General features: G+C 56.6%; 2 protein-coding genes across 7 annotated transcripts in view; one reads left to right on the forward strand and one right to left on the reverse strand.

The window, feature by feature from the left end:
* The first annotated feature begins 14,126 nt into the window (after window positions 1–14,126).
* Window positions 14,127–59,144, forward strand: ATP2B3 (ATPase plasma membrane Ca2+ transporting 3). 4 transcript variants are annotated; one of them, XM_034649277.1, is made up of 21 exons: window positions 14,127–14,696; window positions 19,506–19,703; window positions 19,810–20,067; window positions 20,359–20,484; window positions 21,307–21,432; window positions 24,500–24,541; window positions 26,070–26,234; window positions 26,541–26,755; window positions 27,439–27,681; window positions 28,078–28,319; window positions 30,558–30,792; window positions 33,090–33,269; window positions 33,387–33,474; window positions 34,066–34,172; window positions 35,229–35,420; window positions 36,886–37,099; window positions 37,858–38,069; window positions 38,816–38,923; window positions 40,294–40,476; window positions 45,539–45,652; window positions 56,667–59,144. In XM_034649277.1, the coding sequence occupies exons 1-21, from the start codon at window positions 14,489–14,491 to the stop codon at window positions 56,985–56,987; spliced, it is 3,777 nt and encodes a 1,258-aa protein (XP_034505168.1). In that variant the 5' UTR covers window positions 14,127–14,488; the 3' UTR covers window positions 56,988–59,144. The 4 variants fall into 4 exon arrangements, with proteins under 4 accessions (XP_034505168.1, XP_019665334.2, XP_034505167.1 ...); XM_019809775.2 differs by having other exon boundaries at window positions 14,128–14,696; window positions 45,539–45,625; XM_034649276.1 differs by having other exon boundaries at window positions 14,489–14,696; window positions 45,539–45,692; window positions 56,667–56,843.
* A 4,493-nt stretch (window positions 59,145–63,637) lies between these two features.
* Window positions 63,638–69,109, reverse strand: part of CCNQ (cyclin Q) — an 11,442-nt gene continuing 5,970 nt past the window's right edge. For 2 of the 3 annotated variants that reach the window (XM_002929076.4, XM_034649278.1), the window contains exons 4-5: window positions 68,225–68,452; window positions 63,638–64,184 (exon numbers count right to left, since the gene is read on the reverse strand). In XM_002929076.4, the coding sequence (XP_002929122.1) occupies window positions 64,095–64,184; window positions 68,225–68,452 (318 nt within the window). In that variant the 3' untranslated portion in view covers window positions 63,638–64,094. The remainder of the gene's footprint in view (window positions 64,185–68,224; window positions 68,453–69,109) is intronic. The other variant, XM_002929077.4, reaches the window with a different exon arrangement.

Below are 69,109 nucleotides of genomic sequence, written 5' to 3' on the forward strand. Positions count from 1 at the left end.
CAGGTGGGAGGAAAGGGCTGGAGGTTTCTCTTGATTCCCACCTCTGGGGACTGGAGCACAAGAGGTTTCCAGAGACTTGGGTTGAAATCAGAGTTGGGTGGGTGGGGTGCTAGGTCAGTGTTATCGGGGAGCACCTTATCGAAAGCAGTCCTGAGTCTGCTTTGGGTTCTGTAGGTGGGTCCCTCAGGAAAAGGGAGCCCTTTTATTCACATGAGAAGTTCTTTCCTGCAGCAACAACCTTGAGGCCCCGTCTAGAGCCTTGCAGTCCGATGCAGTAACCACTAGCCACAAGTGGTAATTTAATTAAAATTAAGCAAAATTTAAAATTCTGTTTCTCAGTCTCGCTAGCCACATTTCAAGTGCTCAGTAGACACACATGGCTGGTGGCTATTGTATCAGACAGGGCAGATAGACAACATTTCCATCATTCCAGAAGGTTCTGTCACGTAGCACCACTTCAGAGCCAGTGCAGACTCCGGGCCTCCTTCTGACCCTGAGCTCACTGCCCTGCCTATACCCCCAAGGCTCCTTGAAAAGGAGTGGGTCAAGTGGGTGTGGATGCCTCTGGGCAGCCAGTCTGTCCCCTGGAGAGTCGGGGGCCTTTGCCACCATTGTGAAGGGCTGGCGCAGGTGTCCCCACAAACGTGGCGAGAGAGCACCTCATTCTGGGAGCAGACCTCTGATGAGGCTCCTGCCATGTGCCTCAGGCTCGCTCACCTGGAACATACCAGCGGGGCCAAGCAGCTCGGCTCAGAAGGGCGAGGTTTTTGGGTTTTAAAAAAAATAAACAAATAATGTTTATTTCTTTCCATTTAAAAATAATGCTCTTAACATGCATGCTCTTTATAGAAGATTCATAAAACACAGAGAAGCAGAACACGTAGGAACCCCCCTCCATCCTATCACCAGAATGCAAGCCAGTGTTTCCATCTTATTGCACTGGTTTCCACTCCTCTTTCTTTGCATAGGCCTTTTATTTTCACATTACTGTAATTATACCATGGGCACAATTGTGTAATCTATTTTTTACTTCACATAAGCATTTTCTTTATTAATATAATCCCTTCCTAAATGAATTTTTTCAAAATGGATATAGTTTAAAGTTTTAAGATTTTGAAAGCAGTAAGTGCTTATTGCAAAAAGAAAGAAAGAACTTGAACCGTGAGAAGAAGGAACTACAAATTTATCGAGCACCCAGGATGTATCAAGGCAGTCCTCAGGGCTATAATTACAATTTTTAATGGCTGAATAATATTCTCTCGAGAGATTATAATTCGCTTGATTATTTGGCTATTCGTGGCGGTCCAGGCAGTCCGACCCGTCTTGCTGTCATGCGTGAGGCTCTGCGCAGCATCTTGGTGGGTAATGCTCATCGTGTCCCGAGGAGGGAGTGCCCAGACAGAAGCTCATTCTGCCAAATTGTTCTCCAGAAGGGCTCTTCAGTACAACCGAAAGATTGGCTCACTGAAGCCTTGCCAGCATTAGATATTATAATCCAACAACCTGGCATAAATATCTAGGTCCAAAATATCTACTTCAGTATCTAGTTCTTTAATTGCTCATGAAAGTGAGCATTTTCCCACATGTTTATTTAATTGTATTTCTCTCTTCTTTAGTGATCTGTCTTTTCCTTACCTTTATTTATTGAGACCCTAGTGTGTTTCTTGTGGGTTTGGATAAACTTTACAAATGAACGATATTGACAATTTAGCATACTTGTTGCAAGTGATTTTGAAAATTCTTTGTTCTTTGCCTTTGAATTTTTTCATGTACAAGATAAACACTTTCTATGTCACATGTTTTTGTGATTTCTTCCATTGCTTCTGGGATTACAAAATCCCTTACAAAAATCTGAGAGTTATCCATTCCTGGGTTTGCCCTGCATGTGCGTCCATGTGTGCGTCCGTGTGTGTGTGTGTGTGTGTGTGTGTGTGTGTGTGGTTGCACTTTAAAGATATTTAACTCTTTAATTCAGGGGCGGGCAAACTTTTTCTACAAAGGGTTGGATAGTAAATATTTTCCCCTTTGCAGGCCACACAGTCTCTGTCCCAAACGCAGACAGGACAGAAATAAATGGGCGTGGCTGTGTGCCAATAAAACTTTATTCACAAAAACGTGTGGCTGCTAGATTTGAACCTTGGGCCATGATTTACTAAACCCTGTTTCATCCAAAGGAAATCTGTCTTGGGGAATAATACGAGGTGAGGATCTAAGGTCCATTGTTTTCCCGAGGGCCAACCCATCATCCCCATTTCTTTTATCAAATGATTTGTCCCCCAGCTACTGTGTCCTTAGTCGAGATGGATTCTGATGTGGATTCTGTCCCATTCTGCGGGCCTGCCTGTGGGCTCACACCTTGCATCTTTTAATACCTGACCTACAGGTCACACCTTAGTAATCTTAAAGCAAGACAGACCTCCTTTGCTCTCCACAGACACTGTGGGTCTTCCTCACAGAGACACACAGTGGGAGGCGGGTGTGGGCAGGAGAGTGTGATCGGAAGCAAAGGCTCACAGCTGAGGATGGCCAGACAGCCCGGGAGCACAGGAGCCTCCTGGTTAGAAACAGAAAAACAAAGCTGGCAAGCCAGGAAGGGACAGGGAGATGTGGGAATCACCATCAGCGGCCCTCACCCGGGCTGCTGGGACTCAGGACCCAGACGACAGGGCTCTGGTCTTTTTGCTTTTCTTTGGGAGTCATGTCTCTGGCTTGCCCCAAATGCAGGAGTATTCAAAAGAGCCAACGCAGTCCATTTTCCCCCTAAGAGGCCTGGGAACACCATCAGTCCCTGAACCATCCCAACCCTGGGAATCCGCGCACGCTGCCATTTTGGTGCAAACCCTGAATCGGAGTCGAGGCGCGTGGAGCAGCCGACTCTCTGCTGAACCACCATCTGCATGATCGCAGGCATGGGCCTTGATGGTGGCATGGGATGTGACCGGGCAGGGAGGACCCTTCTCCGTAGTCGGACAGCCCAGCAGAAAGTGCTCAGTGCCATGGGAGCACAGCGTGGGGAACTGCCGGGGCAAGTGCTTCCTGGGCCACGTTGGTGCCCCCACCTGCTACGCCAGGTCCAGGGGACCTTCCCTGACACCCCTCCCCTCAACAGGCTTCAGCTGTGGTCCTCCTGGGAGACCTCAGGGGCTGAATTTCCCATCTTGGTTTGGAGCCACAGGCCTAGGAGGGAGGCACTCGGTCCAGGGACAGGCAGCCTGGGCTCCTCGGGCTACTGGGGTCCCTGAGTGCTGCCCTGTGAGTGGGGTGGCCCCTGCTGTCAGAGAAAGGCTTGTAACCTGATTGGCCCAACACCTGCAGCAGGACAGGAGCGTGGGGCATGGGCATAGGCACAGGCCAGTGCAGGGTGCCTCCCATCCCCACCTGGTTCCTCCTTCCCATGGCCCCTGGTTCCTTGGCCGATGGGCTGTGGTGTGGGGTATGCTAAGGGGGGAGACACAGACCCCACCACATTGTTGTCACAGCTGAGATGTCCCAACACGAGAGGGGCCCTCCTGCCTCGGCACCACCCCTCCATCCCTCTTGGCACCTCCTGGGCCTGCCAGATCTTTGTGGTGTCTTCTCAGGGCTTTGCAGGAAATGCCTTCTGGCCTTGTGTGCTGGGGTCCTCCGCCAGAAATAGGCTTTCAGGACCTGGCCGGGCTTGAACTTTCAGGAGATGGCAGCCAGGCCCTTGGTGACCTTCAGGTCCTGCCCTAGTTGCCAGTCGGGGTTAGTAAGGGGGCTAGAGCCGAGCCTGGAAGCCTTGCTGATAGCCCTTCCTGTCCGTCACACTCTCCTCTATCAGCGCATTCACATTCGGCAGCACGTATTCCCCCAAAGTTAGCCGGGAAAAGTGGCGTGAGGACTTTGCTGTCTGGGTCACAGAAGGCCAGCCAGGCTCAACTCCCATCTTCAGTCTGAACATGTCTTCTCTGCTTCACCCAGCACCCTTGCCACTCCCTTCCCAAAGGAATGGCCAAGGCCAAGGTCTTTCCTAAGTGCTCGGAGTGACCTGCGCCTAAGTTCCACATATGGTGATGGTCCTGGTCAGCTCTTTCTCCACGCCGTGTTGGCTCTACGAACCTGGCTCTAACCTCCAACCAAGTTGGGTCCTACTAGGGTGGAGCCTAAGTTTGCCCACACATCTCCCATCCCCCACTGGTGCCTGGTCTTCCAGACTCTTACTGGCCACAGGGAAGTGGATCTTCTTCCCTGACGGTCCTCCTGGCCCCGACCTTGACCCAGTGAGTCTCCCCAAGCCCTTCTTCCCGAGGGCTTCAGCCTGTTCCCAGAAACCAGAGCCTCTCCCCACCAGGACCCACAATGGGGCCCCTGTACAGCCTATCACCAGGGGGACGCATGTGTTTCCTAGTAGCCTCCTTGTCTAGTCACCCCTGGGCCTGCAATGTCCCGTGGCTATCAGCTGCCTATAATTTCCTTAATTACCTGTCTAGGCCTTGGGTGCTTCCAGTGGCTTGCTGCTGGCTTTGGGGATCGGAAGCTTGTGGGGGGGCAGAGAGTGTGGTACCTCAGACAGAGCTGGGGAGACCTGGGGGAGGATTGGGATTGGGCACCCCTCATTCTTCCCCTGTGTCCTCTATGAAAGCCGGGAGGACTGGGATCTGCTACCTCCCAGACCCCTCCTGTATTTTCTCTGCCCCTTTGGGGGCTGGAGGCATGCCCCAGAAGCCAGCCACGGTGTTTCTGGGTCCCCTCCCACCTGCCACTCCTGAGACCACAGGCCAGGCCCTGCTCACCACACTACCTGCCCACTGCTCGTGGGATAAAGCGGGAGGGGTGTGGGCCACAGTGTGCCAGACCCCGAGTATGGGGGGAAGGGGCGGCTGGCTCAGGCTCCCTGCTGCAATGCAGTTCTCTCCTGAGCAGCCGCTGTAATTGGGTAATTAGTGTCATTATGCTTCCTGCCCATCAGCTCTCCTCTCCTGCTCTCTCGTACTCTCCTTTTCCAGCTCTCGCCTTCTCTGGCAGGAAACAAATGACTACCTTCCCCAGGGTAGAGTTGTGACCCCCATAATGACACTTCAAGGCCCCAGCCAGAAAGGGGCTTCCGACTTCCCTCTGGGACCCAGGGGCACCTGGTGATCTGAGAGTCACCCATGTGGGAGTGTGGACTTCCCTCCAGAAGCATCCTGGGGAGCCAGCTGTTCCCACAGTGTCTAGCACTCACCAGGAGGGATTCGTGGCCCTGGCCAGATTGAGGATGGCCCCAGAAATGGGGAAGCCTCCGAGGATTGCATGGGGTCAGCCCCTGACCAAGCAGAATGTTCTGGCCTCACTAGTGGACTCTGGTTCTGACCTATGAATTCTGGGGTCCAGTTGGACTCAGAGAGAGCTCAGGGCTTCAGGGCAGGTGGAGGTTAGGTGGGCGTGGCAGATGGAAGACTCAACAAGGGGCATTCCCTTCCTCATCTTCCCTCTGGGGAAGCAGGCTCCCTGGGGACCTTGCTAGGTATGCGGGCATGGTTGCATCTGTCCTCAGAGCTCACACCAACCCAGATGCAAGAGTGGAGACCCAGAGAGGTTGACTGCCTTGAGCCGACGGGGACAGCCAGCCCTGACTCCAGTGGCTGCACTCCCGAGCCCTGAGGTTTATGGGGACAGATTTCCTGTCTAGCCACTTTGTTGAACTCTTTTAATTGGCTTTAATCATGTGTTCATTGCTTTTCTGGGGTTTCCTGGGCAGTCACTTGGCAGAGGAGCAATGTAGAATTCTCTGGAGCCAGACCACTTGAGCTCGTGTTGGCCTCTGCTCCTTGCTGGCTGTGTGACCTTGAGTGAGCTCTCCAACCTCTCTGTGCCTCCGCAGCCTCAGCTTTGAAGTGGGGCCCGTATCACAGAGCAAATCAGTTACAGCGTTAACTCTGTCCCCGGCATGGAGAACAGTGTTTCATGCAGCCCAGGTGCTTGGTATTGCCTGTGACCAGACTGTTACTCCGTCTCTCTTCAATCTTCTCATGGTTCTGTCTGCTGCTTTTGCTGCAACTTCCAGGACAGTGTCCAATACACAGGTGAGACGGAGCGCAGCTCCAGGTCATCACGTGTCCCAGGGAGCCCACGGAGGTGTGGGCCTTTGGTAGGTCGTGGAGACTACGGGGAGGCATGGCCGGCGAGTCAAGCAGCTGGTGACATTCCTTCCCTTTAAGGATACAACCCTGAGGTTGGCCCTATCCCCCTTCTGTCCTATGTGCTGTCCCAAGTGCAGTCCCTTTGCTTGAATCCCATTGGCCAAGACATAGTGTCACATGTAGCTGCGCCAGAGTTGGGAGAATGTAGTCATTTTGCTGGATGACAAGATGCCTGATTAAAAACTAAAATACAACGTTGGAAAAGAGGCACGGAAATCGGGGAATGTCTAGCAAGTCTTTGCCACAGCCTCCGGGGGGGTTCGTTAGCACTTTCTAAACAGAATGCAGATGTGGAGGCCAGGCCTTCCCCAAGTTTTCTGGTTCCCTTCTGGTCCCTTCTGAGGACAGGGTGGGGTCAGCACCTCTGAGGAAATGCACGTGGGAAGTGGGACCACACTTCTTCCGGATAGAAGGGCAAGAGCCAGGGGCAATGGCCACCAGCGAGCCCAGCTTCCAAGCTTCTCGGCATCTCTGCCACCTAATAGGGCAGCACCCGGCTGAGGCAGGATGTGGGTGGTGTCAGGGGTCCCCAAGCGCAAAGGGCGGGGGTAGGGTAAGTGCAGAATGGTCTGCTTAGGTTTCCATTTCAGAGAGAGGGAGCTCCTGAAAGTTACAATTTCCATGGGCAGGACCACTGGCTCCCCGCCGGTCAAGGCAGGGGGATGCCTGCAGTTACTGGACGCAGACCTGTTTGGTTTCGCGACTGTGGTTCAATACAGAGACCATCAGATTTACCGTCTGAACGATTTGCAAGTGTACAGCTCTGTGGCATTAAGAGCTCTCATTCCTATTTTGTGCAGTCATCCCCACCATCCTTCCCCACCCCCCCCCACACCCACCATCCCACTTCCCGTGTCTCTGCACCTGAGTACTCTGGGCACCTCGTGGAGGTCGGACTCCTACACTATCTGTCCTTTTGTGCCTGGCTTCTCTCACTCAGCGGAACGTCTTCCAGGTTCACCCGTGCTGTAGTGTCTGAATTTCCCTCCTTTTGAAGACTGAAGAACATTCCATCGCGTAGATAGACCACATTTTGCTTATCTATTCATCCCTCGATGGGCCCTTGGGGCTGCGCCTACCTTTTGGCTGCTGGGAATCATGCCGCTACGAACACGGGTGTGCAAATCTCTCTTCAACCCCTGCTTTCACTTCTTTCGGGGATACACCCGGAAGTGGCACTGCTGGCTCCTATGCTAATTGTGTGTTTCATTCTTTGAGGAGTTGCTATACTGTTTTCCGTAACAGCCGCACCATTTCACATTGTCCGTTGGGGCTTGTTTTAACTGGAGAATTCTGAGCCCTCCCGGGAGCTACTGAAGGCAGGCAAACGTGTGGCATCGAAGCTGGCTGGGCCCTGGGGTCCCCAGGCAGAGGGCTTTGCAGACTCCCACTGCCACCCTCTTCTGACTATGAAGCTCCGACTGGGATGTGCGTTTTTAAAGTCCCCTGGTGGAAAAGGGCCCCTCCACATCTGGCATCCACTGTTCTAGATTCAAGTACTGGGCCATGAGGTAGCCAGGGGTACTGTAGAAGTTCACCCACCTGTAGGCAGGGGCTGAATGAAGGACACCCCAGGTCCCTGCCACCTCCAGGAATCTAGACTTGTGTTTCTCCAGGTTCCAGAATCCTCCTTGGTTGGGCTCTAATTAGCAAGGACTTCCAGTGCCTGGAGTCTGTGTACTTTCTGCTGGCCTCAGACGGTCCTTTGAGTCTGGACCAGGCACTGGATGGAAAGCATCCTTTGCACTTGCTGGCAGCCCCCAGTGAGTCCCCAGGGTGACCCTAGTGGCCTGGTTGTGGCATGACAGGCCCTCCCTAGGGGCAGTCCAGCAAGGGCAGAGTGCCAGCGGACCCGTGGACCAGCGGACAGGGGGTGTGTGTGTGTGTGTGAGTTTGGGGTGAGGGTGCCGTGGGGCTGGCGGGGGGGGCTGGCCCTTTTCTGCTGTTACTGTTTTTGCCCAAAGCTGTTCCCCGTGAGAGCTGCTTGGCTTGTGCACAGATTGTACCAGGAACAAGGGGGAGGAAGGAACGGAGGGGGGACTGGCCCTTTAAATCTGTTTTCTCTGTTTTATTTCCTTCTTTCTTCCCATCCTCCTCCCTCGGCTAGCACAAGTGGTGGAACTGTGAGGGCCCAGGAGCTGCAGTGACGGTGCCTCTGAAATATTAATGAGGCTGTTCTCTGCCTCAGCTCCCCCCCTCCCTCCTCGGCTGAATTCAGGCCTCATCCTGAGAGCCCTCTTTTCTCCTACCAGGTGGCGAGCCAAGGTGTGTCAAGCAGAGGGGAGGATCAGGGGCTGGACAGAGGGAGAGGGCCTGGCAAGGGAGGGGGTGGCGTGAGAAGTCAGGGGTTAAAGGGGCTCCCAGCCACATCTTCACCTGCCTGAGATTAAAACCAGGTCCAGGAGACGGCAGGGCTCTGCCGATGGCAGTGGCATTTCCAGAGGGCCCCTGCACCCACTGCCCACCTGCTCCCAGCTGGCCACACCCCACATCTGCAGGTGTGAGGGAGGTCTGGGCCAGCTGGCGGTGGGGGGGGTGGCGGGAGGCAGCTCTTGCTCTTCCGCTCTCGGTTCTGTAGGGCCTGGCCTGGGTTCCAGGTGCCGGGAGGTGGACAGAGGAGGGGACAATTTTTTTTAAAGAATCCCCACAGTGAGTCACGTTGCTTTGCCATGGGTCCTTCTGGAAGGCATTCCTTCTCAGTGGGTCTGTCGGAAGTTGCCGGCGTGCAGTGGGCCTCAAGGAGGACAGTGGTGCAGGGCATGTGCCAGGGTGGGCCCTGAGGCCCACATCTCTTGCCCTCTGACCCTGCCTCAGATGTGACTTGACTATGCTAGATTCTCCTCCTTTCTTGCCTTGGGCAAGCACAGGGGGAATGTTCTTGTCACCAGTTTACTGACCCCAGGGCTGAGGGCACCGTGACTTGGGAGTGACGCAGAAAGCTGGGACTTCCTGGCTTCTAGTCGGTGCTGCCAGCCAGGCTCCATCCGTCCTGGGGATGCATGCCCACTCAGACACCAGCAACTGCACACTGGTGGTAGTGGACAGTGGCTGCAGGGGGACTATGTTGCCACCATTGAGAACGGCCTGAATTCTAATGCATTGCCACCTCTGACTTGCAGTATTTAATTCTGCATTCCTTGTCCTCTCTGTAAAGGTGAGGGTGGGCAGCCCACATGGAGTAGGCAGCTGGGTAGAGCATGGAGCCAGGCCCCCTGGGGGAGCACAAGGCTTCTCTCTCCTGGCAGCCAGGCGGCTAAGCTGCTCCGGGTGTCATGACTCTTCTCAGGAACATGGAAAGCAGAGCCAGGAGGTCCCTGAGCCTCAGTTTCTACATCTGTGAGGACAGCTGTGTTCTTGACCCTTGTTTGTGAAGTACAGTGAGGGAAGCATCTGGAGTGGGGTCCCCAGAGAAGGGAGCTTGGGAACAGAGATGCCCCCACCTCATTCAGGAAGCTCCTAGCTTTCTGGTGAGTGGTGGGCTGCCCAGGGCCTTGGGGGAGGAGGTCAAGAAGGCAAAGCGGGAGATCCGGACGCATTAAGTCAGAGGTGCTGGGAGATCCCCCCAAACCTGATTAGAAGTGGCCAGGGAGGGCAGGTACAGAGGGGACGAGGACTCCTGGTTTCTTGTCAGGTCAATGCCAGGATGGAGCAAATATCAGAAGGCACGAGTCCCTCTCTGTGGAGGTTTGCAATTCAATTAAGCCAATTAAGGTCTGAAAGATGAAAGAGTACCAAAATGGTACGTTCCCTGCACTTTTAGTGCCTACAAACCGTTCTAGGCAGCCAGCCCAGGCCATAAAGTCTCTGTCAGGCCTACAGAACTGATCGGCCCGGTCACTTCTGTTCTTGGCCATTCTAGTGATGGCTACTGTCCTTATTCAGAATGAGGGAGGCAATTGCCCAGGCTTAGAGAGAACCCAGAAAAACAATAGTATGTGCCATTTGATCTACAGCAGCCAACAGTCATACAAGACAGACTTTGACTTAACTGATGGCTCCTGTCTGCCCTATTGCCTATAGAGTGAATGAAGAGCAGGAAGGTTAGCGTGAGCACTGTCTTTCACTAAAGGGCTCCCCCGAGACCTGCCCTTCAACCTGATGCTCTCCCTCATGCTCTCCAGGTTGGTGATCCCCCATAAAAAATTTTAAAAAAAAGACCCCCAGCTCTTCGTTGACCAGCCAGGCCTCTGTTCACTCACTCCTCCAGGCCCCCGTCCCCACCCAGGGCTGACCGTGTGGTGGACTTCCGGCCAGTTCAGTAACCACATATCTCAAAAAGCTTACGACCCTGAGAGCGGGGAAGACACGCTCACAGGTCACTGCAGTGCCAAGCAGAGTGGAATAGGGACAGCCGCCGGATTACAGACTCAGCAGCGATCAATTTTGGCAGAGACTTTGTGGAGAATGTTCCATTTAGTTGCCACTCAAATTTGTCAGAGGTCATCAGGTGGAGAGAGGACAGAAGGTTTGCAGGGTGCATCTGGAGGGCTTGGAGCTGGCAAGGCCATGCGCCAGGGTGCGTGTTGCCACGGGCACACCAGTGTGCGGTACCGGCAGAAACAGGGCGTGTGGCTTTCCAGAAGCCAGTGCAGCTTGGAGGCAGAGAGAGTGGCAGCACCTGAACCAGGGAAAGTGGTGACCCAGAGCAGGGTGGTGACAAGCTTCCCAAATGGAGGGAAACCGATGAGGTGGTAGATGGAGATGTGGGGCCTGCTTGGTGGGGGCTGAGGGAGAGGGAGCAGGCCCCAGCTGCAGGCGGGGTGCCAGGGGATGCTAAAGTGCAGAGGAGCGGCAGGGCCAGCTGAGAGGCAGTGGTGAGGGCAGGAGTGCTCTGTGTCCCACAGAAGGTCAGGCCTCGCCTCCCTGCCCAGTTCCCTTACCATGAGTCACCACAGGCCCAGTAGGCCGCAGTGATGACAGCACACCAATTAGGAGCAGCTCAAGGACCCTGTGTGGCTGTCTGGGCCACTGCTGTTGCTTAATCAAGGGCAGGGCCACGCTGGGGGCAGGAGTAGGGAACAGGAGGAGAGGACAGAGCTCACCTTCAGGGAGCCCTGTTTTTTGGGGGGTAGGGCAAAGAGAAGACTGTGCCTTGGGCATGAGCAGGTGTGTAAGGGTGTGACCTCCACCAGGACGCACTGCTGTCTCCCCGCATCTGCCCCTGAGCCCACCCAACTCTGAACCATTCACTCTGTCACCCCCTGGAGCCCTCTAATGCCATCTGGGTGGGGTTGGGCACCTTCCAACGGAGCCTTCTCCAAGTGGGTGTAGAGGCCAAAAAGATAAAAGGGTTCCAAAGGAACAAAATCATTCATCTGGCTTCCCTTTCAGAAGGAACCCCGGGGAGTCCCTCAGCAGCTCTGTGGGGTCCATGCAGGCACACAGCTGTCCCCTGGGGCCCTGGGGCCAAAGTGGAAGGTCTGGAATGCGGGCCAGTGGCCTGCCTACCAGAGGCATCAGAGCCTGGGGTGAGTGCCGGCCATTCCCCTCAACCTGGGAGGAGGGGCCTACCAGATGGGGCTGACATGGCATGGGGACTTTGCTCAGGGACAATTGACTTACATTTTTGCTAAATGCCCCCCCCTACCTCCCCACCCCCCACCAGGACTCACATCTCACACAGCCCGTTGGTTGGTCTTCTCTCAGCAGCGCTGTCCGCCTGGGGCCTACTCAGGGGATCTGTGCCTACACAGATGAACCAGACCCTGTCCCCTCCAGCCAGCGGCCAGCAGGCTAGAGGGCTGGGAACACAGAGCCCAACCCTGCGAGTTTCCCCCAGGTTGCCACGTACTGGGAAGGGAGGGGCATGGCAGCGGTGCTCAGGGACAGAGAAAGGAGGGGAGAAGAACCTGGTGGGGGCAAAGGCATGGGGTGGGGGCAGCAGGCAAGGTCATCTAGAGAGGTCGAAAGCTGCCATCGCTGCCTCCAGTGGCTCCTGAAATGGCCTGAGGTCAGGATACCCAGGTCTCTCACTGCATCCGGCCAAGCCTCTGTTTCCTGTGCTGGCGAACTGGAGAGTGATTCCCACTGCGCCCACCCAGGCGAGTGGGGTGCCTTCACATAGCACCCCAGAAAGAGCCCACTCTGCCTCACATGCCATGAAAACAAAAGCTTCACTTCCTTTAAGTTCTGGGCACTCTGCTGCTCCACACGCCCCTGAGCTCAGGGCCGGCCTGCGTCGCCTCTGCCCTCAGCCCCACGGCCAGGATGACCGACCAACTGACTGCAGCCCCTCCCTCATGTCCTGGCCTCTGCCCCTCCAGTCTGTCCTCACCAGCAGCCTTCTGCTTGGTGATGGCCTATGTCACTTGTGGCCCCATGGGACGCAGCCCCTTGCTCCCACCAACCTATCCCATTACCTGCCTTCTCCCTCCAGAAGATGGCTCACCTTTCTCAAATGTGTCCCTTCCAAGAGGCCTTCCCTGACCCCACCCCCGGTGAAACCATTTTCTCCATCAACTCTCTCACCTGCTGGGTACCCATCTCCCAGCCAGAGAGCACAAGAATCCATTCAGTCCTGTCACCGCGCTGTCCCCAGCATGGACGGCCAGTGCGGGCATATAGTAGGTGCTCCGTAAGGATTTGTCAGACGGCAAACTGCAAGGACGGGCAGTGGGAAGATGCGTGGGAGTGGAGAGGACGGTGCATCCTCTTGTCTGCCATTTTGTTCCCACATCTTCCGGCAATGAAGGCTGCTCCATGTGGAAAGAGTCTAGAGGATTAACACTTAGGTGCCCAAAGTTCTAAAACATGGACCACTTTGGATGGGCATTTTCTGAGGTGCCTCTCTGCGCCCCAGACCTCCCGGGTGGGGACTGCCCTGGGTACATGTGCTTTTTCTTGACAACGCAGCACCAGTGTCCAGAGGAACTAAGGCCCCCACGTGTTCTGAGGCCCCTCGGTGGTGGGTGGTAGGCATAGGGGAATGGCCCTTTTCTCCCGGAGACCCTGGTCTTGTCCCTGGAGGGCTGTAGTACAGCCCCACTGCCGGTGTCTGCTGGGCTCTGAGGAAGAGGTGGGGGATCTCCTCAGAGCAGAGACACAGGGCTCTGGGCTGTTGTGTTCCCATGGGCGGTTCTAATCAGAAACCCGAATCAGTGGCCAAGTTCTGCTTCCAGGAAGATCCTTCGGAGCCCAAAGCCCCCCCCCCAAAGGCAAGGGATTGGGCCCAGTTGAGCCATACTGGCAGGAGGCCTCTTGCTGCTGTGAAGGCCAAGGCCATGTGCACTGAGACAAGTTCAGTCATAGGAGTTTGACCTTTGGGGATGCTTCCACTCACGCTCTCAGTATGCGTGTATGTGCTGGGCAGCTCCTGAATCCATTGTCTGGAGGGCAGAAGGGTGTGGAGGGGAGCGGATGGCATCACACTGTGGGGCAGGGTGATGGGGAGTCGCCGGTGACCTGTGGCTGCTTTCTGCTTTCTCCTATGTGCCCTCTCCTCCACCTCTCCCCTTCTACTCCCTTTATCCCTACCTTCCCCCCATTCCCTCTCTCCCTTTCCCCTCCTGCCCTCCTTCTCCCTCCTTACTCCCTCCCTCCAGGCCACCTCCCTTCCTTGCCCTAGCCCCCCAGGTGCCCTCAGGGCAGCAGAGACACCCTGCACACTAAGCCTTGACCTGGCTCCCAGGCGGCCCTGTCCATAGCTTGGCCTGCTGCCTGGACCCCGAGCCTGAAACTGTGAGCCACAGGGGCTTTACAGCATGCCGGCCACACTGCGCCAGTCTTAATCAGGCCAGAGCAGGGAGCATGATGGAGAGCATAAGCTTTCACTCAAGGTGGGGCACGAACAAGAGGAGAATTGCGGCACAGACAACCCGCTCACCTGTGCCACCATTCAACCCCAACACATGGCCACTGCTTCAGTGTGTGTTCCTAGATGGATCGGGAGGCCGTTAGAGCCTCCGTGTCCCAGCTGGGCTGGTGCTGGCAGCAGCAGATCCCTTCCAGGAGACACTAAGGCTTCCTCCTTCCCCTCCTAGGCAAGTCCTCCTGCCTTGGGTGCTCATGCTGGGCAGGACTAGGGGATGGCCTGGCAGGTGGGCCTGGCAGGGCATGAGGGCCACTGGCCAGCCTCGGAGGTGAATTTTGCCATCAGCAACTCATGGCTCAGACTGAATGCAGATCTGCAGAGAACGCTCTGGAAGAGTAGACCTCAGTTTTGTCTCAACTTCGCCCCTGGATTCTTCTCACCTCTCCCCAGGTGTCCGTGCTCAGCCACTTCCCCACAGCAGCTCCCTCCATTACACCTCACCCAGGCCCTGGGACCTCCGGTGGTCACCCACCCATAGCCGAGGCTGCACCTGTGAAGAGGTCGGGCACCCTGTCCTCCCAGCACCACAGGCAGGATGGGCGACATGGCCAACAGCTCCATCGAGTTCCACCCCAAGCCCCAGCAGCAGCGGGAGGCCCCCCACGCAGGCGGCTTTGGGTGCACGCTGGCCGAGCTACGTTCCCTCATGGAGCTCCGAGGAGCCGAGGCGCTGCAGAAGGTCCAGGAAGCCTACGGGGATGTCAGTGGGCTTTGCAGGAGGCTGAAGACCTCACCCACAGAGGGTAAGCCTCCCAGCAGAGCCCCAGCGCGGGACGCACGTGCGCCAGGGATGTAGGCTCATGGGCCATCTGACACCCCCTGCCCGGTCTTCAAGGGGCATCCTGGTCAAGGGCTGGGTGGTGCTACTGCAGCCGTTTCCTAGAGGCACTCTTGACCCTGACTGTGCCCTCCCATGGTGGCCATCTCCCATTGCCCCCCAGCAGGAGATGCTCTGTGTGGGGTGAGGAGGTCATCCTCTGGGTAACTTGGGGTCCTCAAGGAGCTGTGGCCTGATCCCCTCCATAATCAGCAGCTCCCTGCTCTCACACCTCTTTGGGTTAAACAGAAATCAAGCAACAGAGAAGGGGAAGGAAGAGGACAGCATGGTGTCGGCATGCACATGCAGGCTGGGCCCCCATCTGAAACCCCAGAAGCTCTTCTGAGCAACGGGGTGGGGCAGCCTTCCAGCACAGAGGAGGAGGAAGGCAGGGCCCCTGTCTGTGTCCCCCAGGTTCCCTGTGTGTTCAGCCCTATGTCCAGTTAAGGGGCACAGGGAGAGGAAGCAAGGGTGCAGGGCACAGGCCCTCTGAGGGCTTGGGCTGCAGGGGGCCTCTCTCTGGAAAGTGAGGGAAGCAGAGTGCTGAGTGGAGGTGCCCCTGGTCACAGGGTGTCCCAAAGACATGCAAGCCTGAGGCACTACAGATCTTAGGAGAGCTGCTGCAGGGAGCCTTAGGAAGGCTGAGGAACCTCCTCTGGAAGGTTCCAGAGGTAGAGGCCTGGCTGCCATCTTGGGTCCCTGCCTCTGCCCCGAAGCCCTTTCCCCCTGCTCTGGAGGCAAAACTCTGCCCTACCCTGCACCAGCCTTCCCCAGTCCTGCCTGCTGGGTCTGCAGGGAGGCTGGGACCACCAGGACCCAGGCTTGGTCCCAGATTCCAGGAGTTCGAGTGTTTTCTGGCCCTGCTAGCATGTCCCTGGCAGGGCTGCTAGGGCCATCCCAGCCCGGTGCCAGGCCTGTTCTCTGCCAGTGGTGATTGATCTCATCATCTCACATCTCAGCTGTCACAACTTTGTCTACCCAGGGCTCTGGCCATCACCCTTGTCCCCTGCTCCCTGGCCCTATCTATCTGTGGGGGACACATGGGCTGGAGCAGGGGTGGAGATGGCCCACCCGAGAGGGTGCCCACCCCGCCAGGTCAGGAACTCCAAGCCTAAGTGGGCTTCCCAGGGCCGCCTGGGTCTCTCTTGCTTTGTGCTCTAGAGGGACCCAGCCGGGTGTGGGGTGTTATCGGGGTATAAGGGTTGGCTCAGGGCCAGGGGGATCTCTCTCCTTCCTTCCTCCTTACCTCCCCCAGCAGGATTTGGGGCTGGGGGGAGGCTGGGGGTGGAGGGTCATTGAGCTGCAAGGGCTCTGGCCTCTCGCAGATAAAAGGAAGCAGATGGGCTTCAGCTGGCAGCACTTCCCTCTGCCTGTCAGGCCTTGTTAAATATTTAAAATGTCAAGGCCCCTGGGAACCTGCCTGATTCTGCCACAGCGGCTCTGGAGCTTGCCCGGTGCCTGTGGGGGGGCGGGCGCGGAGAAGGGCAAGTGCCCAGGTGGGTGGCCAGGCTGCAACAGAGGGAGCCAGCCAGGCCTGATCTGCGTCCTGAAGAATGAGCACTGTGAGGACTACCCCTCCCCTCTCCGAGCCCAGGAGCCCTGGCCCCCAGCACGCGTGCTGACTCAGCCCTGGAGTGCTCACCCAGATGTCCCCACTCCTGCCCGGACACAGCGGCCTCGGCTTTGGGCCCCTCCCAAAGCCGCACCCCAGGCCCCACGTCAATCCCCTGGCCAGGTGTGCTGGCCGATTGGTGCTTTGGGGAGGGTGGGGAGTCTGGGGAGGAGATTTTGTCTGTTCCTGGCAATAAGCACATCAGTGGGCTCAGCCTTTGTAGCTATCCAAGAGGATTCCAGAAGCCAGGGAACCTGGGTCTTGGGCCAAGCTCAGTGGTAAGCCCACTGGAGGGACCCGGGTCCCAGCCCTTCCCCTTGTCTGGCCTTTAGCAGCAATCATGGAAAGGAGAGGGCGGATTATCCAGGAACCTAATCCAATTCTGATGGCATCTGGCCTCTGCTCTGTGTCCATGCCAACCAGCCGGCCCCTGCCCCACCACCCTGGACCTGGGCCACTGTTGGGGGCCTGCTGGTCAGGCACATGCTTGGAACCAGAGGGGCTGCAGCTATCTCCCGGCCTCCACAGGAGTACCTGAACGGCTGTCGGGACCCCCAAGCCTGACAGGAAGGCCACAACCTCAGGCTGGTATAGGGCGAGAGAGAGAGAGAGAAGCATTGCTCCAGCATCAAGGGCAACTCAAGGCCAAGGAACAGGCTGACAGGGGGAGAGAGAGAGGGAGGGAGGGGGGAGGGAGGAAGGAATGGAGCCAGCTCACTCCTGGGGAAGGGGTCCCAAGGGCCTGGATTCCCTTGGGGCCAAGCTGGCATGTGGGATGAGGCAGGCAGGATGCAGACTTATGGTGCCACGGGGACCTGTGCCCTTTCTCAGGCAGGGATGGTGGAAACCCTAGGTGTCTGGGAGAGCCAGGGTTCAAGTGCCTCCCTCGTACTGACCCCACATGTCATGTGTCTTAGAGCTTAAAGACACAGGCCTCAGTCAGGAGTCGGGCACAGGCCCTCAGCTAGGACCCCAGCCCCTAGGAGCTGAGGTGCTGAGCTTCTCCCAGACACCCAACTGGAAAGTTGTAGCTTCCAGAAACTTGAGCCCCGGCAGGGCCCAGGTACCACGAGGCCCAGGGGAGAAGGGCAGGGACAGCCCTCTGCTAGGTGGGGGGCACAGCATGTGATCATCGCCTAGCTGGGGAAATGTGCCAGGGCTGTGCCAGCTGTGGGCTTTGGCTCTTGTCAGGCCTTCCACGTCAGGTGGGCCCCAGCCTGCCCCTCCCCCAAAGCCATAGTTCCCTGCCTAGCGGACACCCACCGTCCTTGCTCCCAAGTTCTTCTGCACTCCACTTGGCACTTCCTTGCTCTCCAGTCGCCTGGGGACTGGGGGTCCTGTGTGCCATCCCAAGCCGGCGGGGAGCACCCTCTAGGCTGGGGACCCCCCCCCATCTGCCTTGCCGGTTGCTCCCTGCCCCCTCAGGACGCCGAAGGAGTTGCAGCTCCTCAGGACTGGGAACTGCAAGCCACCGTCCGTCCACTAGGTGTCAGTGTGGGGCTGGACACTTGGGGGGCAGGCCTAGAAGGAAGTAATATCCTGAGGGCTGAGGGAGGGCCCCGGGGGCTGTGTCCCGTCTGCCTGCCTCAGGGGAAGGTGGCCAAGTGGGTATCTGGCCTTGGGAGGAGGTGGCCTGGATGTCAGTCCCACATGGAAGCTTCTGGCGGCTTCAGGCATGGGCCTGAGAGGACTTGCGCTCTAGAGGCAGAGGCCCAGCAGGTTCAGGGCAGGCCTGGGTGGGAAGTGGGTTGTCCCAAGAATGAGAAGGGAAGGGCCCAGCTTCCAAATGCCAGAGCTCACCCCTTTGTGGGTGTCGATTCTGAGTCCTTTATCCCAGGTCCGAAACAGTAGCTTATCTGGGATGTGGAGGGGCCTCCCAGGGCTCTGAAACTATTGGTCAGGCCCCTCTCAGACCCTCAGCCTTCCTTCACCGTGCTTCACCTGCTCCGGCCACAAGGGGTCCCCACTGCGACAGGCTTCCTCATCCTTCACCCTCCTTGTCCTCTGCCTGGTGGCCAGGGGACCCCTGGCATCAGCGTGAGTCACTGGCAATCCCATTAGCCTCATAGATGTTCACCAACTGCCACGCATGCAGCCCCACAGGGGTAGGGGAGGGCGTGTGCAGGGCAAGGAGCCCACATCCCGTCCCTGCCCTTCACTGCGACCCCCAGCTCAGAGCTTAAGGTTGGCACTGCAGTGGGTCTAGGGACAGCATTAGGAAGGAGCCAGCTGTCTCTGGAGGGCAGGCCATGAGAACACAGGGCTGGGGATCGTTCCCATGCACCTCCTAAGTGCCGTGGGTGCCAGGCCCACGCTCAGCAGTGTGGGTAAAACGGACAAGGTCTTTGGGCTGCTAGAGTCGACCCTCCCCCAGGTCCTGTCAGATGATAAAGGCTCTGTGTACCATACACACAGTTTGGCCATGCCCCCCTCTTGCTGGCTTAGCATCTGTGAGGCTCCTGTCATCCTGACCTGGGGTCAGGTGCACAGGGCAGCAGAGGAGTCCTGGGCTGCCAACAAGAGATCCGACTCATGGGTATGAGGCCCTTTCCCTCCCTGGCCTCAGTTTCCTCCTCGGGACCCTGGAGGGATGCTATGAGCATGTCAGCCTACTCACGGCCCACAGGGGGTCAACTACCCTGGGCCCAGCTGACAGTGGGCTGCTGCCCCTGTGCCCTCCGGCGCACTCTCGTACCAAGCCCTGCACCCCTGGGAAAGTCTTGGCTGTTCTCTTCTCCTGTCTCCATGTGACACTTGGCCATCCCTGGCCCAGCCGGGTCCCCTCTGCCCATCGCCCATTTGGGGTGTTATGGCATTCCTTCCCATTTGCCCTTTGAAGGGAGCCAACAGAGCCCATAGACATCCCTGGGCCTATGAGGAGAAGGATCCGGCCACATTGTTGTGTGCTGTGTGGTGCCAGAGTTGTCCGTCCACATACATGCCCTCAGGCTTTGCAGAACGGCCCACGGCGCCAGGCCAGCGCACGGCTGCCATGCAGGGGTTTTCAGGCAAGAGGGCAGGACAGGCGCCCTGGACGAATAGGGCAGGAAGGCACAGGGCCTCGCGCGGCTGCTCTTGCCCATCCTCTTCCGTGTCCCTGCTCTCCATCCCTGCACCACACAGGCCTGGCCAACAATGCCAATGACTTGGAGAAGCGCAGGCAGATCTATGGGCAGAACTTCATCCCTCCCAAGCAGCCCAAGACCTTCCTGCAGCTGGTGTGGGAGGCCCTGCAGGATGTGACCCTAATCATCCTGGAGGTAGCTGCCATCGTCTCCCTGGGCCTCTCATTCTATGCGCCGCCCGGAGAGGAGAGCGAAGGTGAGCGGGGATGGACCGGACAGGAGGGAAGGAACGGGGCCTGAGGCAAGGGACCACAGCATGACTCTCCCGCCACCCCACCCTTCCCTGCTGTCCTCGGGCACAGCATGCGGGAATGTGTCAGCTGGGGCAGAAGACGAAGGGGAGGCCGAGGCCGGCTGGATCGAGGGAGCCGCCATCCTGTTGTCGGTCACTTGTGTGGTGCTGGTCACGGCCTTCAATGACTGGAGCAAGGAGAGGCAGTTCCGGGGCCTGCAGAGCCGCATCGAACAGGAACAGAGGTTCTCGGTCATCCGGGATGGCCAGCTGCTGCAGGTCCCCGTGGCCGCACTGGTGGTGGGAGACATCGCACAGGTCAAGTACGGTGAGTGCACCCAGTGAAGGCCTTCCCCCAGCCCCTGCCCCGGGAGCACATGGGCCTTCACCTGCGGGGGCGCAGGGGCTGAAGGTGGGGGCTCAAGCTGGAGACAGAGCCGCAGGAGGGCAAGATGACAGGGCTGGGGTGGGTGGATCCTCCCCAGAAAAGGGGAGACTGCAAGAAGGGGGCCCCACTCCCTGGGTTTGAGACCTCTCCTGGGGCAGGGGGTAGGCAGCAGGGAGGAAGGCTGCCTGAACCACCCACAGCCTGTGGTTCCGGCTGCCTGGCTGGCCTTAGGAGACCTGCTCCCTGCTGATGGCGTGCTCATCCAAGGCAACGACCTCAAGATCGACGAGAGCTCCCTGACAGGCGAGTCAGACCACGTGCGCAAATCAGCTGACAAAGACCCCATGCTGCTCTCAGGTGAGGCCTCAGGGCGCTGGCCAGGCTGTGGGGAGGCCAGGATGCAGGCACCCAAGAGCCTTGGGGGCCACTTGGCCCAGCCATCCCCTCAACCAGGGGCCTCCTGAGTAGCCCTTCTGGTCGAAGAGTCTGAAGATTTTGCCCCCCAAGAGGCCAGAGCGGCCTGTGGGAGGCATGATGGCGGTAGCTCGAGCCACTGGGAAAGGAAATGGGTACTCCAAGCCCCGAAGGGCCCCTGATATCCTGTTGAAAGCCCCAGAGGTGAGGTCTGGCTAGGCTCCTCCCCAGCCCAGACACTCAAGCAGAGCCAGTGGGGGTAGTGTTCCCTTTCCAGAAGGTTTTGGCTTAGCCCACTGTTTATCCCAGTGGCAAATGCAGTGTGAAACAGGACAGAAAGCCTAGAGGCCCCAGGTGGGCCCTGTGAGGACCTCCCCTTTTTTTTTTTTAAGATTTTATTTATTTATTCGACAGAGATAGAGACAGCCAGCGAGAGAGGGAACACAAGCAGGGGGAGTGGGAGAGGAAGAAGCAGGCTCATAGCAGAGGGGCCTGATGTGGGGCTTGATCCCATAACGCCGGGATCACGCCCTGAGCCGAAGGCAGATGCTTAACCGCTGTGCCACCCAGGCGCCCCGAGGACCTCATCTTTTGCTTCTGGGCAAGCAGCCTGCTCCTCTGTGGGCCTCCAGGTCCCCTCCAAGCCAGGGATGAGGCTTCAGCCCAGGCTTAGGGTCAACATAGCCTCCAGGGGCCTCCAGACACTGAGCCCCTGCTCCTGGGATTCCTGCGGGAGAACCTGTCTTGGTCTCTCTGTGTTGCCAGGTACTCATGTCATGGAAGGTTCTGGAAGAATGGTGGTGACTGCCGTTGGTGTGAACTCCCAGACAGGCATCATCTTTACCTTGCTTGGAGCCGGTGGAGAGGAAGAGGAGAAGAAGGATAAGAAAGGTAAGGAAACGGTGACCTCCAGATCCCAGCGCCAATGAGGGGCTGGCCCTCTCTCTATGCAGTCTGCTCGCTCTTCTCTCATCTCCTGATGGCCTAATCCCCTACTCCAGCTCCAGCTGCAGGGAGAGCCAGCCCTCAGGGGTGGGAGGCCATATCCTCTCTTCTGATTGCCTTTGGGGGCCCCTCTTCTGGGGTCATTGCCCCAGAGCCAGCAGGTCAGGGGCCCCCCAGTTCTGTGTAAGCGCAGCTTCCCGTGGGCAGCTATTCCTCGAAGGCTTTGGGAAGTGGGCACCAGGGTGGGGAAAGTACCATGCCTGGGTAGGAATGGGGTTGGAGGGACAGGGGCCAGCCACCTTGGCTTGGGAGAGTGCTGCTGGGGACCTTGTGCCTACCCTTGGGTGTGCCCATCCCCCATGGTAGGGTGCTGAAGGCCCCGCCAACATGGCAGCCAGGGAAATGTGGGTCATACAGCCAGAGGTAGAGGGTTCCCAAGCAGAACAAACTGGACTCCCCAGAGGATGTCCAGGGCAGAGGAAGCTTGGATGGGGTGGGGACCCTCACCCCAAGGGAAAACAGTGTCAAGGGATGGATGTGTTCTGAGAGCCCAGCTCTGTACCCACCCTGGCCTCCCCAGGCACGGCCAGTGTCTCCTCCAGTCCTCAGAGCAGGTCTTGTAAAACTACAGAGCTGTCCTCCGTGCCACCCCCATACCAGAGTCCAAATCCCAGAGTCGGGGCCCCATTACCCTCTTTGATTCTGGCCTGTACCAGCTCATGACTCTTCTTGCTCTAACCTGGGTCACCCCTCAGGCTGCTCCTGCAGTCAAACCAGGCGGGGAGCAGAATTTTCTAGATGTGTGCCTCTGAGAGAATTCACTCAGGTACACTGGAAGTCCAAAGAAGCCACACGTGTGTGCAGAGAGCATGTGCTGAAAGCCTGCAGCCACCAGCCCCACCTCAGCCGGTCAGGGTCCCTAGACCCAGAAAACAGGCAGCAAGGGGGCAGGTCAGTGTAAGGACGGATGTGCTAGTGTCCCCAGCCCTAGGCTACCCTGATCCTGGAAGCACGTGACCAGCTATTGCCTAGAAGCTTCCATGGGCCTTGTCCATCTTTGCCACACCAAGCCTCCTCTCCCTGCAGGGCTCAGCCTAGCTGTTCTCCACAGTGAGCACACTAGGGTCCCTAGGCAGGCGAGTGGTGTGTAGGTCAGCCCTGGGCCTCCGTCGGGGCTGGGCTGGAGTCCCCAGGCTTCCCTCCGGGGAACCCTCGCTGACTGCTTGGTGTTCCTCCATCGACACCATGATGGCTGCTTGGCAGGGTGCTCCTTCTACCCTCCTTCACGGGCTCCTCCCCTCCAGCTCTGTCCCTTAGATGTCAGTGGTCTTCAGGACTGGGTTCTGGGCCCCTCCTCTCCGACCTTGACAAAACCCTGCCAGTGCCCCCCAGGTCCCTCCCGGTCTCTGACTCCTCTCTACTTCAGCTCCCCTAGGCTGAGCTACTTAGGTATCAGAGGGGGCACCTTCACCAGTGGGCTTCCTGGAGGAGGGGAACCCTGAGAGGGACCCTGGAGGGGAGCAGAGCTGGCCAGGCTCCAGGGAGGGGCAGCAGCACCCACAATTCCCCACCAAGGTCTCAGCCCGAGGCCCAGCCACAGCAGTGGCCACGCCCAGCACCTCACCCTGGCCCTCATCCTCGCCCTCGCTGCCTCTTAACCCCATCTATCAGCCCAGTGCTCCCAGCCCGCCTGCCGCCCTCTGACCTGTTTCTTGCCTTCGGGCCTTGACTCCTAGTCACCCTTCTACTTGGGGTGTCCTCCTTCCCCTCCTCCCCTCCCTCAGCTTCTGTCTTCCTCTTCCTGTAGTGCTCATCCCACACCTCCCTCCCCCCTCCAGAGGCCTCCCTGGGCCCTGTCTGCAGCCTCTAAGCTTTCTGTGGCCCCACAATGACTTCATTGCACTGTATTGTCACCGTGCGCCTACAGGTGTCTCCTCGGCCCCCAGAAATACCCTTCCCCTCTGAACCTCCCCACCATCACAGAGGGACCAACCTATACCCCACTCCAGCTGGCCGGGGTCCTCTCCCTCCTCCCTGGGACCCCCAGACTAGACCCCACTGCCTAGGAGCCAGCTGGCACCCTGTCTGCGTTCCTAGATCCCCAGTGACATGAGCTGTTGGGTGCTGGCTGACAGGTCAGCACACAAGCCCCTCCCGCTCCAGGTCAGTCATTTCTGGATCCTGGGCCAGCAGTGGTGTGGCCCCAGAAAGAGCTCCTTGAACTGATGCCCCACCCACGATTCCCTGGGAGAGATGAGGCCGGAGGAGCTGGGTGCAGAGCCTGACCCTGAGCACGGCGCTGGACTCACTGCCAGCGCTGGTTACCTTGGCCTGGGAAGCCACTCACTGCCACAGTCCCCAACACCCAGCTGTGGGCTTTGTGGTGGCAGAGCACGTTCATGAATGGCCACCCCCCGCAGGGCCACCTGGGACCCAGCGCATTCCACGCCCCTGTCGCTCCCTCCAGTTCTAGGTGCCCAGCACCCAGGCAGGCACCCAAAGCTGGCAGGTTTCTAGTCTCGCTCTTCGTCCCTCCAAAACACTCCTAGGGCTAACTGCTGGCTGTGCTGCAGAGAGCTGACGTCTAGGCCAGTAGGCGCTCGGGACCACCGAGGTCAATTGCTCGTGCTGCCTCAGGGGACAATGCACATCCCAGCGTGGGGAGCCCTGCTCAAGGTGGCAGACCTGGGACCAGACACCTGGCTGCTCTAATTCCCCATGGTGGTAGCCTTTTTGGAAACCTTCCACTGCTGGCCACGCATGACCTACGGTTTGTCCAGGGCTGGCTTTAAGGATTCACTGGAGGGCTGAGGCCTCGGTCAGGAAGCCCAGAGCATGGTGCCCATTTGCCAAGAGGTAGTGACAGGGCATCAGAGGAGCCCTCCCCCCTCTGTCCCTGCCTTCCTCTGTGCTCTCTGGCCTTGCTGTCTGTGCTCCCCTGTCCTGTGTGCGTGTGCCAGGACGGCGTGGATGTTCTCAAGTCTTCGTGTCTGTCATTCCTCTTCCATTGTAGGCAAGCAGCAAGATGGGGCGATGGAGAGTAGCCAGACCAAAGGTAATGCGTGCCCTGTGCCCAAGGTGGGGTGGCAGAGGGTGTGGCACAGGGTGGGGGGCCGCCCGCCTCGGTTGCAGGAGCAGCACCCAGAGAGCAGGTGAGTGGGGCTGGGGGGCCCATCTACAGACCCTGCCAGAAGTCCGCAGGGATCACCTGTGAGTGGGCTTCCTGGTCAGGAACCTGAGGCTCGGGCCTGTGGGTTTCCCAGTTCAGCTGGACCTTTGAGGCGGGGGGCCTGGGTGGCCATCTGACGCCTGCTCTCCTCTCAGCCTGAATGCCTGGCAGGTGCTGATACCCTGTGACGGGATGAGGGTTGTCAGTGGTCAGGCACAGGTGCTGGGGATCCAAAGGTGGGTAAAACATGGTCCTGGCTGTCAGGAAGGTCACAGTGCAGAGACACACACCCAAGGGCGAGACTCAAGTGCACTGTGGGGCCCGGGGACCCAGAGACCAAGACAGGGTCAGACAAGGAAACTGGAGTTCAGAGGATAGCTAAGGTCGAGTCAGGGGGACAGCCTGATGGCTGTGGTCCCAGGCTGGGGCGGGGAGTGGCAATTGGTGGGGCACAACGCAAGAGTGCCCCAGCTGGGTGGGGGATTGAGTATCACTGAAGCTGTGGGCTCTGGCTTGAGGCCCCTGAGGGAAGAAGCTATCAGTGAGTGGTCTCAGGCAGCTGAGGGGAGAAGGCACGGGTGGGAAGACAAGAAGCAATAAGGAGCAGCTGACACAGTGATGTGGCAGGAGGCATACAGAGGTGGTATCAGGAACACCAAGAACCCTATTGTGTGGGGACAGGAGCAGTAACAGAGAAGGGTGAGTGGTGGGGGGGACTCCACAGGCTTCGGAGTACGTGAGGTGACAGAAGGAGCAGCATGAAGGGAGCAGGACACACTGGGGATCCATGAGGGTGCCGCCTGTTCCAGACAGAAAGCAAAGAGGCAGCTAGAAGAGAGTAGTGAAGGCCCCACGAGGAGAGGGTGGTGCGAGGCCTGCCCAGGGGAAAGCACATGGCGAGCTGCGGCCCTGATCGAAGTCAAGGCACTCGCTCAAGAGGCTGGTGGGAGAACATGCAGCCTAAGCAGGGAGCAGGGGAGAAGAGTGCAGGGGCTCCTAGGCCTCCTGAGGAGAACAGGGAGGTGTCTAGGACACCAGTGAGCCAGTGGGGCAGCTCAAGTTTCTGGAACATTCCCTGGGCCCCAGGCCTCTGCTGTCAGATATCAGGATCTGGGGCCTTATGGTACTGGCCACCCTGTCTGTGTCTGTCCTCCTTTCCCCTGAGAGGCCCTGAGAGAACCGAGTCTGCCCGGGCCAAGATGGCACTGGAGCCTCCCACCGATGTCAGGAGGGCCTGGGCTGCTGAGGGGAGAGGAGGGAGAGGAGAATGCCCCTGGGCTATGTCACGCTCAGAAATCAGAAACTCCCAAAGCTCTGTTTCCTCTCACAGAGCGTGGCATGTCTTTCCCTGTGACAGCCCCTTGTAGCTGCCACCTGGGCCCTAACTTTGGCTGTGGGGTTCCTCTGTATGCAGCTAAGAAGCAGGACGGGGCAGTTGCCATGGAAATGCAGCCCCTGAAGAGCGCGGAGGGCGGGGAGATGGAGGAACGGGAGAAGAAGAAAGCCAGTGTGCCCAAGAAGGAGAAGTCGGTCCTGCAGGGCAAGCTCACCAAACTGGCCGTGCAGATCGGGAAAGCAGGTGGGGCCACCACTGGGCACGGATGTTGGGCTCCCGGGTGTGAGGCCGGGCTGTGGAACGCAAGTGGGAGTGGGAAGGGACATTCCAGGCCGTGCGGGCCAGGCAGCCAGGGGCCCCACCCGGGACCAGCAGTGGCCATCCGGGTCTGGTGCAGCCCGCAGGCAGATAGCATGGGTTCCAAACCTCAGCCGGAGCTGGCACTGGGCACAGCCGCCCTTACGTCTCCCTCGCTCTTGCTTTCTCCCTTCCTCACCCCGCTAACTCCCCATCCTGCCCCCACCCGCTTTGGCTCCTGCGGCCTGGCAGGACTGGTGATGTCTGCCATCACTGTCATCATCCTGGTCCTCTACTTTGTGATTGAGACCTTCGTCGTCGACGGCCGGGTGTGGCTGGCGGAGTGCACGCCCGTGTACGTGCAGTACTTCGTGAAGTTTTTCATCATTGGCGTCACTGTACTGGTTGTGGCCGTCCCGGAGGGCCTGCCTCTGGCTGTCACCATCTCCTTAGCTTACTCTGTCAAGGTAATAATAATAAACGCAATAGGAATGAGAGTCCCTTGATACCAGGATACAGACCCAGAAATTGGACTTCGAAGCCATTAAGCAACTTGGCATGACAAGGAATGGAGAAAATTTCAGATCAGTCAGGGGAAGAGGGTGGCTGAGCAGGGGAGCAGTGAGATGAGCTGGAAAGCAGGCAGGTGGTGGGACAGACCTGGCGTCTGCAGGATGAGGGTGGGAAGTTGAGGGTGCTGGTGTCACTTGCAGAAGTGGTTGCAGGGGGGAAATGGGTGATCAGAAGAGGGCTGAGGACACTGGGAGACTGTGGGTGGAAGATGGCAGAGCCTGGGGATGATCTGAGAGGGGGCTACAGGTAGGGGGGTTGTCGTGGGCAGCAGGGAGGCCCCAGGTGACCTCCAGGGAGAGCGGCTGCCCAGAGTTGACTGCTTAGCCTGTCTGATGAGAGTCCTTCCGCCCAGCAGCCACTCCAAGCTGTGCCTTTGGGCACTGCTGTCAGCCCGTCAGCCCAGTGAGGGCATGTGCCAGCAGACTGAGGCCCCCTGGGCTGTTAGTGCTACGTGGAAAGCTGACAGGGCAGAGCAGAGTCACACAGGACATGCTGATGACCTCTTGCTCCCCTACCCCACGGGCCAAGCTCTCTAAGGACAGCTGGTTACCCAAGCCCCCATCTGTGCCCTTTACAGAAAATGATGAGGGACAACAACCTGGTCCGCCACCTGGATGCCTGTGAGACCATGGGCAATGCCACCGCCATCTGCTCAGACAAGACGGGCACACTCACCACCAACCGTATGACCGTGGTCCAGTCCTACCTCGGGGACACCCACTACAAAGAGGTTCCAGCCCCCAGCACCCTGACCCCCAAGATCCTCGACCTCCTGGTCCACGCCATCTCCATCAACAGTGCCTACACCACCAAAATACTAGTGAGCGGAGAGCGGGCAGCAGGCTGGGCCAAGCTGGGGCGGGATGGAGGAAGCGGGCCAGGTCAGAGACCGCTGCGGGGCTGTCACCAGGGCCTCTGCAGGCTCTCTTAAGAACCTTTGGCCAGAGCTACAGTGGTCTCTGCGATGCCGGTCGGCTTCCACCTCATGTCTGGACTCCTGCCCTGGCTGCTGGGCAGGACCTGCAGCTTCTGGAAACCCCTTCCAAGCCCAGGGCATGGTGGGGAGCCTGCCCATCTAGTCCCCGTGGAGGCCGTCCTTGGCTGCCTGCCACCACACCCTAGAGACAAGGTGGCCACAGCCAGGCGGGGGCCCCGGGGGTAGCAAGGAGAGTGGACTCGGGCCCCCTGTGCCATGCTGCTTCTCCTTGCCTCGCAGCCTCCAGAGAAGGAAGGCGCTCTCCCACGCCAAGTGGGCAACAAGACAGAGTGTGCTCTGCTGGGCTTTGTCCTGGACCTGAAGCGGGACTTCCAGCCTGTGCGGGAGCAGATTCCAGAAGATAAGCTTTACAAAGTCTACACCTTCAACTCCGTCCGCAAGTCCATGAGCACGGTCATCCGCATGCCTGACGGCGGCTTCCGCCTCTTCAGCAAAGGCGCCTCAGAGATCTTGCTGAAAAAGTGAGCGGGCGACAAGGGCCAGCCTAGGGCCAGGCGCCCCGGGAGGCTGGCGGCTAGCCACACGATGCGGGGTTCCAGGGTCATTGTTGCGGTAAAGTAGACGTAACATCAAATTGGCCATTTTAATCACTTCAAAATGTACAGTGCGATGGCACTGAGTATTTTCCCAGAGTTGTGCACTGTCAGCACGCTTGCAGAATGTTCTCATCACCCCCCAGAGGAAACTCTCTCCCATTAAACAGCCACTCCCACCTCCCCTCCTCAGCCCCTGACAGCCACTCATGTCCTTTCTCCATGGATGTGCCTGTAGTGGACATTCGATGCAGATGGAATCATACAACGTGTGGCTTTTACCGAGCATAACGTTGCCCAGATCCATCCACGTCGTCACGCAAATTGGCACTTCATTCCTTCCTGGGGCTGAAAATTATTTCATTGTATGGACAGACCACACTTTCGGTATCTGTTCATCCTTTGACAGACCTTTGGCTTGTCCCCACCATTCGGCTCCTGTGAATCATGCTGCCATGAACATGGGTGTAGACGGTTTTGTTTGAATACGTGTTTTCAATGCTCTTGGGCATATGCCTACAAGTGGAGGTGCTGGGTCCTGTGGGAACATAGTTTCACTTTTTCAGGAGCCACCACACTTTCCCACAGGGGTGCACCGTTTTCTATTCGCACTGGCAAGGCACGAGGGCTCCCGCTTCTCCTCATTCTCACCAACATGTGTTATTCTCTGTTTGTTATTACAATTACGATTATTATTATTATTATAATTATTATTATTATAGCCAACCCAGTGGATGTGAATCCATCACGGTGGTTGTGTTTGCACTTTCCTGACGACTAGTGATGTTGGCACGTTTCCGTGCTCTCACGGGCCATTTGTGTGTCTTCTTTGGAGAAAAGGCTATTCAAGTCCTTCGCTCACCTTTGATTTGAGTTGTTGTTTTGTTGTTTTTGGTTTTCATGGCTGAGCTGTATGCCGGATACCAGACCCTTAACACCCCTGATTTGTAAATAACTTCTCCCCACCCTGCAGGCTATCTTTTCGCTCTCCTGATCGTTGGGATTTTTTTTCCCTTTTCATCCTCTTGATTCATCCCTGGATGCACGAGTGTCTTCCAGTGCTGAAGTCCAGTTTATCTCTTTATTTCTTGTGTCGCTTGTGTGGGGTTTCTGTTAGAGGTGATGAGAATGTTCTAAAATTGACTGTGGTGACAGGTGCACACCTCTGTACATGTTAATTGGACAAATTGTGTGGTGTGTGAATTATATCCCAATAAAGCTGTTATAAAACCTGAATGGGGGAAGCATGCAGCTCTGCCTCCAAGCACTGCACCCCCAAGTCCCCATCCCTCTGCCCTGCCCACCTGGCCCCTCACTTTCTATAGAGCCACCTTCTAAGACATGAATGTCCTCCCCCAAAACTCTGCCCAGGCACAGACTCCCCAGCTGCAAAGGCCACCTCCTCCCAGCCGGATTTGGAGGCCCCAGCTCTCTTTTTGTGCTTCCCTTCTCCTCTGGCTAAAAGCCCGATTTCTGTAGTTGGGCCCTGGCTCTGCTCTTTGCTGGCATGCGAACGCCAAGTTACTCCCCTGCCACAGCCTCAGTTTCCTCCTACATGGAGACAACACAAATACTTACCTCCTGGAAATGTTGTGAGACTTACATGAGTGAATCCACAAAAAGGCGCTCTCCTCGCCTATGCAACTCTATGAGTTTCCAGCTCCCGGGGCCGCCATGAAACTGATGGCTTTAAACAGAGAAACCTGTTTTCCCACAGTTCTGGAGTCCAGAAGTCTGCAGTGAAGGTGTGGCCAGGTCCGTGTTCCCTCAAAGCAGCCGGCAGTCGTTGGAGTCCCTTGGCATGTAGATGCCCACATCCTCACATTGCCCAGTCCTCGTGTGTGTCTGTGTCTCCATGTGTCCTCTTTTCCTTTGATAAGGACACCAGTCATTGGATTAAGGGCCCATTGGAAACTCGTATGACCTCGTCTTAACTTTGCAACAACCCTATTTCCAAATAGTCATATTCTGAGGTTCTAGGAAGAACGTGCAGCGGCGGGATGGGGCGGGGGCGGACATTGTTAGGCCCCGCAGAAGCAGAACGCCTCCCTCCCTGAGAAGCCTCCTTGCCATGTAGGATGGCGGGCTCAGACTGATGCCCGCTGAGACTCTCCAGCTCCCCTTGCCTCATTGGCACCAACTCGCATTGCTCTGTCCCCACCCCAGGTGCACCAACATCTTAAACAGCAATGGTGAGCTGCGTGGCTTTCGCCCTCGGGACCGGGACGACATGGTGAAGAAGATCATCGAGCCCATGGCTTGTGACGGCCTCCGCACCATATGTATTGCCTACCGGGACTTCTCGGCCGCTCAGGAGCCTGACTGGGACAATGAGAACGAAGTTGTGGGCGACCTCACCTGCATAGCTGTCGTGGGCATCGAAGACCCCGTGCGGCCCGAGGTAGCCACCCACTTCTCCATGAGCAGCCCAGGTTGTTGGATGGGTGGGGGGGCAGCCCTTCTTCCCATCTGGCCTCCACAGCATGGCCCCTTTCTCCTACCTTCCACACTATTTCCTGCTGGAGTCCAGAAAGCTCAGGAAAGGTGGGCAAGGGCAGGGCCTTGGGGTCCTCCAGGTCACACCTCCCCGGCACACTCGATCCCCCTTGCCCTCCTGCCCTTGCATCCACCCGGGGCCTCCAGGCCTGGCTCGTGCTCTGCCTCTACCAGGTGAGAGACGGCGCCAGTAGAACCTCGACGGCTGTGACCCCTGCGGGACTGATGGACTGGAGGGAGTGGCGAGGGAGAGGGAAGAGTCAGGCACCACTCCCAGGGCTCTGGTTCGGAGACGCAGGTGGATGGCTGTGCCATCGCTGGGCTGGGAGTCCAAGGGGACACAGGTTTGGGGGGCAGGGCACAGTCCTCGGTCAAGGGTTTGGTCGGGGCTGAGTAAGTTTCGGGACATCCCCATAGAGATGTCAAGTGGGTAGGTAGCTGTAAGAGTAGAGCACTCAAAGCAGAAGGTCCTGGCAGGAGAGAAATTCCAGAAGCATCCTTATATGCGTGATGTCACAGGGTGAGTGTACAGCTAGGACAAATGGGGGAGGACCCTTCAAAGAGACTTGAAAGAAAGGTCCAGGCAGAGAACCAGCTTGTGTAGACGGCTTTACCAAGAGCTTTTCTGCAGAGGGAACAGAGAAACTGGGCAGAAGCTAAACAGGCTGTAGAGTGAAGGAACAAAGGGGAGGCTTGTTGGTCCATAAAGATGGCAGATCCCTGGAGTGGAGCGCTGGTGGCAGCTACAGGATACCAGGCCCCACAGGAAGAGCTCGAGGTGCAGGGGGCGCAGGTTGCCAGAGGCAGGGAGGGAGCCAACAAGCCTCCCCTTTGGGATCCTCTGTGTCCTCCCTGGGCCTTTCCAGCAGCACCCATCTCATGATATAAAGCTCCTGGGCCCTCCTTCATTCACACACTGGGTCAGGTACCGAAGACCGTCGATTCAAAAGTCAGTGTTTGCTACATCCGGACAGCAGCCGTGGGCCATCTGTGCCAGTGCACCCCTGCGTTTTGAGGAGACTGGAAGCCTGCCTGGGAGGAAGCAGATGGCAGCAGGGGTGGGGAGACTTCCAACAGAGGGACAGGTCTAGCTAAAGTGGACAGTGCGAAAAGCAGCCTACTAGAGCAGGGGGAGAGGATGCTGCCGTGGGTGACAGGGCCACTCCTTCGGACACAGGGTCTGGGCCTTTCCTTTCATCAGACCAGGAAGAAACTGAGGTACAGAGGAGGAGGCCTGTGTCCACACAGTGAAACTGAGTCTTAAGGCTGTGTTGCCCTTGCATAGACCTGCCAGCCTTCCCCTTCTGAATGGAGCTGCTCACTGCCACCCCCCCACACACACACCCCTGCATGACTGCAGGCCCCTGGCTGGTGTTCGGTACTGCTCCTAGGCTGGTGGGTGTCAGAATGTCTCGCAGACCCAGGAAGGCAGCATTCCTGTACTCCCAGGACCCTGACCACAGACATACAGCACCATAACCAGTCTGCCCCACCTCCCACGTCAGCTACTTGTCCCCTGATGAGTAGTGAGAGTACCTTATCACGTGAACCTACGGCTCTAAATGTCTCAGGTTTTATACTGTTGTAAAAAGGAGCAGGGTGGGGCAGGGGCAAGTGAGGGGTGCCCAGAGCTTGGCCGCAAGTCAGCTGATGACCAGGAGCCTGCCCTGAGTCAGGGCCCCAAAGGGACAGGCCCGCCATCAGCTTTGCCATCTGGCAGGGTCGCTGGGGACAGAGGTTCCTTTCTCACTCTTCCAGAGCTAACTGACACAGCCACCTTGCCAGCCAGCCTGGTAACCAGGGCCACTCCTGGCTCAGCAGCTCTCGGTCTCCATTTCGCAGTGGAAAATGAGGTTGATGGAGCTGGGTGATTTCTATGGTCACCTTTCCAGACACGACTCCAGTGGTGCCCCTCGACAGCGTAAAAGTTCCAGTGCCTTCTCCCAGCCTTACTCGTGGTGTCGGGGCCTGGGTCTGAGTCGTCACTGCTCCGGGGGCCCAGCACAATGAAGGAAGCACCCAGGGGTGGGGAGGGGTGCTGAGAGAATGAAGGAAGCACCCTGCCCACTGCAGACCAGGCAGTAGAGCAAACAAGCCACAGTTGGGGGAGGGTACTGCAGATCCGGATGGAGGAAAGGGGACAGCCCAGACATAGATGTGTCTTGCCTCAATGGCCACACCCATCTCTCTTGTCTCTTCCAGGTCCCTGAAGCTATCCGCAAATGCCAGCGTGCTGGCATTACAGTCCGCATGGTGACCGGGGACAACATCAACACAGCCCGGGCCATTGCGGCCAAGTGCGGCATCATCCAGCCTGGGGAGGACTTCCTGTGCCTGGAGGGGAAGGAGTTCAACCGGCGCATCCGCAATGAGAAAGGCGAGGTAGTCCCGGACTCCGCCGCCCTTCCACTTTAGTCCATGGTTCTGGCTGGTTCTCCCCCCACCTCTGCTCAGCAACCCCATCCAGGCTCTGCAGCATCTGTGTGCTTCCCCCCTCAGATAGAACAGGAGCGTCTGGACAAGGTGTGGCCCAAGCTGAGGGTCCTCGCCCGATCATCTCCCACCGACAAGCATACTCTGGTCAAAGGTAATGGAGCTTGCCCACTCCTGCTCGCCACCGCCCCTGCCCCTCACCAGGGTGCCATGCCACTGGCTGGGTGTGGTCTGCCCCCAGAATCCCAAAGCCAAGCTCCAGGGCCTGCCTAGGAAGTGGGGTCCCAGGCTGTAGATGTGCAGCTACTGGACATGGCCCCACCGAACTTCAGTCTCCCCCTCAGGAAAATGGGGGTAATGATGGCTGACATGCCAGGGTCCACTCCTCCGCTTTTCTAACAACACAAGTGGAAGACGCCAGTAGAGGATGGCCTCTTGTTGTAACAGAGGGGGAAACTGAGGCCCAGGAGAGGGAGACATTTCTCCAGGTCACACGGTGCTGAGCCCCTGCTTCCCACCCAGTCACCACCGTGTATCACCTCGCTGGGTGATGGGCCAGGGCAGGGGAAGGGGAGCGGGACTGCTGCTTAAGGCCCAGGGACTTGACCACAGAGGTGACCAAAGTGGAGAAGGTTGGGGGCACTTGGCACAGTCGCAATCCCGAAGGGTTTTCCTGAGTCAACCAGTCCCCCACAGCCCCCAGACAGGAATCCAGGGCACAGACGCCCCCCCCTCTGCATTCCAGGGATCATTGACAGCAGCACTGGTGAGCAGCGGCAGGTGGTAGCCGTGACCGGGGACGGCACCAACGATGGGCCAGCCCTCAAAAAGGCAGACGTGGGCTTTGCCATGGTAAGCCACCCAGTGCCCACTTGGCTCACCACCCCACGTGGGGTCTTGTGTCTCAAGGACATCAGCTCTGTGCAAAAAGCTGGGAGCTGGTGTTAAAGCTTCTTTCTCTCACCTCCTGGCCTCTCAGGCCTCCACAGGCTCTGCTGGTCAGGGGACACACATGTGATTTGTTTAAAGGCATTTGGTGGGGGGGTGCTTGAGGTGACAGCGGGGCCTCAGCCGGTCCCAGTTCAGTCTAAGTGAACCGCAGCCCCAAGTGTGATTACTGGAGTCCCCCAGTGAGATTTTCGTCAGTGTTTCTCTCCTGTTGCTTATATGGAGCTAGTTTTTTCTGTCAAACCCTGACCCTACTGGCACCACGGCCTTCTACAGGGATCTGTGCAGAAACTCTATCAGCTCCTTTCCCCACCTACTGCTAAGGATCCCTTGCGCTCTGCCACGTTCATGGTAGCCCACTGTGGATGGGCACCAGGGGCACAGACCAGTCCTTCCCAGATCCCAGGACCCAGAAGGGGACCAAGCCACAGCCCACAGGCACTGTGAGCACCGAGCTGAGCTGCACGGGACCCAGCCTCAGGGCAGCAGACAGGGTGTGCAGCTTTGCGTGGCTGCAGCTCTCCTTGCGTCAGGGGCTTTGAGCCCCAAGGATGGAGGAGGTCCTCCTCCAAGCACCCGCGTGTGGGCCGGGAAGACATGTCCTTGCTCCGCTGAAGGCATCCCCGCCCAGGATGCATGGAGCTCCTTGTATAGCTGCTCTAGCGTGCTGACACGGGACAGGAGACCAGCTGGTGGCCACGTGGTGGCAGCCGGGCCTTGTACATGAGGCCACATTGGTGGCCATGGTGGCGGCACCCTCTGTTTAGGAGCAAAGACCCTTACCTTGCCATGAGACAACCTGCCACTTGGAGTAGGAAGTCGTGCTGGATGAAACAAGATCTGTTTCTAGCTGGTGGGGAGCCTCGTTTGGAAGGCATGCCGTGTAGGAAGCCCCAGTGGGTTGAGTGATCAAGGGTGCTGGGGAAGGGGCCTGTGGACACTGTGCATATGCCCCCCCAGGGCATCGCAGGAACTGACGTGGCCAAGGAGGCCTCAGACATCATCCTGACCGATGACAACTTCACCAGCATTGTCAAGGCGGTCATGTGGGGCCGCAACGTCTACGACAGCATCTCCAAGTTCCTGCAGTTCCAGCTGACCGTCAATGTGGTGGCCGTGATCGTGGCCTTCACGGGTGCCTGCATTACTCAGGTGGGCACTGGGGACCGCTGTGCCAGAGAAGGACCCTGGGCTCTCCCTCCCACAAGCCATGGGGCCTGCGGGATGCAGCTGGTTTCCCGGGTCCCTCCTGTCTCCTGCACCCGGAGCCCGGTGTGGAAAGTGAGCCTGGGAGACCTACTCCTACACCTGCCTACAGGCCAACGAGTGCCTGCTTGAGCACTCGGCTGTGACAGCCGGGTCTTTTCTTTGTTGCCCGTGTTTTTTAGTAGAAATATAAGTCCTATACCAAAACCTTCAGTGACAGGCCATACATTCAGTGTGTGAGACCACTGGCTCTGTCTCGTTTCTGAACATTTTCATCGCCCCTAAGAAGACCCCATCCCCAGTAGCAGCCACTCCCCCTCCCCCTCCCCCAGTCCCTGGCACCCACAGATCTGCTCTCTGTGTTTATAGATGTGGCCATTCGGGAACATTTCATACAGATGGAATCAAATACCATGTGCCCTTCTGTGTCTTGCTCCTTTCACTCAGCATCGTGTTTTCAAGGCCCATCCATGTTATGGCATGGATCAGGACTCCGTTCCTTTTGATGGCAGAATAATGCGCCATTGTAAGGACAGAGCACCTTTCATTTGTCCCTTCCTCCATCAGTGGGCATTTGGGTCATTTCCACCTTTTGGTGACTGTGGATAACGCTGCTGTGAACATGCGTGTACAAGTGTTTGTGTGGACCTTTCACTTCTCTTCAGTATGGATCTAGGAATGGAAGTGCTGCTCCGATGGGAACGCCATATTTAAACAATTGGAGGAGCCCCCTCCCCATTTTCAGTAGTCCAAATCTCCCCAGTAGTGAATGCCCAGAATCTGTCTCCCTTGGAAAGGTTTTTTTAACGGAGATAAAATTCACATCACGTAAAGTGCACTATAATAGCCATTTGAAAGTGCATTGTTCTGTGACACTCAGTACATTCACAATGTTGTGCCCACTAAAGCTGGCACCCCCTCTCCCTTCCCCCAGCTCCTGACACCCACTCACCTGCTCTCTGTCTCTACGGATCTGTCAGTCCTGGAAGTTTCATAGCAATGGAATCACACAGTATGTGGCCGTTTGTGCCTACCTTCTGTGAGGCTGATTTCTAACCCACTCAGAGGCAAGGAGGAGAAGGAAGGTGCAGGGCAGTCCCCGTGGGTGTGGGAGGTCAGGAGGGCACCATCGCAGTCGGGCAATACACGGGCTTGTGAACCTGCTGCTGACAATGGGGACCACACCTTCTAGATCACCGCTACCAGGTGAGAGAAGGGAGACTGGCGACATTTTAAGGGCAGGAATCTGAAAGTGCAACAATGGGAATGGGGATGTCACGGTTTTCTGGGAAAGGTCGGACTTGCTGCGTGTCATGCCAGCGACACTGCCCCCAAGCCGAGATTCTTCCCGGGAGCAGTGGGCCAGTGGGCTTCCCGGCCCCACGTGAGGGTGACTGCCTCCTCTCCACAGGACTCTCCTCTCAAAGCCGTGCAGATGTTGTGGGTGAACTTGATCATGGACACGTTTGCCTCTCTGGCCCTGGCGACGGAGCCGCCCACCGAGGCGCTGCTGCTGCGGAAACCGTACGGCCGGGACAAGCCCCTGATCTCACGCACCATGATGAAGAATATTCTGGGCCACGCGGCGTACCAGCTCACCATTATCTTCACACTGCTGTTCGTCGGTAGGTCCGCCCTGGGGCACACGGCACAGCTGCTGGCCTCGCAGGATCAGACCCTGTCTGGTGCTGGAAGGGACAGAGGAACACTTAGGAACCCAGGTTCCTGTGAGGACCCGTCCCCCGTCCCCTCCCTACCGTCCCTCTCTGTGGATGCCCCAGTGAGGGGTCCCAGGCCCCCGAGCAGCTGAGAAACCGTCCACTGCTCCACAGAGCAGACCGCACATCTCATCCTTCACCCAGACCCAGATCGCAGCCATCCATCCACGCACCCCACGACCATTTCTCCAGGGGGACAATGACCACTGGAAGCTGTGGAAAGAGGAGGGTCAGGAGAAAGAGAGGTGGAGGGAGGGGGAGGGAAGAGGAGGGTAGGAGAGAGAGCGGCCTTCTTGGGAACAGAAGCTTCTCGTGCCCTGCCTGAGGGCCTCCACCTGGCTGCCCAGGCTTGGGGACAGGGCCGAGGAGGGCCAGCCCGCAGCCTCTGATTCCTCCCCAGCCCACCCCCAGCTCAACCCGGCATGCACAGTTCGTCTTGGCGTCTTCGTTCCCGCCCTGGGGTTTCTGCCCCAGAGCCGTGGGCCAGGCCTTGGCTCCGAGCCCATGTTATGGGGTGAACTCATTACTTTCCCTCGGCCATCTCACCACAAGGTGGGGGCTGCGTGTGCCCCCAGCACAGACCCCCGCACACCCCTGGGGCGACACTGCCTGGGAGCCGTGTCCACTCAGGGCCCCACTCCCCTCACGTGTCCCTTGGCTTGCAGGGGAGCTCTTCTTCGACATTGACAGCGGGAGGAACGCACCCCTGCATTCTCCGCCCTCGGAGCACTACACCATCATCTTCAACACCTTCGTCATGATGCAGCTCTTCAATGAGATCAACGCCCGCAAGATCCATGGTGAGCGCAACGTCTTCCAGGGCATCTTCAGCAACCCCATCTTCTGCACCATCGTCCTGGGCACCTTTGCAATTCAGGTAGGAGTGACCCCACTCTTACAACAGATGGGGGAGCAGGGGACTATGCCCCGCCCCTGCTAGTGACCTACCTGCCTGCAATCCCTGTGACCCCGTGTCCTCTGTCCCCATCTTCCAAACATTGTGGCCCTGCCCCGGCTTCACCTGCTGGGTTCCAGAGAGCCTTAGTGGGCCTTCCTCAGAACGAGCATCCTCATAGTTCCCTCCAAGTCTGCCACTCCCATTTCCAGCACTTGATTCCTTGGTGGGAGGCCACCAGAACCCCAGAAGGTTCCTTTGGACATGGTTTCTATCCCCAGTGCTGACCGGTCAGGACTGTCTCTGGTTGTCTGGGCCCTGGCCCTGGGTAATTAAGCAGGGGCACTCACGGGGGTGGTTGGAGCATGGACTCTGGCTTGGTTGGTCTGTGTTGAAAAATCTCACCCCAGGGAAGGAGGTTCTTCCCTAGGAAGGGGCAACAAGGCAGCGAGAGGCTCAGGCAAGGCTAGTGGGGCATGTCACTGGGGTATCCAGCACACGTATGCAGGGCAGGTGTTAAGGTATCAAGTTTACGGAAGCTGGAAACGTGGTCGATCCGCTGAGCCACAGCCAGATGCCTGTCTGCCTGGGGGAACCAGCAGCCCCTGTGACTCTCTGCCCGGGGCGGCCTAGAGGGTGGTCCCTGAGGGTTGGAGGAGGGGCCTCAGCAGCTGTGCCTGGCCGGGGCCAGCCGCTGGACCTGCCTCCCTCCCACCGCACACCTGCAGATTGTCATCGTCCAGTTCGGCGGAAAGCCCTTCAGCTGCTCCCCCCTTTCCACGGAGCAGTGGCTCTGGTGCCTGTTCGTTGGCGTTGGGGAGCTGGTCTGGGGACAGGTGAGTGTCTGCCTTGTCACCTTTCCCAGCCCCACCCCTTATCCGTCTCCTCTACAACAGCACAGTGCTGGGCATGGTGTGGGGGGCTGGTGTGTTCGAGGTGGGCAGCACTGCGCAGCGAGGCTCAGGCTTGGACTGTGTCACCGTTCCGTGTCAGCAGAGAAAAGGCAAAGGGCCATGGCTGCAATGTCACAAAGCCCCAGCAAAATCACCCACCACTCCCCTTTTCATGATAGGAGCCAAAAATCATCCCCTAGAATGCGGTGGCTTGGAAAATCCCCATATATGTGAAACTAAAGAACGTCCTGCTGAATCTTCCAGGGGGCAGAGAAAGTGTCAAGGAAAATAAAGACATATTTTGAGATGATGGAAAGCGAAAGTTGGATACCTCGAGACCTTGGCAGTTACAGCCATGTGCAGAGGGAGGCTTGTGGCAGCCAAAGATTATGTCAGGAAGAAACAGCCCAAGTCATAGGTGCACGAGAGGCTTCTGAAAGCATTGCTCTGCAGTTCTAGAACATGGGTGTAGGAAGCCAAGTCCAGGATCCACTTTGCCCTGTGTCTCAGTCACCTCAGACACAGCAAAATACCACAGACTCGGGGAGGGGGGGCGGGCGCTTAAACAGCAGGTATTATTCTCTCACGCCTCTGGAAGCTGGAAGTCCAAGATCAAGCCTATGCAGGGCCAGGTCCAGGAGAGACCAGGCGTGAGTTTCCAGGTCCCCTGCCAGGGGAGGCATACGGCAGTGCCGTTTCTCCCACAGCCTTGTGTGACAGCCTGCACGGGGCCCTGCCACCAGGGAAGCTTCCCTGAGCGGTGGCGTCCGGGGACTTCAGTGCGGGGTTGGTCCCGTTGGCCTGGAGCTCCCGCGGGGCTGACCTCAGAGACTGAGTCTCTGCACCCCTGCCACGCACCCACCCCCCCGACATGAAGCTGAGAGCTGTGGCCCAGCTCGGTCCCAGGGAGACTGACACCCTCTCATCGGGCAGAATGCACCAGGGGCCTAGAGGTCCCCTCTCAGGAGCTGGGGGCCAAGGCCAGAACGCCCCTCGCTGGAAAACACTCCTTGCTCCCAATGGCCTCCACCCCCTGTTCCCCAGGGATGGCTCCTGGTCAGAGGAGAGAGGCTAGCAAAGATGGCCCAGGCATGCAGCCTCGGGGAAAAGAAAGGGACGTCCCATCCCTGGGTCTGCCGGCAGGGAAGAGGCATTGAGGAAACAATGGTACATAGACACCAGTCTGAGCCTGTGTCAGAGGGAGGTGGGAGGTTTGGGTCCCTTGCCGACCCCAGCAGAGCTCCCACCCTGAAAGGACCAGCCCTGCTCTGACAGCCACCTGTCTCTGGTGTCCCTCACGTCTGGGCCCCTAGGTCATCGCCACCATCCCCACCAGCCAGCTCAAGTGTCTGAAGGAAGCAGGGCATGGGCCCGGGAAGGATGAGATGACGGACGAGGAGCTGGCCGAGGGGGAGGAAGAGATTGACCACGCAGAGCGGGAGCTCCGCAGAGGCCAGATCCTCTGGTTCCGGGGCCTCAATCGGATTCAGACGCAGGTAAGCCGCTGTGCCACTTGGCTACTCTGACTGTCCCGCCTTGACAGGGTGGCAAGCAAGCGAGAGGCAGACAGTGGGTGAGATGAGCTCCCTAACAACAGGGAAACCCTTGGGTCTTGCTGCCACGGTGACAAGGGCCATCCCCGGGTGCTCCTGCTGGCCGCTGTGGTGCCATGATGGCCTGTCTCTGCCGTATCCCTCAGAGCCCAGCCCCGCCCCCCAAGCTAAAGGTGTGTGTTGTGTTGTGACCAGTAGTTGTCTCTTGGGGGAGCACAGACCACCCACTGTCTGGGTAGCTGCTAGGCCTTGCCTTATTTGCCCGAAACAGCCCGGTCACAGGGAGGTGACATTCTTGGGATGAGATAGATGCCCATTACAAATAGCCTTTGGAGAGCTCACTGTTCATGGGTTATATTGTGAATTCTCTGGAAGCCGACTCCGGCCACAGAGTTGGGCCTTTCTGTGCATCTCAATGGCCACATATCAGAACTGGCGGAGCCCAGGGCCTCCATGAAGTCAGATAGTCACAATGACCACTCAGCTGTGGGCACCTTCCAAGGCTTCACGAGACTGGCCTTCCAGAGCAAACCCTGTTCTTTCCCGCAACCGTTCCCAGCTAGCCTTCTTGCCGGAATGTTCTGTACTCGCTGTCTCTCCACATCCTTTCCTTACACTCACTTGTGATCCCACCACAGCCTGGCCTCTGCCCTCAACATCCCAAGACAGGTGTCACCAAGGCCTGTAAGGCTTACTCTTAGCTCCCGGACTCAGGCTGTCCGTCCATCCTTCTTCCCAGCACCCTTCCATAAGCGCAATCACCCCTGCTCTCTGTGGTGGCTTGCTGTCCCCTCCATCCTGCCGTCTGCTTCTCAGCCTCACTTGCCTGGCACCCCCACTTTTCTGCTGAGACCTTGGTCCCCTCTGCCGTGACCATCACATGCTGAAAATCCCACAGACCTGGGGGCACTGTATGGGGAAGGAAGGAAGAGCAAGCGAGAGCTGAGCCCCAGCCCTCGGCCTCTCTCAGCGGCAGCTGCCCTTCCTTCAGCATCTCCTGTGGCCTCTCCTTTGGTCCTGTGGACACTTCTTGGCCAATTCCCCACTGCCTGCTCTTTCCCTTGCAGCCTACAGATGGCGACCCAGTGCCCCTCACTTCCCATCTCTTCCTCTGCCCGACCGGAAACCCCAGAGTGCCACGCCTGAACCAAGATGCCCACAGTGGGCTTGGCCCAGACCACAGTCCCTGAGCCCACCTCCTTCCAGCCCCTCAGCTCCTGACCGATGGCTCTGTCACCTCCACTGAGCCAGCCAAAGCCCCAAACACTCTTCCTGTATCCCCACACAGCTGGTACAGTAGCATGGCCCATTGGCTCAGCTCTGCCCCCTCGATTGCATGTCCCCAGTCCAGCCACCCCTGCCCCCCATCCTCCCGGCCTAGCCACCAGTGTCTCTGCCTGGATCAAGTCTCCCCGCTGCCTCCCTAGCCCCCAGTGACACCTGTCATTCTCTGCCACTCCTGTGCTTCCCACAGCCCCACCTCTGGTCTTTCTCCATGTTCTGTCCAGGACCCCCAGCTCCCATGCCCCTGACCCAGCTCCGATTGCTTTTCCTCCTGGGAGTCCCACCGGTGGGAAGAACACTCCCATGTACTTAGCCCCGTCCTGAGACCACAGCTCTCCCCAGTATTGGCCCCCAGTCTGTCACACGGCACTACAGGCTCATCCCAAAGCGCCCTCAGCAGCCGGCGCCTCCCCTGCCCGGGGTCTGACGCTACAGCATACGCCGCTTGCCGGCTATCGCCATACGGTCCCCGGAAGTCTCACAGGGCTCAGGCTCTGGGCTCCCCACTTCTTTCCTCCCCAAGCCTCAGCTTCAACCACAAGGTCTCAGCCTCCCTCCTGCTGCCCCAGCCTTTGTTCAGCTAGCCCCGCCAACGACCCCGTCCACACCATGGCCCGTGTAGCCTCTCTTCCTGTCTTAAGGGTCAAGACCAGAGCCCTGACCGTGGCCTTCAAGACCCTGCCTCTTAGCGTCATCCTGCACACCCAGCGGCCCTATAACCCTGCTGCTTTTCCAGACATGCATTCGCTCTGTCACCATGCTGGCCACTATCCGGGGCCCCAGGACTCCCCAGCTCCCACTGTGGCCCTTGGGGCACCTCCATCTCCTCAGAGCCCACTCCCTCCCGCCCCCGTAGGCCCTGCACAGCTGTCGGGGCTCTCAGCCCAGGGCACTGGAATCAGAGAGGAGCAGAACACCCCAGGGAACTTTCCAAAGCTGCAGAGTCCTGGGCTGCTCCCAGGGCTTGGGATATTGTAGGGCTGGGTGAGGTGGCCCCCAGTAAGTCCATGTTTAAGGAGCTCCCCAGGGACGCAAGGGGCTTCTCCAGTGGAGAAGCAGGAGGCCAGGTTTCTGGCTCATTCCTTTTCACGTCCTGAGCACCTAGGCCAGCGTGGCCAGGGAAGAATGTCTTAGGTCTGAATGGAACACTGAACGCCCAGGGGAGGAGCAGAAATAACTATGCAGCCAGATGTCCAGGTCTCCCCTCACTGCCTCACACCCAGTTCAGCTGCAGAGCCCAGAGCCAGCCTGAGATGGCGGCGGCGGGGTGGGGGGTGGGGCGGCGGCAGAAGCGGCAGGACCTTGTTCCTCTAGTGAGCCCAAGGTGGTGGTCACTTTTCTAGCAGCTGAGACCACAGCCCTGCCCAATGTGAGGCATCTGGGGGCAGGTCGGTGGTGCCCAGCCAGCTGTATGTCCGTGTCTTCTGTGTGGCTGGGGGCTCTTGGGCCTGCCCTGCTGCCTGGCTAGTAGAGTGGGTCTCCTCAGTCAGAGTCTTGGAGTTCCAGGCCATTCTGATTATCACCACCCACATAAACACTGGCCGGTCAGGTCCCTACTCTGTACATGATGAAATGGGGCCCAGAGAGAAGGGGTCTTGCCCCAGGTCACCCAGTGAGAGTCTCCATCCCCTGATCCGCCAGCATATGCCTTGTCCTCTCCGTAGAGCCACGCTTCCCTCCACAGGACCGTCACATTGTCACATCCAATTCAGGCTCCTCACGAATACTGAACCAATTGGCTACTTCAGCTGATTTGAGAGCATCTGTTCTTTTTGATTCAAAATACCTGCTTGAAACACAGAAATAAAGTCCCCCCACCTTATATGTATACCCCCAAGCCAAGGGAAACACGCTTTAGGCAGCTGACCCTAGATTTCTTTTTGCAAAACACCACAGTTGCTCCCCAGGTTACGGAGGCCAGCACAGCTTTTTACGTTGCTCAGTGAAGGCATTTTGTAACCTGCTACCTGCTCTCACCATCATTCCATACTAACATCAATGCACCAAAGAGTTAGGGGGCATCAGTCCGGAATAAAAAAGAGTCCTTACAACTGAGAACATGGAGCTTTTCGAAGCAGTCATGACGCGGTCGGCTTCACATTCCATTATGAACCAATGAGAAGCTTCAGCAGCAACTGGGCTTTTGGGGGATGGGGGGCAATTTTGAGGTATTTTGACTGATACCATCATCCCATCAGGACACCATGAGGAGAGGTCAAATCAGAGGCAAGAAAAGCATCTTTTCCTTCCCTTGTTGCCTTTGCTGCTGTAAGAGTGCCCCCTCAAGACAGACATTAGAAACCTCTCGGCAATCTAGGGAGGAGAGGCCCCCCCATAGAGGAGGCGGCATACAGCATGGGTCATCTTCCTTCAGTGCGTTGGGGCACAGTAGACACTGTGCCAGCCCCCTGTGGCCGCTCAGTGTGCCTTACGCGCGGGTCTCAGTCCTGGCAGTGAGGTCCCCTTGCTGAAGAGCGGCTTGTATTGATGGAAGGGACCTCGGCAAAAGTCTTTTCCACCGCGCGTCTGGGAGTTGAAATGAGGCACGTCTTCATTTTGGTTGGGGTGAGGGGAGTCCGAGCATTCGAGCTGCCTTCTTCCAAGAAGTCTGGCCCCGTGTCAGACACCCTGCTCTGGGCCAGTGTGCATCAGGCTCCAGGATTGCATATCTGCTTGCTGCTCATGTCATCCAGTGAACCGTATGGCACTTTCCAGAAATCAGACCCACCTTCTCAAGCCAAAAGACTCCACTTCACCCCACCCCTGGAAGGCATTCCCAAAGAGGCAGCCAAAAGCGTGCCATGCTGGGCCGGCCTCCCCGGAATCCAGGGACTCCTAGCGAGTTCGCCACATGGTACTCATTTCCCATAGCCCCACTTCCCTTCTGACACCTGGGAAGTTTCAAGGGTGGGGGACAAAGCAAAAGCCATCTTTGCTCCCAGGACCCTCTGATCTCTCTGCTCTCCCTCCTGCCATGCCTGTGGCTCCGTAGAAAGGAGCCCGATAAGACAAAGCAGGTGCTTTTGCAAAATCTTCCCTCTCTCTTTTTAAGTCCATTCTTTCACTGAGGCTGCCCACAGGGGTGCCCCCTCAATCACTTGGACGAGCTGCAGAACGAGAGCAATGGCTACCCCTCCCCGCAAGGCAGGACAGGCCAGCGTAGTGAGAAGCAATAGATGTCTGTTGCTTAGAGCGATGTAAAGCAAGGACAGGCTGGGGAAGGGCCCCTGTACCCACACTCTCGACGAGCACAGCCGCAGGGAGTCTCGTCCTAATGGGAGCATGTCCGATCCCTCCAGTCTGTCGGGGCAGAGAAAAGGGTGGAGAACTACTGACGTAGGATAACGAATTATTGCCAGGCACAGGTATATGTTGACAAGTGGCTTGCAGTGAGCATATGGTGAATGCAAATGGCTCTTTCTACAATGGTTGCAGTGTGCCCCCGACGGTTCACCACCGCCCCAGCCCTCCTGGCCTTCTGAGTACTAATCATTCGCTCAGCAAACCCTCCCTCTCTTGGTGGTGACACAGAGGCCGCCCTCAGCCGTGACCACGGCCCCGTCAGAAGCACTGTCAGCTCCCGGGGAGCGGGGCGACCTAGATGAGGCTTTGCTGTCACAATATGTCCCCAGCGTGGCCCCTGTCCTCACCCAGCCCCACCCCTGTGCGGTAGCCGGGACAACAGTGCAAGCCAAACTTTATCTCATTTTCTCTCCCACAGATGGAGGTAGTGAGTACCTTCAAGAGAAGCGGTTCATTTCAGGGTGCTGTGCGCCGGCGGTCTTCGGTCCTCAGCCAGCTCCATGACGTAACCAATCTTTCTACCCCTACTCACGTAATTCTCTCTGCTGCCAATCCCACCAGTGCCGCTGGGAGTGAGTCTTGAGTCCCCTTTTCTCTCATAAATGGCATCTCTGGGGGAGAGAAAGCCTCCCCGACTCTTCCTTCTCTTTTTTCCAGTCTTGCACCCTCTGCTCACCGTGGCTTTTCCGTCCTTCCTTTACTGCCCTGTCCGGTCCTTCCCGCCCAGACGGTGTGTCTCTCCAAAGCCATATTCTCTTGCGAAATGTACTGAATCCATGGCACTGCTGGACCTTCTGTTCTTTTCTTCGTTTGGTTTTTTGGTTTTCATTTAGTGCTCCTTCTGTCATTGGTTTTCTTTCCTTGAACTTGTCTGCATTTGCCGATGGTTCTTCATGAACTTGGGCCGCTCCTGGTGGTGTCTGGTGTCAGGGAGGGCCTTGGTCGGTATTCTGTGGGGCAGCCAAAGGGAGGCATGCAGGCTCAGGGCTGCCTTCCAGGCCTGGAAGGGGAGGCAAGTGCCTTTCTGGCATTATTTGCAGCAGAATAATCCAACCCACCTACTTGGAACTAAAGTGGCAGTAGACCAGATGTGGGCTTCGGGAGGCCACGGTCACAAGTTCCCAGGTGGGCTCGGTGGTGGCCAGCTGCTTCTGCTCAGGGGCTACCTACCCCATAGGCCTTGGCCCTGAGCCCACGGTGTTAGAGGTGTCTGAGATGTTCCTCAAACTGGAGTCCTCCTTACACCCCGAGCCTGAACTCTGCCACATTTCCACTTGTTCCCAAAGCACCTTTGCTCTTTTCTGAACAGGCCTCAGGATTGGAAGGTCTTAGCCTGATCCAGTCCACATTCTCTCTCCTCCTTCCTCTGAGAAGCTGGGAAAAATAGATTCCCTTCTGTATGTTCTAATGAGAACTTCCCACTACGTTGGTCACGTTCTAAAGAGAACCTAAGGGCTGTCCTAAAAGAGATAGAAACTTCCATGATGCTCACATCTTTTTACAAAGACAAAAGGAAAGTTACTAGACCCCTGAACCCACCACCCCATGGTTTCCCTCACGAGCGAGAATGCAGGGAACGGTGTGGGCCCTGCTCCCTCCCAGGGCCTCCTGCTTCTTGTAACAAACTGGAGATTTCAAAGACCAAACAGTAAACCTTCAAGTATGAGCCCAGAGCCCCTGCTGGGATGGTTCGATGCTACCTCTTTCCTTTCCTTCCAGTGAGACCCGGCAGCTCTCACCTCCGTGAACACATCACTTCCCCACAGATGGGAGCCATTAACTATGCCTTTTTCCCTCACCAGACTCTGGGATTTTCTTTTTGCTTGATTTCTTCTCTTTCCCTTTTTTCTTTTGTCTTGTCTTCCCCCGCCCCCCCTTTTTTTCGTCTTCCTCTTTTTCTTTCTTTTTCTTTTTTTAGGAACTGGTGAGAGGTCCCCATGGGGGGCATCCCTTCTCTTGCTTACACTGTCGTTTCAGGCCACTCTGCCCTTTAAGGAAGGGATGTGGGCCGCACCAGTCCCCGCCGGACCACCTTGTCCCCTTCAGAAACAACGCGTACATGCGTGTGCGTGCACACACACACACACACACACACACCTTCCCCAAACCACAGGCCGTACACACCTCCAGCTCCCTCGCACACTCACTGGGCCTCCCCACCTGGGCCACAGATATTGACCATCAACCATCACAGGTAGGCTGGAAAGCTCTGGCCCTGCCCCAGGGGAATCTTGCTACCCCCCCACCCAGAGCGCTCTGGGGAGGCTCAGCTACAGTCAGTTGAGAACAGAAATGGTACGCGACCTCCCAGGAGTGCCTCAGCTAGGGCCAGACTGACGCAGCACCTTCCTTCCTGGAAGCGAAAGGACAAGAGGGGGCGTGGGTCTGCCCAAGGGGCACATAATGACCTGCCCCTGTACCTCCCTCTCCCTTGACTTTTTCCACATGTTTCTTTGGCATCTCTCTCTGCACTTCCTGTCTGTCTGTCCGTCCATCTGTCTGTTAACTTGCGCAGGGGAGGCAGCTGACAGAGCCCCCACTCCTCATGCCTCTCAGGCCTTCTCCACTCCAGGGCTAGCCCAGGTCTCCTCTCGGGGAACCTGGCAAGGCCTGCTGTCTCTTGGCTCCTTCTGGATTCCTTGAACTTCCTCCCTGGCAGTAGCCTCTTTCTCTCCTCTCTTCCTAGCACCTTCCTTCCTTCTGCAGCCATCTGTCACCCCCACTTCCCACTTTTGGGAGCCCAGCAATGCCTGGTAAGAACAGTTTGAGAGACACCGCCCCTCTCACGGGCCACGAGCTACTCCAGGGGGATAGAACTAGTGCCTGATCAAAAAAAAAGGGCCACTGTCCCATCCACACCACATGGTGCTGGGTAAGGAACAGGTGACAGGGTCCCAGTGAGAGCTGAGCACCTTCTATCTGAGGAGGGTGCTGATGTGGTAGCAAGGGAGTCCCAAAGTCCCAACTCACAAGGGCCAGCCTCAAAGGCTCATCCCACCTGAGTGGCAGCACTCAGAAAGGACACCCCACACACACACTGTGGAGGAAGATGCCGGTTGGAGGACCAGGCAACACCAAGGGACATGCCTGCTTCTGGAAGCCACCAACCAAAACTACCTCCTGCCATTATCACTATGTGGCAGATTGGTTTGGAACTCTGAACTGGCCCCTCAGTCCAAGCTGTGAGGACCTAGAGAAATCATTAAGCCCAGCACCCTCATTGTACAAAGCAGGAGAAGGCCTGGCACAGGGGGCAGGGGGCTAGCCAATGGCCCTCACCCTCTCTTGGAACTTACCAGAAGGAAGGCAAGGTGCAGATCACAAGGTGCAAATCTAGCTTAGCCGAGAAGCAGGATGGTAGAGGGTACAGTGGTCACAGGCCACAAGGTTTTCCTAAGGAAAACCCTAGCTCTTATGAGAAGGTTCCTATCCTCTTTGCCCACTGTCCAGCCAGTCTGCCCCTTACGCAAGTGTCTCCAGCACACCAGGGTCTCTGGAGTGACGTCAGTTCCACCAAGAACGTCGGGCTTTCTGGGGAAGGCCCAGTGCAGGGTGTGTACAAGGAGCCTCAGGGCCAAAGGGATAGGTGACATCGCTCACCAACATAGGTCCCAGCACATAGCAACAATGCCAAGAAGTGGCCGGAGGACATCCTCAGAGCCAGAGGGAAAGGAGAGCCCCCTAGAGGGGTGACCAGGGACGGTTAGAGATGAAAGGTCCTTGGGGCTCAGCACACCCACACTCACACCCACACCCACCCACTCTTTCCAGCCAACCACTGACCCCCAGGCTTCCCACACCCACATGTCTTTGCTGCTTCTGGATTTGGGAGCCCCACAGAGCACCCACTCCTTTGGCCACACACGATGCCCTCGAAGCCCCAGGAGGGCTCACTCAGCCTTTCCATTCTTAGCTGGGGTGTCGCATCTGCCCTTCACAGCCACCACCTCCTGGCATGGGACCTCAGCCATGCCCGGAGGCCAGCCGCCCCGTGAGTGTCTTAAGAAAGCGCATTCATTAATCAACACTCTCTGTCTTATGGAAACAGGGAGTGCAGTCCTATCCCCCGCCCCCCATCGCACTCACCCGCTAGAGCTGCTAGACACTTGGCCTCACTCCCCTGGCTGGGCTCCAGGGTCCAAAGGTGTGGCCCTAGATGGGGTATTGTGTTCACTCAGGTTCCTTCCAAAGCAGCAAGCTGGCTGCCGGATGGCTGCCTGGGGGGGGTGGAGACACCCAAACACGCCCCAGCACCCCCTCCCCAGCCGCACTTCCAAAGCCTGCTCCCCATCAGCTTGCCCCATAGCTCCCCCATCTCATCAGGGAGCTGAGCGGCCCTCTTGCAGCAGCACTGCCCCCCCACTCGCATTCGCATTCGCACTGGAGCAGAGAGGGCTTCTGACCCAGCCAGGTGACAGGGGCAGTGGCGGGCAGTGAGTCTGGGCAGATGTGGCCAGAAGGGCTCCCTCAGGGCTGCTTAGTCCTGACTAACCGTGCCAGAAACACATCATAGCAGTGGCTCTATTTTAATTTCCTTTTGCAACACGAAGGTCTTCCATCCAACTTGGCAAAGCCGATGCCAGGTAAGCCCCAACGATTTCCTTGGACACACCCTCCCGGAGCCTGGGGAAACAAGCTCGCGGCACACCGGCAGGGCAGCAGCTCCCATAATTAAGCCGGCCCCGTGGAGGAAGGAGCCTTGCAAAGCGAAAGCAGTCTTGTTTGCTGGAGTTTGCGCCTTTCTCAGGAAGTTCCTTGATTTCAAGCCAAGTCTCTACGCTTGGGTTTCTGCGAACAGTGTGCTGGCATTTCTTCTCAGCTATTTGACAGCGTTGTTTCCACATTAGGAATAGTATCAGCCCTTCCTGCAACCATGGGCCCTACCACAGGGAAGGACCTTCCAGCAAGTTCCTAAAGTACATACTAGCTCGCAGCCTAAGGCAGACCCCAGCACCCCTGCTCCGAGCCCTCCCCAGTAGGCTCTTCCAGGCTGACTCCCAGGGCTGGGAGCCAGAGCCCAGGAAGTCCAAGACTTATTCGAGGCCCTGCAGCTGGACATGGCCAGGATGAAAAGCAAGGCCGACCACCTGAAAAGCCCAGGACTCACCCTGTGCCTGGGTCAGCCCTGTGCAACAGCTTGTTGGCATCAGCGGCATGAGTCCAGGCTCTCCCAGTCCTGGGCACAGATGCGTGCACACAGGATGGGAGGTAATCTTCACAAAACTCACTGGCTGTTAGCAGTTCTGACTTGCCGGCGTGCACGGAGCCCTGTCTTCAGTTGGTTTGGGGTTCAATCCCTCCCTCAGTGAAAGGGCCAGCTCTGGAGTTTGCATTTTCACGTTTCCTAATTCCATGATGAGGAAAGGGAAACTTCCTCTTCAGTTGTGGGCCTGTCACCCCACACCTCTTTGTGTCGCGTTCAAGCCTGATCCACCCTCATGCCTACAGGGATGGTTGGGGACCTGGGAACCCCAAAGTTCCTGGAAAGCAGTTCCCCTGGCTCTCCCCAACTGCTATGTTCAGAATTTGCTGTCAACCCAAAGCCTGAATGCCAGGAGAGCAGAGAAGTCCCTTCCCTCCCACAGAAGATTCTGGATTAGTGGCTGGTACAGAGACAGGCATGCCCATCAAGCATGAGGGGGCTTTGAGGGAGCAGCAGTGAGACAGAAGCAGAGGGCAGAAAGATGACGACCCTTCCCCATGCACAGCCTGCTTATCCCACAGTACAGAGGAGAAAAGGCCAGAAGGTTGTCAAGCACAGTTTCTGTTGTTACTGTTGTCATCATTGTTCAGGAGCCTTTGCTTTTCTTTTTCTCTTCTCTTCTTTTCATTCCCGTTTTGCATTTCTTTACTTGAGTGGGTGTTCCCTCCGTCTTCCCTTGCCTCCTTGTTTTTACATCCCCTCCCCACCCCCACACCCACCTGCATTGCGAACTTGAGTGATTGGAGGTCAAAACAAAAGTGGAGCGCACCCACTTTGAGCTGTGACCTTCAGCCCCTCTGCCCCTGCCCCAAGCATCCATCAGCTGCAGAGTGTGACATAAGCATCCCTTCTGTTGTGGCTCTATGTGGCTGGAGTGGCACTGTGGGTTCGAAGCCTCACCCACCCTGTCCCCACTGACAGAGCTCAGGGCTCCGGAGAAGGCAGGCCAGCGCTCACCTGTGGGGGCAGACAGCAGACAGCAAAGAACAGAGAAGTAAGCTCCTGTTAAGTGTAGATGGTCACAAGCCTCAGAAGAGAAAAAAGCAGAGCAAGAGAAATGTTGGGAGTGCGATTTTGGATAAAGGTTGTCTGGGATGGCCTCCCGAAGGATGGATGTGTGAGCCAAGTTCTGAATAAAGAGAAAAGGTTTGCATGGGACAATCTGGCAGAAGAGCAGTCTAGACAGGGGAAAGGGCAGGTGTAATGTTGCTGGGGGAGACTTGAGCTAGCTGGTTAGAGGTACTTCCGGCAGCTGCCCACTGAGCCCTTCCTGGGTGCAGGCACTGTGCTGGGTGCTGGGAGCTGGGGAGGTCAGGGAATCAGACAGACCACAGTCTTCAGGGGCCTATGGAAAGGAGACAAAACAATGGAGGGGGTTGGATTGAAGGTGAGCCATGCTGGAGAGAAAATGAAGAGGCACAGGGTTGCTGAGGGAGATGGGAGGGCTGAGGCTGCAAACAGAAAAGGTGAGGGGGAGTCATGAGGCTCACTGGGAAGGAGCCTTCCCAGCAGAGGGAACCGCTTGTGCAAAGGCCCCGAGGCAGGAGTGTGCCAGCATTCCGGAAGAGCCAGGAGGCTGAGGCTGGAGACAGTAAAGAAGGATGAGAAAGAAAATGGCCTGAGGAAGGCCCTGACTTTGGGGGAGATACAGCTATTGAAGGGTTTAGACCAGTGGAGGGTGTGACATGCTCTGGCTTTTGTTTGAAAGGATTGCTGGGGCTGCCCTGCAGAGAATAGACTGCAGAGGTAAAGGGCAGCAGCAGGGAGACCAGGGAAGAGGGGTAGGGTAGGGGTGAAGTTAAAGTGGCAAGCAGAGCCCTGAGTCTGGAGATAGAGGTGTGGGACTCGTTAGCAGACAGATGGTATTTAAGACCGTGGCAGATAAGAGCAGCTAGGAAATGTGTGGGTGTAGATGAGGAAGAGAAAGAGTCGAAAGATGAGCCCTGGGGCCCTTGGCTGTGAGGGGGTGGGGAGAGGACGGAGAACCTCGGGACCCATCTACAGCCAGGAAGCAGGGATGTGGCTTGGGGAGCATTGAGTGCCCAGCTGGGGAGGTCCCTGGGGAGCAGGGGGTCAGGAAAGAATGGCCATTGCCAGCAGCTAGAGGGGACTGTGGCCCCAAGAGAGAGTCTATTTTAAGACAAGACAAATGAGTAGCCAGGCAAGGGAGGGGGGCAACATCCTTGAGTGGGTGCAGGGACCAGGGTGGGGCGTCCAGGCAGTGTGGCAGCAAACAGGGCTACCTCTCAGACACCAGGAAATGGGAGGCACAGCAGGCCTCACTTGGGGTGAGAGAGGAAGCTATGGGAGAGCCCTCTGGCCCCAGGCCAACCTGATCCTCCTCGGCCTTCCCAGACACCTTGGCTACAACCCTTTATTGGAAAGTGCTTTTCATGTCTTTCTTTTACTTTAAGCTACCCAACAGTAAAACGGACTTTTGGTGGGGGGTCAGTTCGGTGAGTTCCCACACTGCACAGAGTGGACCCAGGGCAGTTCCATCACCTGCTTGAATGTTTGGAGTCCCCAACAGCTAGGTTGGGGAGGGCCAGGCCTGATTCAACAGTCAGAGAGGAGGGAGGCTGCAAGGGATCCCAGTGATGTCAGCCACAGAGATAGGAGCCAGGGGGGGGATCAAAAGACCAGGCTGTCAGGGGCTCTGCCCTTGGGGGTTGTGAGTCCCAGGGGCCTCCGGGGTCCTGGCAGATATGGCAGCAACAGAGGGCTCTGCTGTGAAGGGGTTGGGAAACTAGGGGCCCTGGGACATGCTGATGCAGGGCACTGGGGTCAGGGACCTAGGTGCCTCTGTGGTTTGGCCAGAGCCCTGCACTAGGACTGGAAAACCAGGGCTGACCCTCAGCCTCCTTCAGTTTGATAGACCCGTCAGCTACCCAAGGGGAGGTGAAAGAGCAGCAGTGCATGCTGGGATGGGGTGCATGCTGGCTGTAGACGTAGGTGGAGGTGATACAAAGGGTATATATATGGTATCCCTGGAGTCTGGGCTTTTGGTGGCAGTGACAGCCTTGAGGGTGGCGAGGTCCCTTGGGGAGGCAAAGATGGAGAGATGACCCGAAGGACTCCACCCTGAGCCTCTGGGATGGTCCCAGTTTGGGAGAGTGGCTGGAGGAGGCAGTAGGACAAAGCGTTGGGGGAAGGGCACTGTTTCGGCTCGGCCCTGGTCGCTCTTTTGCTGGGACCCACTGAACTCTGCTGCGGGGATGTTCTGAAGCCGCCATGCGTGAGCTCGGCTAGGGCAGGCCTCTCTTCTTGAGACGTCTGCCGGTTCTCACCAAACCCGTGTCCCAGGAAGTCACTGTGCTCTTCAGTGTCAGGTGTCCTGAAAACAGCCCATTATAACACCAATACCAAGCAATTTGTTAACAGCCAAGGTTTGAATGCAGGGACGTGGGACCTGTAAGAGACTTGGGATGACACAAGCATAGCTTAGAGCCCACAACCGCATGTCTGCGTGAGCAGCCCTGGCCCTCCCTGTTGGTGATTGAGCCACTGCTCTGTGCCACACTTTGTCTACAGGCAGCAAACAAGGCTAGCGACGAGAGAGTCATGAAAGTGAGTCTGATCATACTTGGGAGGAGCACCCTAAAGGAACATTCCAGAGCTGCAGAAGCTGGAGAGGGAAGGGCTGGCTGCCCTTTCTGGGCCAAGACTTTGGAGTTCAGACAGGCACAGGGAGACCTGAAAATGGGTTTCAGCCGGGCCTGATCATGTGACCCAGGTCCAAATGAGGAGACCAGCTCAGCTAGAGGAGACGGTGTAGCCAGGGGCATTGGATCATTGCGGCCAAACTTCGCACAAAGGTGCCCAGGGTCAAGGGCAGCAGAATGCAGCTTACTCTCCTTTCTGTGACTTGAGGGGTGTAGCCGACAGCTGGAGCAGATACCCCACCACCACCACACAGCCGCAACAAATGTCCCAGTAGCTCCCCCACAATTCTGGCACTAGAAAAGCCCCCCAAAATGAGGCCACATCTGCAACGACTACAAAAAGTGAATTCTATTTCTTTTCATTAAAAATGTCAAATGATTCTCACTTCAGTTTCTGGGTTACCCCTTTCTCTGAAGCCAGTCTGGGGGAGTTAAGGAACTGAGTGCAAATAATTGGCCCCCCGTAATCCAGAAGATGTGACTGCACCAAATTCGGAGAAAATCCTGGCCAGATTTAAGATTTGGAGTCAGGAAATTCCCGTTTTATGGAGCCTTTGAACGGCTGTGATTTAGGACCACGTGCTTGGCCACGCACTGGCAGTCTCGCCGGCCAGACACCGGAGGGTCGGTAGTGCGATTCACGGTCTAACTAGGGGGCAGCAAACTTCTCCTATAAAGGACCTCCGAGTAATTATTTTTAGCTTTGCGGGTCAGGTCTCTGTCACAACTACCCAACTCTGCCCTGGGATCTTGAAGACAGCCATAGACAATGCAGAAATGAATGGGCGTGGCTGAGTAGCAATAAAACTTAATTTATAAAACCAAGCTAAGGGCCAGTGTTAGCCCCTGGGCCACAGTTTGCCAACACGCAGTCTAAACCAAGAAAACCAAGTCCTAGAACCTTTGACCTGGAAATGAGTATAGAACTGATGCTATGTCCACCCACTCACATAGGGCAGAGCTGGCTTCCCCATCTCAGCACAAGGCCAGCTGGCTCATGCAGGGCCCAGCAGAGGTCTTCCCATTGACTCAAACTTCTAGAACCAAGAGAGGACCCAGGTAGAGGGGGACCAGGGAGAGAACAGAGCAAGGCAGCAGCTCTGCAGCTCATAGACCTGCTGACATTTGAGCATTCATGTAAGTGAAGGTGGCATCGAAGAAACCGAGAGGCTAGTTCTGGGAGCAAGATCCTGCAGGAGGTGTGGGAGGCAGAGGGTGCTGAGCTTGGCTGGGGCGAAGAGCAACCATAGCTGGGGATCAGGGCACTGTGGGAAGCTCTTCGCTGTGGAGAGTTATGCTGATCTGAGGTCTGCCAATGCCCGTGGAGCAGCCAGGGAACAAGCCTGAATAGAGGGAGGATATGGCAGACTCCAGGAACCAAAAGAAGAAGGAGGAGGAGAACGCAGGGTGAGAAAGGCTGGAGGGGCAAGGAGCACCAGATTGCAAAATGCCTGTGATGGCAGGGGACACAAAGGCAAAAGGGTCTGCGAAGGGAAATGACAACCAATCTAGAGGCACCCAGGCGCAGGCCAGGGGCCCTGTAGGAGGCATGAGGAACCATCGAGTTGGATCAGGCCATCCAAGCAGGACAGGCTTAGTGGGTACAAATCAAAAGTGGGACCATTTTCAGAGTTGGATGCCTCCAGATGGGACAGTGGCAAGCTCTCAGGCCTGGAGCTCTGAGGAGAGGCCTGGGCCACAACCCCCGATTATAGCCAGATGAGCCCCACGGTGATGGTCAGGGCCAGGAGGTGGACCCAGGCATATGAACAGAGAGGAAGAGGACCAGTGCCAGGTCAGGGCTCTGGGGCACCAAGGGACAGAGGAAGGAGAATACAGGGCCAGAGCAGTGGTGATGTCAGGGAAGCCAGGAGGAGTTTCCAGAAAGAGGGACAGTCAGCTGTGTTGGGTGCCCCTGAGAAATCAAATGAGATGGAGGCACAAAAGTAGCCAGTGGACTTAGCAGCAGAAAGACTGATGGCCCTATGGGTCTGGGCATGGCGGGTGCTGGTTACAGTCACAAGAGCTGGCGGGACAGAGAAGTGGTCTATAGGGAGGCCAGGGAGGGAGACCCACTTGAGAAAGGCCGGCAAAGTGCCCATAGGCTGAGGACTTTCTGTTATCAGAAAGTTTTGCAGACTCTCTGGAAGGAGGAAGTGGGGAGTCCACTCTCTAGCATTCTCCCTTTTTTGTATCATCTTTGTGTTCTACTAAATTGGAATTCAGATTTGGCAGAGGGCCGAGGGGCCACCTAAGCCTGTCCTCCCCTTCCCAGTGCTGGCACAGGGGAGGTGACAGCCAAGGGTCCCTTGCATTTATCACTCTTGAGCTCCAAAATATCTGCCCAGGTCGGCCTAGAGAAAGCCACTGCCACTTGTCCTGCCTATGGATCAGTTGATGAGACATGGACCCAAACCTGAAAATCCTTACCATAACCAGGCAGAGCTGCCCCAATTGTTCCATTCCAATGGATGCGCATTTGTCATGCAGTAACCTTGTGCTGTTGATGTGGGTGGAACTTGCCAGCACCAGCCAGCCATTGACTATCTCCTTCCTTCCTTCTTTCCTTCCTTCCTGGCTTCCTTCCTTTCCTTCTTCCTCCCTTCCTTCCTTTCTCCTTCCCTCCCTCCCTCCCTCCCTGCTCCCACCTCGGGCCCCTATCCTTCCACCTCCCACTCCAGATCCGGGTGGTGAAAGCATTCCGTAGCTCGCTCTATGAAGGCCTGGAGAAACCAGAATCCAAGACCTCCATCCATAACTTCATGGCAACGCCCGAGTTTCTGATCAATGACTACACCCACAACATCCCACTCATCGATGACACGGACGTGGACGAGAATGAGGAGCGCCTGCGGGCCCCCCCGCCCCCGTCCCCCAACCAGAACAACAACGCCATAGACAGCGGCATCTACCTGACCACGCACGGCACCAAGTCAGCTACCTCGTCAGTGTTTTCTTCCAGACCTGGGAGCCCGCTCCACAGCGTGGAGACGTCCCTCTAAGGGAAGTGCTCTCAGCACGCGCGCACCGCACACACGCGCACTCGGCTGGGAAGGCGCAGGCCTGCAAGGAGCGCATGGCCCAGGCGGCTGAAGGTGGTGCTGTGTTTCCCTTTTTTCTATCGAAGCGTTTTTTTAATGAACACTACAATTCCACCAGATGTTCGCTGTTTGGGCTGTGCGGTGGGGCGGGGGGCTGGTTGCAGCTTATGGGGCGTTTCACTGCACCCACCGGAGAGCAATCGGACCCATAGGTTCATTCAGAAAGAAAAATGATGAACATTGCTCTGCAGGGCCAGGAAGGATGCCCTGCCCGCACAGCCCACCGCTGGGAGCCGCCTGCAAATGTACCTGCACCACCAAGCGCCCCTCCCCCAGGACACATGAGCGGTCTGTATGTGTGTGCGTGTGTGCATAGAGATGTGTGTGCGTATAGACATATACGTACATATATGACCAGATGCATATTTAAAGTATAAGGAGCTATTTATCAGCATGATATTACCATTCCTCTTATCAGGTGTTTTCATTTTGAAATTTCATTATTTATTGTGGCAGGTTTTTTTCGGGGAATGAGACTGTAAGAACATCTTTTTGGTTGCTTGCCCCCCCCCACCGCTGCCCCCCATGTCCCGCCCAGCCTCCGTTCTCCATCCCGATCCTCCTTCCCGCACAGTTCCTGGGAATGTTGCTGTAGAGATTCCTGAGAAGGCTGGGGAGAGAGATACGAGGCCGGAGCGGTTAGAATTGGAACTTTTGCACTTTGAGACCCCTGCCTATAGAGGAGAAAAAAAAAAAACGTTTTCAATGGAATTTTTTATTTAAAAGGAAAATACCAAAGTATTGATGAGAATGATCCCCTCCAGTAGGTAGAAAGGGGAGTTTTGCTCTCAAGTTTCCTTCAGTTTCAACTCCAGCTCCTGAATTCGGGCTGGTGGGCTTTCTTTGTCCGCGCTCCAACCTCAACAGCATGTCAGTTCTCAGTCGCCACCTGCCAAAGCACTCTTCCAACCCGGGTCTTCTCATTCAAGGACAACTATGACCCACAAAGTCATGGATTCGTGTCTGTAGCCACCTACGGTGACATGGGGGAAGCAGATGCAGGAGCAAAGCCGCCGGGAGCAACGGCACCTCACCACTATCACTCCAGTCACACCCGTGGCTCTGTCTCACGAGCCCGGAAGGCTGAGGAGGTCAGCTTTGCCGTGCCGGCTGAGCACCCTGTCTGCAGGTGGGAGAGCTGGGCCTGGGCTCCCCAGACGGCTCCCTCAGGGACCTCTCCTTGCAGCATGGGCACCCCTTGTGCCAAGCCTCAGTTTCCCCTGAATGCTCACTAAGCAGGGAGGGAAATGCAGAAAAAGCAGAGGTTCCTTTACCTTCTGGTTCATCTGTCCCGTGTTTGCAGAGAAGCAGGTGCGGCCCGACTGTAGCTTGCACATGCGCCTATCGCTTGGGCCTGAGGCTGAGCCGCTGAGGGACAGCTGGGAGCCGAGGGACATGGATCAGAATAGAAATGCGGCAAGGCTGGCTCACCCGTCATGTCCCCTATGCCACACCCACCTGCAGGGGGCTCGTCTCACCTCCACCTGCATCTGTGAGCACCTGGGTCGACATCCAAAGCATGCTCAGTTCCTACCGTTAACATGAATGCCGTGTCACCCCTGAGCAGGAGGAGTCAAATCTTGGGCAAAGGAATTCCAGTTAGAAAAGAAAATCCCACTTAAAATGCCAGCTACAGATAACTTAAAGCCATCCCTTTATTCCAAAGGGCACATTGAGAATGTTACCCATTTGTAAATTGTTCCCTAATGTCCTTGTTTAAACAACAAAAAGGGCAACTCAATTTGTTGAGGGTCTGTGTGTTCTTAAACTAGAAATAAAATTGGAAATCTTTCAACTGAAGAAGATAAGCCGCATATGCTCTGACACCCTGGTAGAACAAATGGTCAATATAGATGAAACAAAAACCCTCACTGCTGCTGTACAAAGTTGCCTACTCTGTGTGTCCATTGTTTTGTCCCTAGGTTGCCTTTCCTCGGGGTGTGGGGTTCAGGAAAGGGGCGCCGTGACCTCAGATTGTCGCTCTGGTTTCTGTACAGTCTTCAGGCCGAGGGACCTGTCTTGTGAGGAAGCCCCCTCTATAAAGCATATTACATGGAATGGCTTGGTCAACTGTGTTCAGTTATTAAATATGTTTTACATTTTTATCTGCCTGTTATAAAGACGAACAAAAATTATCTTAATGAGGAAGACCAGATGCATAATAATTAAAAGTCTGTAGTTGAATTTCCTAATTTAAAGAATAGACCAAAATTTCTGTGTATTAAAAAAAAAAATGAAAGGCTCCTACAGGCCCAGTCTGGGTAACATGTGTGATTTATTAGTCGGTGAATTCTCATTTGGAAGGAAAAGGTGGCATCTTCATCCACTTCGCCAAGCTCAGATGAGCCCCGGGAATGGCAGTGCTGCCCCCTGGGTGTGCAGCCCCTTGTCCAATCCTTATGGAAGGGAGAAAGGGCTCGCCTGCCCTGTGGGGTCAGAGGCACTGCAGCAGAGGTTTGCATGGTGGTCCTCTGCCTGGACCTAGAGGGTGTTACCTGAAGGTCCAGACAGGCATCCTCGAAGGAAGGGGAGGGGAGGGGCCACCAACCCAAATGCACATGTGCAGACTCCCTTTTTTTTTTATTGTGGCAAAATATATACAACATAAAAGTCATCACTCTCCTGACCATTTTTAAGCAAACAGTCCAACGGCATTAAGCGCTTTCACAGTGCTATGCAGTCATCCCCACCATCCGTCCCCAGAACCTTTCTATCTTCGCAAATTGAAATCTGTTCACTTTAGACACGAATTCCTCATCGCGCGCCCCACAGCCCCTGGTGCCCACCGTCCTCTCTGTCTCTCTGAGTTTGATTGCTCTAGGAAGCCCGAAGTGCAATCATACAATAACTGTCTGTAAGTGGCATCGTGTCCTCAAGCTTCATGCATGTTGTAGCCTGTGTCAGAATTTCCTGCCTTTCTAAAGCTGAATGACTTTCCATTGTGTGGTTAGACCCTATTTTCTTTATCCACTCATCCGTCAGTGGACACTTGGGTTGCTTCTACCTTTTGGCCACTGTGAATCATGCTGCTGTGAACACGGGCGTGCAAATATGTTTGTGCCCCTGCTTTCATTCCTCCTGGGTCTACATCCAGAAGTGGGATTGCTGGGTCATTTGGTAATGCTCGGTTTAATTGTTTGAGGAGCTGTCAAACTGCTTTCCAAAGTGGCTGCACCATTTTAAATTCCCCCCCGCCAGCAGTGCACAAGGGTTGTAATCACAGACTTCCTCTTCAAGCCAAAGCCAGGGAAAGAATACCCATTATTTCACTCATTCACTTGCTCACCGGGTCATTCCCGTATCCGTTCCTTTGCACACTGGGCATCTCTGAGCACCTGCGTGGGGGGCATTTGTGCTCTGTGACCCAGTCCCTCTGCTCTGCCAGCAGAGCCATAAAGGCAGCTCTGGTCCAAAACTTGCAAATGACTACCACGGTGACAGAGCCAAGACTACCCGCATCTCCTTTCCCTGTGTTTCTATTTCTCCACTCCACACACCACCCTTTCAAACTTGGCGGCGCCCCCGGATGCCTTTTCCAGGGAAGCTGCCAAGAAAGGAGAAAAATGGCTTCTAAGTTCCCTCCCAACCACCAGAGTCCATACTTCTTAAAAAGGCAAAAAGACATATAACAGAAAACAGCTGACGAAGAGCAAAGAGCCCTTGCTTCGTTGATGCGCGAGTCCACCTTGAACCATAAGGCTGAGCATGTCCAGATGGGGCCAAACGCCATGTCCAGAGAGCTGGCATCTTATGGAGAGATGTTGCACTCCCCCCAAATTGCTCATTTCTGCCTGTGGAGACTCTTTCCACTCCTGCTATCAGATATGACACAGGTTCCCGTGGAAAAAAATGGGTAGTTAGCCAAATGAATTGAGGCAAGGAAGCGCTACAGCACCCATCCCTTCACAAAGCTGGCCAACATTTCACCACCCAGCAGCACCCTGGGAGCAAAGGTGCACCCCGGAAGTCTGAGGAAGGCCTGGTATGAGTTGACAAATACCACACACTGGTGGGAGGGGGGGAGGGGGGGCTAAAATAACAAAACAATTGTACTCGCCCCCCCGCTCCGGAGGCCAGAAGGCAGGAATCCACGTCGGCAGGGCGGCGCTCCCTCCGAAGGCTGTAGGGGCCAGTCCTTCCTTGTGTCTTCCAGCTGCTGGTGTTGCCGGCAGTCCTTGGCCTTCCTTGGCTGGGAGACGCACCACTCCTGTCTCTGTCATCACGTGGCCTTCTCCCTCTGCACACTCCATCACTGTGTCTTAGAAGGACACCAGTCATCTTGGATTCGGACCCAGCCTACTCCTGTAGGATCTCACCTCACATTGACAATACCTACAAGGAGCCTGTTTTCAAATAAGGATCCAACCCCACGTTCCAGGAGTTAGGACACAAATACATCTTTCGGGGGACACCATTCACTCAACCACAGCTGGAAAGGAAGAAACTAGCCAAGTTCCCCACAGAACCTGGATTGCTCCCCTCCTTCCACCCGTTTGACAGACCAGGCAAATTTTGGCCATTTATCACTTTACAGTAATTAAGATGTGCTCTGGACTAAGAAGCTCCTGGAAACTTCGAGTTTTAGAAAATCTTATCTCCACCCCTCATTGCTGACCAGTGCCTTTCCTTCCTCTCTGTTGCAGTGACGGCACACTGAAGGTGGAGCTTCTGGCCCCAGGGGTGTCAGGAAAACAGAGACAACCCCTGAGTGGTAAGCGCTGACAGGACAGGCCCAGAGGCCAGCACGTGAGGCCTGCAAGTCCCGCACGCAGGGCAGCACAACAGGCACAGGGGCGGGTTAAGGGATTTTAAAATAATCAGAAAAAATAAAATAAAAATAAAAGTAGCAATCAGCAACCCGTCTGAGATCACTTTGGTTCAACCTGCTCAATTTAAAAAATGGGAAACGGAGTCCCTTAGGAAGAAAGGAACTGGCCTGCTAAGCGGTCATCATAAAAGGAAGCCTAGAGCTACAAAATCTCCACGGAGACTGCCGTTGGCCCCAGCAGACCAGAGCCTCGGAGCCATGCTTTCCTGGTTCGGCACAGGGGCTCTCAGCCAGGGGTGGGGAATGTTCACCAAGTCCCTAGAGAGCTTTATCCAACCATCCTCCCTGCTTTCTGGTAAGTCCTGGGGCAGGGGGTGGGGAGCAAACAGACTGGCACAGGTGCAGATGGAGAGAGCTCTCCAGAGGGTTCTCCCGTACCCTCCACCTAGCCCTCCCATCCAGAGCAGGGGGTTCTGTTTTCTGAGAGCTAAGAAAATGACCTCCCATCAAGTGTGTGGGAGCCAGCTGCCTTGCTGGAGGCTAAACCTTAAGAGATCCAAAAAAACTGAAGCCTCTATAAGAGCCTGTAATCTGGTCAGGGGAGAGAAGACAGAGACTCCGAAAGTGAAACATCCGTTGCCCGAAAGTGAAACATCCGTTGCCCGATTCTATTCAAACCAGCAATAAGTGCTGGCCAAGGGCCGCGTGGGGTCAATGCGGGACGGGCGAGGCTGGGGTCCAGGGGGTGGTGCTGGGGCCCAGCCTGTGGGGAGGAAGCACAAGAGGCAGACGAGGGACTTTTTGAACAGCAAACGGCAGAAAGGACCAGCAAGAGAGCCAGAGCTACTCGCACAGAGAGGCCTGCGGGCTGGCCCCTCACCACCCACTCCGTGCTCAGAGTGCTTGTCCTTAAAGAGCTCCCAGTTGAGCTGGGCGGACATATATGGAAAGAACACAGTGGAAAAGCAGACATTTACTCGGAACTCTCATCCTGAAGACAAATAACACAGTTGCTAAGTAAACTCAAGCAAGCTCTGCTGCCTGACTTGTCACCAGTGTGTGACCCCTCCTGTGTCTCCTCCACCAGAGACAAGCATTCGGAGGCAGCCTGCTGGACCCCAGGCACTCCAGCCAGCTCCCACACCTGCGGGTGCCAGAGAGCATGGCAGCCAGTATCCAGAGCCCATGCTCCCCTGGCAACAACTTCCCAAATGCAGGGGAGCACCTGGAACAGTCCCCTGGCCCCAACACCATCACGTACTGAAGGACAGTTCCATCAGCGTGTGTCAAGCCCAGTGGGGATTCCCAGGGAGAACGACCTAGGCTGCTCTGTTTCTCTAACGCACCCAAAAGCAGGTCTCCCAGAAGTGCCCTTTGAGTGGGTCAGGAGGGTGTGGTGGCCCTGAAATTCTCTAGGCTGTCCATCTAGACTCGCTGTTTGGCACTTAAGAAAAAACTATCAATTACTTTCTAGTTACATTTTGGTCAGATCTGAGTTTGGGGAACCCAAGTGATACTCCCTAATCCCTCTCTCCAAAACTGATGCTCACTCACTGAAGGGGACAGGTGTCAAGCTCTGCAAATGTCCCAGTGGAGGAGTGAGGACATGGGGACTCCTTCAGGGGACGCCACCATGATGTGAGCACACGCTGGGCCACCATGCCCTCAGAAACCAATGGAGGCACAAGGAGCCATTCCATCCAGAGAGAGCATTTCAGGAAAAACCGAGGTTGGACAGCACCCAGAGCAGCCCAGGCCACAGAGCAAAGACAGGGCATGGCCATTGCTTTGTATCATCTTTTATTATACAAAATAAAATTCCATCTATGTTGCACATTCATACTTTCTATAAATCTGGCTTTAAAAAAATCCCCAAGGGTGCAGTCTCATCTGTTCTTTGATTTTTGCTTCCAATGATGTCACACCACAACTGCCATCGGTGTCCTCTCAAAGGACAAAAGCAGACACGGATGCCTTGGGGGCCCTTCCCCTGGTGCACCCCGGCCTGCCCGCAGGAGGCACAGCTCCCATCACCGTCTGGACCACAGCTGCCAGGGACAGTCAAAGCATGAGAATCAAAGTGGCAGCAGGTCATCGCCTTCACCAGCCCATCTCCAGCAGCATAAAACCAGTCCTCCCAGCTGGTCTTCTGGGGACCAGCCGTCACAGCGATGTGGTGATGCCGTCCCCAGGCAGCCGAGCATCCCGGGCTTCTCTTTGGGCAGGCCTGGACCAGGGCCTTAGGGGATCTCTGTGTCCATGGTATAAATCTGAATGAGATCAGACACAATGTTATCAATGATTGGCTTGGTAAGGTCGTCACTAAACACCTAGAAAGGAGAAGGAAAACAGGTTCTGATTAGACTCCCTCTGTTTTAAACAAGGCACCCACCACTAAGCGCGGAATCACACTGCACAGGGGGGATGGCACAGGGACTTGGCTATCAGAGATGATGGTGGCTCTCTGCAAAGCCAGTTCATTCCCGGCCTGCCAAGGCTGGCCACAACGCAGAGAGCATTCCAGATGGAAGAGGCCTCGGCGATCATCCGACCCAGATAGGACAGGGAGCTGGTGACAGAGCTGGGCCGGGAGTTCATTTCCAGAAGTAAACAGGCTAGACCATTGAACCCCACTGCACCCTGGGCTAGCCCCTGGAGAATACCTGGACCTGTTCTATAACCCAGACCAGACATCCTCCTGACCGTGCTGGAGAGCTTATAAAATTGTCAAGTGAGGGGCGCCTGGGTGGCACAGCGGTTAAGCGTCTGCCTTCGGCTCAGGGCGTGATCCCAGCGTTGTGGTCGAGCCCCACGTCAGGCTCCTCTGCTGGAAGCCTGCTTCTTCCTCTCCCACTCCCCCTGCTTGTGTTCCCTCTCTCGCTGGCTGTCTCTGTCTTTGTCAAATAAATAAATAAAATCTTTAAAAAAAAAATAAAAAAAAAAGCTTTAAAATTGTCAAGTGAATGCCCAGGGGCCCAAACCAAGAGGGTGTGCAGCTCAGGGCTAACCCACATGCTTCCAAGGAAGTTCCGGCCCTTGCCCAGCCCCTGGGAAAGGACCTCTGGGCCCTGGCACGTCCTGCCCGATGAGAGGGTGTCAGTCCCCGGGACTGAGCTGGGCCACACCTCTCAGCTTCATGTCCGAGGGTGGGGGCGTGGCAGGGGTGCAGAGACTCAGTATCTGAGGTCAGCCCCGTGGGAGCTCCAGGCCAACGGGACCAACCCCGCACTGAAGTCCCCGGACACCACCGCTCAGGGAAGCTTCCCTGGTGGCAGGGCCCCGTACAGGCTGTCACACAAGGCTGCAGGAGAAACGGCACTGCTGCACACCTCCCCTGGCAAGGGACCTGGAAGCTCACGCCTGGTCTTCTCCTGGACCCGGCCCTGTGCTCCTTTTGTCCTTGCTGATTCCGACCTGTGTGCTTCCACTGTAAAGAAGCATAACAACCGTAACCAGGAGCCCTTATACGGCTCTTCCGAGTTCTGCGAGCCCTCTTAGTGAAGCATCAAGTCTGAGGGTGCTCTCGGGGACCCCTGATGACACAGGAAATAAAAAGCAAAACAAGGAGATCTTGGTTAGATGCTGTGGCCCCCTGGGCCCAGGGGTTGCTGCCTGGGGAACCAAGGTACCAGTAGGGTCAAGACCTTGGGCCAAGCCAGGGCAAAAACTAGATCTGAGTCCACCCCCTCCACGGCCCCCAAAGAAAGCCAGAGCCCTCCATAAGCTACCGCCACAAGTAGGAAACAGTGGCCTAAAAATCCCAAGCCCTGGCTCATGAAGATCGGCCATCTCGCCCCAGACTCTAGGTAGAAAATCAATGCTTCCGAAATACAGGCTCGGACTTGCTCGCCAAGGTCCACTACTTGCGTGTTCCTGGGGACCCCAAGCCAAGAAAAGACTGTTAAAAAGTAGTCCCAGGGGCGCCTGGGTGGCTCAGTCATTAAGCGTCTGCCTTCGGCTCAGGGCGTGATCCCAGGGTCCTGGGATCGAGACCTACATCAGGCTCCTCCACTGGGAGCCTGCCTCTTCCTCTCCCACTCCCCCTGCTTGTGTTCCCTGTCTCGCTGGCTGTCTCTCTCTCTGTCAAATAAATAAATAAAATCTAAAAAAAAAAAAAAAAAGTAGTCCCGGGGCCAAAAGGTGGAAGCAATCCAAGAGTCCACCCCTGGAGGAATGCACAAACACAATGTGGTCTATCCATCCCACGGAACAGTGCTCAGCCTTCATAAGGACAGACATTCTGACACCTGCTGCAACACGCTACTGCCTCATCCAAACCGGAGGCCCCGCACAGCTTGGCACAAAGGCCTTCCTCGCCACTGTGTCACTCCAGTGCAGGCAAGCTTCCGGTGCAGAACCACCTCATGCTCTCCCAAGGCTCCTGACGGCACGGCAAAGCCCCAGCCCCTAGCAGACGAGGGGCAACAGGGAGACGGTTGCTGCAAGGAGTGCCAGTGGAGAGCAAGCGAGGAGGAAAAGTATTTCCCAACTTATACGTCAGCGTCCAGGGCTGGGCGGGCAGGCGGGGGTGGGGGCATCACCCAGAGCCATTTATCATAAGGCAACTGGTCCTTGCACGTCACAAGCCCCAAAGACCCCCAGATTCTGGATGCTCCTGGTGTATGTGGCCCAGAGCCAACCAGAAAAGGTGAAGAGCTGAGTGACCAGGAGTTTGCCACCCCACTCCTTCCCAGTCTTAACAATCACTGGAGAAGCCTGTGCTGCCCAGAAAGCGGGCTGGCAGTCGAGCTGCTTCCCGGCACCCTCCTCCAGTGAGGGCCAGGAGTGGGAGGCGGAGGCGATAAGGCGGTGCCCGGGCAGGTTCAGGAGCAGGTGAAAAGAAAGGAGAGCAGAAAGGAAGACGCACAGAGAAGAGAGCCAGACAATGGGATACAAGTGATGACATCGCAGACCCAAGCAGCCAAGAGACAGGGGCTGCCATGCCCACCAAATGCCCTCAGAAAGCAGGGCCGGGAAGTGGCAGCCCCTTCTGCTACCACCCGCTTCCAACAGAGCAGGACACTACGGTCACACGATCTGGAAGTCCCTGAGAAGCCCCAGCACGGAGCAATACTTTCTATCTCCACAGATCCCTTTCAACCCCTTGCTGCCAGAGTAGGTGCGTCTCACCGGAGACCAGGGCTGCAGATGTGTCTGCTCACAGATGCATGGGCACCTACTATGTGCCAGGTCTAGGCACTGGACCTAGGGCAGCTGATAAAGCAGACAAGATCCCTAACCTCCCGGCACCTGCTATCTGGTTAGCTGCAGGGATTCGACAGACAATAAAGGACAAGAGAACAAAAAGCAGGAGAAGCCAGGGGGTCTCCACAGAGGGCCAGCAGGCTGGGGGAGGGGCATCGGGAAAGGAGGAGCACCATGGGAGCCAAGAGCTGTAGGAATGGAGGGGGAGCCAGGAGCAGACCCAGAAGGGCACCCAGGGGGCACCCTCTGTTCAGGAAACAGATGACCCATTTTAGAAGACTTCTGGCCACTGGCAGTTTGCTGGGGAGGGAGGGCGCGCAAAAAGGAGAAACCTTCAGGTACCGCGAACACTGCTTGCAGAGACCCTCCTGCAGGGCAAGGCCAGACAATGAGGTGTTATAAGAAAGGAAGAGCAAACTAGACTCAGGTCTAATATAGGAAAGGGAAAACCAGAAATGATCTAAAATGCTATTGTGTGAAACAGTGGGGACTACTCAGGGAAAATCGACAGGACTGTGGAAGTCCTCGAGGGCGGCCTCTCCCCCCAGACTCGTGCTCTACAAACCATGCTGTGGATTCAGCAGGTCCAGGGGAGGCCGGCGAATCTTTCGATCATCAGCCTCATTATCTGCCATCTAGCCATCCACCCACCGATCCATCATCTGTCATCCATCTTTCTGTCCACCCCTCTACCCATCTGTCATCTATTGATCTATCATCTATCTGCCTGTCCATTATCAATCCATCTTTTTAGAGGACTCCCTATTCTTCTTCTGATGTGAATCCAAGTTTATTAACCTCTGATCTATAGCAAGCTCCTGCTCAATTCAATGAAAGTGCTTGGCTGAACAAAGTGACTCTCAACTGGGGTTGATCCCCACCCTCGGACACTTGGTAGCGTCTGGAGACATTTCTGGTTGTCATGATGGGGCGTCTACAGGGTAGCAAAGAATGATCTTGCCACAGAGAATGATCTAGCCCCAAATGTCCACAGTGCCAAGGGGGAGAGCCCCTGCCTTAGACGATTATGACGGGGTATGTTCAAGCTTCAATATTCCTAAGTAGCCCATATCTTCCTTCACGGATAATTACTGCAAAGAAACACGGACAAGTCCTCAGGCAAAGGAAAGGGGAGACACACCAGCATACTGAGCAGTCACCTCACCTGCCACCACGGCTTCTCGGCCTCTGCCTCGGCGGGCACCTCAACCCCATAGGCCTGCAGAGCCAGGTGGAGCACTGCCACGGCTATGTGCTGAGCCCGGAACCGGAGGCACAGCCCCCCATGGTAGCTGTCCCGCAGCAGGGCCCAGGCAGTGACGGAAATGGGGGTCCGCTGCCAGCTGTAACGGTTCAGCCAGTTCTTGAGGGAAATCAGGTAGTGGAGCAGGTACTGCAAAGACATAGCAGTCAGCCAAATGGCCTTGGGGCTCCAGCCCCCAAGACACCTGACTCCTCACTGTGAAGCACCGTGCCCCCCGCCCCACCGCCCACCAGCCACTCTCCCCCTAAGCTGTCTCGACAGGAATAAAATACCAACTGGATAGAGTCATCTCTCTGTTCAAGTCCTCCAACTGCTCCCTGTGTCACTTTGAAAAAAGCCCCAGGGCCTTCCACTGGCCTCCAAGCCCTGCCCCGCCCCACTCTGCCCCACCCTCCCACCATGTTTGAACAGGCCAAGCACGCGTCCCCTCCGGGCCTTGGCATTCACTGCTGCTCCCTCTGCCTGAAATTGTCTCTTCCCCCAACCCAGTGCCCGTGTGCCCACCCACTCTCAACTCCTGGCCCAGCTCCTGGAACCTGTCCAAGCCTCTCTCAACGGCCACTCCTACCACAGTCCCTCTCCATCACCTGGCCCTGCTCTAGCCGTCGTCAGAAATCATTCTGCATATCCCCTTGCCCAACTCAACATAAGCTCCAGAAATAGTGTCCTTATCTCCCAAACAGAACACTGCACCCATGTGCCCAGCCTGAGGCCAGGGGCTGCCCGGAGACAGGACGCCTGCTTTCAGGAGGACTAAGACTGGTGACCGTGTTTTCCGGGAGTGCT

The sequence above is a fragment of the Ailuropoda melanoleuca genome, chromosome X (genome assembly GCF_002007445.2).
Source record: "Ailuropoda melanoleuca isolate Jingjing chromosome X, ASM200744v2, whole genome shotgun sequence".
Classification (NCBI taxonomy): domain Eukaryota; kingdom Metazoa; phylum Chordata; class Mammalia; order Carnivora; family Ursidae; genus Ailuropoda; species Ailuropoda melanoleuca.

Coding starts and splice junctions, on each gene's coding strand:
- ATP2B3 (XM_034649277.1), top strand. CDS start 14,489: ATGGGCGACATGGCCAACAGCTCCATCGAGTTCCACCCCAAGCCCCAG. Junction 20,068..20,358: donor CATCGCACAGGTCAAGTACG/GTGAGTGCACCC, acceptor GGCTGGCCTTAG/GAGACCTGCTCCCTGCTGAT. Junction 20,485..21,306: donor AGACCCCATGCTGCTCTCAG/GTGAGGCCTCAG, acceptor CTGTGTTGCCAG/GTACTCATGTCATGGAAGGT.